Genomic DNA, 72,089 nt, shown 5'->3' with positions numbered 1-72,089 from the left:
ACACACACCTAAACATACACACTCACTCCAACTCCCATATCATCTCTCTCACACTCTCCCTGGCTCCCTCCTCTCACCCTTTTTACCTTCCAAGTGCATTCTTTCAGGAGCAATGGTTCTGCAGTCAGCAATACATGAAATGATGGTGTGTATGTCCTGGAAAAATGGCTGATAACTCTGAAATTATTACATTTACACCAGGACCTGTAATATCACTCTCTACTGATTAGTGCTGATTAGTGTCATGGGCAATATGTATAAAAACATTAACCCTTTGTCAGAGTGATTTGCAATATTCCATAAAGTAAAGAGATTATGAGAAATGATGTATTACCCGTAATTATATATTTTTTTTAGTATGCAGGCTCGTCATGTTGCATGAGGCAACAATGTTTTCCCTTTTTCAAAAAATGAAAATAAGATTAATAAACATATTGAAAGAGAACTGGCAATTTAGTTACAACTAAAATAATATATTACAAATAAGTAGGTTTTGTGTGGTAGGATGTCTTCCTTAGTTAAATAATATGGATACAAGATGAAAAGAAAAGGTGACTAAGTCCCTGATATTTGGTCCTACCACAACACAATGTAGCCTTAGGTTGTCTGCTTGCCAACTGATGTCTCATGCATGATAAGGTCTGATGAAGTCTGAGATCTCTAGCAAGGATCTCTAGCTGGGTTTACAGTAGACTTGGGCACCAGGGGGCTCTTGGAGTTCGTCTTCGTGCTCGTCTTCGGCAAAAAAAATAACTTCGTATTCCGCGAATATTCACCTGGTCCTGCCTTCTCTTCGGGCGAATATTCGCGGACATTCTTCGTGTTCGGGTTTTCTTCTTTTTCCCTGGTTAAGGGGTTAAAACGGGGTTAAAGCCGCTCTGGCGCCAGGAGTTTAAATGTCCGTATGAGCAACTCTATTGGTCGTCAGCAGGGGGCGACCCCCCCTGCTGGCGACCAATAGGGTCGCTCGTACAGACTGTTAAACTCCTGGTGCCGTAATTCTCCGGCAGATCCCGCTGGTCTCCCTGTTCTATCATTTATTAACTGATAGAACAGGGAGGACCAGTGGGATCTGCCGGGTAAGTTGCAGCATTGGGATTTTAAAAGTCTGTACGAGCGACTCTGTTGGTCGCTCGTACAGACTTTTAGGCTCCTGGCGCTGTAACTTACCCAGCACATCCCACTGGTCTCCCTGTTCTATCAGTTAAATGTCCGTACGAGCGACCAATAAAGTCGCTCGTACGGACATTTAACTAATTGAACAGGGAGGGAGATCAGTGGCATCGGCAGGGTAAATTGCAGCATTGGGGTTTTAAAACCCCAATGCTGCAACTTGCCCTGCAGATGCCACTGGTCTTTAACTAATTGAACAGGGAGGGAGACCAGTGGGATCTGCAGGGTAAGTTGCAGCATTGGGGTTTTAAAACCCCAATGCTGCAACTTACCCGGCACATCCCACTGGTCTCCCTCCCTGTTCAATTAATTAAATGTCCGTACGAGTGAACAATAAAGTCGCTCGTATGGACATTTAACTAATTGAACAGGGAGGGAGATCAGTGGCATCGGCAGGGTAAGTTGCAGCATTGCTGCAACTTACCCGGCAGATCCCACTGGTCTCCCTCCCTGTTCAATTAGTTAGGGGTTAATTTTGTTTTTTAAAGGGTTAAGGGGCCGTGCAAGTGAGCCTATTGGTCGCTTGCACGGCCCTTTAACCTATGGATTTCCGCTCCCGTTAACCCCTTCGATGCTGTGTTAGATAACGCAGCATCGAAGGGGTTAACGGGAGTGGAAATCCATAGGTTCGCTGTCAGGGGTTACAAAGACCGTGCGAGTGAGCCTATTGGTCACCTGCAGGGTCTTCCTCTGGCATCAACCAATTGGTTGATGCCAGAGGAGGTCCCTGTAGGTGACCAATAGGCTCATTCGCACTGCCCTGTAACCCGTGACGGCGAACTTCCGGGAACTGCTGCGATGCCGCGAAGACAAGGTAAGTTAGAAGAGGGGGGGAAGAATGGTAGACGAAGACGAAGACAATCACGAAGACCTTCGTGGTGTGTGTCTTCGTCTTCGCCTACGTTTTACCGCCGCCGTCTTCTCTTCGGAGTGTCTTCGGAACGAACACGAAAACGCACTCTTCGTGTTCGTTTCCATGTTCGCCCGAAGACGAATGCACAAGTCTAAGTTTACAGGGATAACACTATTGTCATAGATATACCTCCTACACTTGCCAGTTTGTCCTCAGAAAGGTTTGGGCTTTCATCCCAGTGTGACCTGTGCTTGTATTAAATGCTAGAAATGAAGTTTTCTGTAATGAAAAACCTCATCTAACACATTGTATCCCAATAACACAAAGTAGAGTCATTTCAGCGGCATGTTCCTTTTGTTGCCCTGGGTGAAGCATCTGTGATTTTGCGAATTCTCTAGCTGCATTATTCATTCTCATTTTGGCTAATTTCAGCATCACTTATTAAGAAGACATGTGGCCAAGCAAATGCACCTTACTGATGTCTTCATATCTTTTTGTGAATAATATCCTGTTGTACACTTTATAAGATGATATATAATTGAACATCTACAATCATCATGTTTACCTTCTGCTTGCACTTGAAGCACTTTTCAATAAATGCAGTTCAAGAGATATTTTTAACACTGCTTTTGAATACATGAACTGTGAATAAATGAAGCTTTGCCAGGTAGCTAACCAACAACATCAGTTTTAATTATGGTTATGAAGGTATTGCATGTGTTCTCCTACAGCTGGTGTTTTTGGTGTGAGATGATCTTTCATGTGAACTCATCATCTAGAGTTACCATAGTTCAGACAGAAACAGCACAACCTGTTTTAATGTTTAATTTACATTCTACATGAAGCCAATTCCTATCAATTGTATAGCTATTTAGTTTTCAATACATGCAGTGAATGTGTTATATCTACTGCATTGTGAGGTTGGGAATAATTAGTGCAGGAAATGGAGAAGACATTAGATAACGGTAATCACAAGAGGCTTCTGCAATGTATCACCAATACTGATGCATTTATGATGCACGATATAATAGTAACTCCTTGCAGAGCTGTCTAGGAAATGGGCAAACCTGGGAACTTCTGGCCTCCGGCTACCCGGAGCCTTCCCTTGCGGGACGCGGCCCGGACTGCACATTGATGTTGGTGGGCGGTCCCACTGACGTCAGGGGCGTTCCTGCTGACGGCAGTGGGAAACACCCCCATTGAAAGGAAAATGGGGGGGGAACGGGGCGTGTCAAGGCCCTGCTCCCACGACCTGGAGGATTCGGGTCTTGACCCAGAGAACCGGAGAAGCAGAGCTCACCCGGCAATCTCCGGATCAAACCCAGAGAGTTCCCAGGTATGGAAATAGGTACTATTAAATCCTAAACTATTCAACATCGGTAGATCTCTCAAGCTATCAGCTTGTTATATACACAAAGAATAATCCTTTCCCATCTAACATGCAGCTTCAAGCAGCCAATCAGTGGTGTGAGAAACTACTTATAAAGTGCTTTGTCATTGTTAAGAGGGCTGCCCTGGCCGCTGGATGGTCCCTTTAGTTAATTTAGCCATGCTAACCGCTATGAGGATGACTGTTGCCATTTATGGCTATGGACTAGGTAAGTATTCGCTACCATCACATTATCTAAAGAATCCTGGAACACTTTTATGTTTTAAATCACTTTAACACTTCGGCAATAATAAAATGAGCCAATTTGGTGGTGCAAAGCTCAGACGATATCCTGAAGCACATTAAACATACGGAAGTCTTCTGGATGCCATGAATATAAAGATACCTAGTTCCCCATAAAGTTCCCCATAAAGATTCAGGGAGCTCATGATTCATCTGAAGTGGCTTGCATTAAAATTCATTGCCTTTTTTTTAATGAGCTTCATTGCTGCAGCTGGTTTAACAACTGTCACTGGATAATTCTACCACGGACTGAGTTCCGCCAAAGGTTTATTAAAAAGTAATGATCAGCTCGAAAAATTGAGTTTTTCCGAAACAATTCTTTAGTAATAGATTGTGTACTTAAGATTTTTGAACAATCACACAAACAACACACTTATATGCTGTCTCGTATATTTCACAGGAATCCCTGGGCTTGATTCAGTGAGCTGTCTAAATGTTAATTGGCTTTAATAGGTGAAAACTGCATGGTTAGCAATTCAATGACCTGTCTAAATTTAAGGGGACACTTTAGCCATCATATACACTTTAATGTATATGATACACGAGAGGTCCTTTTACATGGTGTCCCCCATGCTTTTGCACCTTTTCTCACCCGACTATTTTTCCGTGCAGGAAATGTGTCAGCCAAACACACCCCTGGCATCAGATATTCATACCGCCAGTAGGCTCTAGTGCTGGCTCAACGAATGGTCCAAGTGAGGGTCTAATGATTTCAACAAGTTCCTTATTAATGCCTTGAATTCTTGGCAATATGATCTCAGCATTCAAATTGAACAAATTCAGTGGAAATAAACAGAGCTTCCCATTGTTTAACCCCTTCAATCCCAGGGGTTTTTGGTACCTCAAAGCCCAGAGCAATTTTGCCATTTTTGGGGTATGTCGGTTTAGCGATGATTCTCTTTTCGTGTGAATAGTGTACCCATATAACCTATATATTGTTTTTTCAAGGAGAGATAGAGCTTTCGTTTGATACCATAGTTGGATGATTAGCTGAAGATTTAGAATGAGAAATTTAGTAAAAACTAGCGAAGATTAGAAAAATAAACAAATTTTTTTTTACATTTTCCCTCTGAATCCTCACAAAATTAGGCAAAGTAATGGAAAATCCCCTCCAAGTTTATTAATTCAGGTGTCCTAATTTCAGAAATACCTAATTTATATAGATTTTCCAGACTTTCCCAGCACCAGGGAGCATACTATAAGGTGTACAATTTTGTATAATTTTTATGCCTATGGCTTAACGGGTTTGGGGGTTGTGAACGGGGGCAGAAGGGTTATACTGGCTAGATGTTATGCTAGGGCAATGGGAAGTAAGGTTTTTTAATAATTTTTTTATTATCTTTTTTTTTAGATATTTTTTAAAAAAATTTTTTAAATTTTAATATTTTTTACATTTTTTTTATTTTTTATATGTTATTTTTACACAGAAATGGTTAGAGGTCCTCCTAGGGACCTCCTGAACATGCCAGTGATGTCACAATGACATCACAGCTCACATTATAATTTTTTTTGTATTATTTATATTATTATTTTAATGATTTATTTAATATTATTTTTTAAATGAATTAACTTTTTTTTTCCAGCTTTTCCATTTCAGGACGGGAGGGGGAGTGAGAGAGATGGTTTCTCACTCCCCTCCCCGCGATCCCCCTGCACCGATCACACTGTGATCTCTATGCAGGTCCTCACAGACCTGCATAGAGATCGCAGCGTCTCTGTGCCTCATCGGAGGGCAGGATATCCCCGCAGGGGATATCCTGTCCTCCGATGACCTTCCGGGTTACGTCAGCAGTGACGCAACCCGGAAGGGAATGCCTGATCACGCGTTTGCAAGGATCGGGCGCGTGATCGGGTTTGCGCGATCAGGCACTTTCAACCGTAACAGCTTATCGGCTTTCATGCCGGTAGCTGTTACGGGAGATCGGGCAGCAGAAAGCCGGCGATGTCCCTGACGCTGCACGAAGGGCTGGACGTACCGGGACGTCCATAGGGGTTTCTTTGTGGGCGTTTTTTGGACGTCCCGGTACGTCTATATGGGAATGAAGGGGTTAAACATGATAGAATTACAAGATTATGTTACTTTGGTACTTAATCCCTGTTAAGATAGCCAAATACAAACAGAGTGTTTCTCCCATATGTTGGAGATGCAACATGGACCAAGGTACATTTAGACATATTTGGTGGAGTTGTAGTAAGATTGAGCAATCCTGCCATGAACTATTTATAATAATTTCAGAACTCATAAATAAAGTCATCTCACCTACCCCAGATAAGGCACTCCTACACTTGGACTTAGCCAATATATCCTTTAATCAAAGAGCCTTGGTCATACAGTGTTTATTGGCCATAAAGATAGTCATAGCAAGGAAGTGTCAACAAAAGACGTCAATAAATATAGAGAACGTAATTAATCAAATAAAATATAAATGTTTAATGGAACGCGGTTTCTTTCAGGCACAACAGAGAATACATAAATTCTATACAATTTGGAAGCCCTGGCTGGTCAAATACCCAATTACTTGTTAATATACATAGTAGGCCAACCTTACAACTATAAGTGGAATGCGTGTTTGTGATGAACGTGTTTTTTTCTTTTTTCTTCTTTTCTCTTGATGTGTTGGACCTGGAGATAATTATTGGATATCCCGGTCTGCCTTTAATTCTCAAATTGATGTGCTGATTATATTTATTATATTCTCATGCTGTTATTTATGGTACATTACATAGTTACATAGTTACATAGGCTGAAAAAAGACATGCGTCCATCAAGTTCAGCCTTTCCTATATCTGTTAATTTGTTGCTGTTTGATCCAAAAGAAGGCAAAAAACCCCGGCTTCGCTCTTTCCAATTTTGCACTAACTAGGGAAAAAAAATTCCTTCTTGACCCCACAATGGCAGTCAGATTTCTCCTTGGATCAATAAGCCGTTTCCCCATAATTAAAGAATATATCCCCGAATATTATGTTTTTCCAGGTATCCATCCAGTTGCAGTTTAAACGTCTGTACAGACTCTGATAAAACTACCTCTGCAGGCAGAGAATTCCACATCCTTATTGTCCTTACTGTAAAAAACCCTTTCCTCTGCTTTAGTCTAAATCTCCTTTCTTCCAGTCTAAATGCATGACCACGTGTCCTATGCATAGTCCTGTTTATGAACAGATTTCCACACAATGGTTTGTATTGGCCCCGAATATATTTATATAACGTTATCATATCCCCTCTGAGGCGACGTTTTTCTAAACTAAACAGATTTAAATAAGTTAACCTTTCTTCATAACTATAGTGCTCCATTCCTTTTATTAATTTTGTAGCCCGCCTCTGCACCCTTTCTAGTGCTATGATATCCTTCTTTAGAAAAGGTGCCTAAAATTGCACAGCATACTCAAGGTGCGGCCTTACCATTGATTTATACAGAGGCAAAATTATATCTTCATCCCGCGACTTGATGCCCCTTTTTATACACGACAATACCTTACTAGCCTTAGCAACCGCAGACTGACACTGCACATTGTTGCCTAGTTTGTTGTCTATAACAATTCCCAAATCCTTCTCATTTGTCATTACCCCTAATTCACTACCGTTTAGGGTGTAGGTTGCTTGTGCATTCGCTACCCCGAAGTGCATAACTTTACATTTATCTACATTGAATTTCATCTGCCATTTGAGTGCCCAGTCCCCCAGTCTATCTAGATCCCTCTGCAGCACAGTAATATCCTGCTCGCCCTGTATAACTTTACCTAGTTTTGTGTCATCTGCAAACACAGAAACATGACTTTCAATGCCTCCTGCCAGGTCATTTATAAATATGTTGAATAAAATTGGTCCCAGAACAGAACCCTGAGGGACACCGCTTACCACTTTTGACCAGCTTGAAAATTTACCATTTATAACAACTCTCTGTTCTCTACCTCTAAGCCAATGTTCTACCCAAGAACAAGAATTTGCATCTAGGCCAATTTCTTTCAGTTTGAATACTAACCTATTGTGTGGAACCGTGTCAAACGCCTTGGCAAAATCCAAGTAGATTATATCCACTGCAACACCCTGATCGACACTTCTACTTACTTCTTCGTAGAATGCAATTAAATTAGTTTGACAGGACCTATGTTTCATAAAACCATGCTGATTTATGCTAATAATACTATTCTTCCCAAGGAATTCTTGAATATTATCCCTAAACAGCCCTACAAATACTTTCCCAGCAACGGAAGTTAGGCTCACAGGTCTATAATTTCCGGGCACAGAGTTGGAACCCTTTTTGAAAATAGGAACCACATCTGCCTTCCTCCAATCCTCTGGTACAATTCCTGAAAGAAAAGAATCCCGAAAGATTAGAAACAGAGGTTCACTTATTTCCTGACACAGCTCCTTAAGTACTCGTGGGTGAATACCGTCAGGCCCTGGAGCCTTGTTAACATTAATTTTCTTTAGTTGCTGCAGCACCTTGTCCTGGGCCATCCACTCACAGTTTGACTGAAAATTTTTCTCAGTGGTCCTATGTATCTCCATTGCCATAGGTTCCTCCATAACATATACTGAGGAAAAATAGTTATTTAAAGTTTCTGCTTTTTCCTGGTCCTCCTTAACCAACACTCCCCTCTCTGTTATTAATGAACCTACGTTTTCATTCTCCGTTTTTTTTTAGAATTTATGTACTTAAAGAATTTTTTGGGGTTAGTTTTGCTCTCTTTGGCAATCACCCTCTCATTTTCTAGTTTAGCCAATCTAATCACTTTTTTGCATGCTTTATTGGCTTCCTTATATCTTATATAGGATGCCTCTGATTCGTCTGATTTAAATGCTGTAAAAGCCATTTTCTTATTTTTAATTTCCTGCTGAACGACCCCACTAAGCCACATCGGTTTCAATTTGTTTCTTTTATATTTGTTTCCTAGTGGTACATACTGAGAAGTGTACCCTGCTAATATTTGTTTGAAAATACTCCTCAGTATTTTTATCCCTGAAGAGTTTTTGCCAGTCAATAAGTTGTAAAGCTGCCCTTATCTTATTGAAATTGGCCTTCTTAAAATTATACGTTTTAGTATTCCCCATGGGCAATTTCTTTTTTGAGTTTATTTCAAAAGAGACCATATTGTGATCATTATTACCCAAGTGCTCCCCCACTTGAATGTTAGACACACGATCAACATTGTTTGTTATCACCAAATCCAAACAAGAATCCTTTCTAGTTGGTGCTAGTACCAGTTGTGACATGAAGGTGTCATTTAACAGGTTCAAAAACCTGGATCCCCTTGCAGAACTACTAGTCTCTCTATCCCAATTTATGTCCGGGTAATTAAAATCGCCAATAATTAACGCGTTACCCAGATGTGCAGCTTTCTCAATTTGTTCTAACAGCTGCTCTTACTCATCATTATTAACATTAGGTGGTTTATAACATATCCCAACCAGTAGTTCTTTTCCTTTTTTTTTGCCCCAAGTTGATATCTACCCATAAAGTTTCCACAAATCCCTTGATACATCTATGTATCTATGTATCTACATAATTGTAAGATTATTGATATTTGAAAAAGATCATTCCTTTATCTTTTTTTGTCAATATCCTGTAATTTTGTATTACTATTTAATAAATAAAAAATTAAAAAAACAAGACCATGTTCTTGCCAATCAGTGAAGTGAATCTTTGGACCATGGAGAAAGTAGGAAGCTGTGCGTCTGCAGCTGCTCTCTAAGCTGTGTATAAATTATTATTATTTTATGTTTTATATAGTACCATCACACTGTAGCGCTGTACAATGAGTAAACAGGACATAACAAGTGGTGCATAACAATCTGAATTACAGAAAAAATGGTATGGAGGGCCCTGCTCAAACAAGTGTACAATCTCTCTCCCCTATGGCTTGGCTCCCCTCTGACAGACACAATGTAACAGCTGGCACTGATACATTTAACTAGAATGCAGATTGGATACAAAGTAGTGAAAAAGTAACTTACAGCTAAGCACTATCCCCTGCTTTTCCAGTCAGTGCCCAAGTGTAGTTAAAGGGACACTCCAGCCATCATATGCGCTGTAATGTACGGTATATATAAAAGCTGTGTGGTCCCTTTTAACTTTTATGTGTAGTTTGCAAAACCATCAGGAGATTCTGCAGAATCCCCCCAAATGCATTAGACCCCCCCACAGCCAAATGCCATGTAGGAGATGTATTCAGCCATCCCATTTCCACGTTTGTGGTATACTTACCCCTCGTCAGCTCCAGACAGCTTGGCAACACTTCTGGTGGGTTTGCTCAGACCCTGCGGGCATTAGTAGAAGGTCCTCTCTATTGATTTTAATGGAAGCACTTTCCTGCCTCTGGTTCAAGAAGCCAATCAGTGGCAAGATTTATGGCCCGGAGGAGGAGGAGGGCAGCTGCTGCAGCTTCTAGGGCAGGTAAGTGCATTATTTTTATCCTCCTTTTTGGAGAATGCATTTTTAATTGCTCTGTGAATCCCTGAATATGCATTCTTGAAAAAGTACAAAGTATATGTAATTACCTGAGATAGAATCAGCAGCTGCCCGCCTCTGCGGTTCAATGATTCTGATTGGCTGTTTGAAGCAGTCAGTCAGTGGCAGGAAAGCGCTTCCATTGAAATCAATGAGACTGATTTCCTTGCACGTGCATGAGGGTCTAAAGAGACCCCTTCCGCAGCATTCGCCAAACCAGCGCTGGAGCACGTGTGTGTGTTTAACCTCTTCAGTGCTGAAATGCCACTTGTGTGTGGGTATATATATATATATACACACATATATATATATATACATATATATTTATATATGGGAAAGTGGCATATATAAATATAGAGAGAGAGAGAGAGAGAGAGAGAGTTAACCTCCTATGTGCTGGAGTGCAGCATTTCTGTGTGTATTTAACCTATTCAATGTTGGGGAACTCTCAGTATGTGTGTATGGCATAGTGTATGGCATAATGTACACAATGTGCCATATTGTTAGGTGTGTGCATGGCACTGTCCCTGCAATGGGAGTAATGGGTGCTGTTACTAATATCCTATGGAGCTTGTACTTTATTTGAAGTTAAAAAACCTGTGTCTCAGCAGGCCTCTACCCCATATGGTAAAGTTATTATAGGAGTTCTTCCATGGCAATCCCATATAGTCAAGTGCTGTGGTTTTTTATTGTTTTTGTAATGTTTTAAAATAAATTCATAAAGCTAATTTTGAAATAAATTGTATGTATTTCCTTAAATAGGTGAGCAGGCGGAAAATGGCAGCCTGGTGACATTACTATGATGTTATTCTAAGTTCAATCGATATATTTGGATAAACACGATGTATAAATTCGGTAATGTGGTGGAGTCTGAACGGCATTCAACTCATCACGTAGAAGACGGCGGAGCAGCGCATTCCTCCATGCTGCCGCTAGGTGGCCCCCTCAGTTCTCGCACGCAGGGCCTCCTCCTCTCGCTGGTTTCCTCTCCCTGTGAAATCTCGCGTGTACGGCCTGCACTTCCTCTTTCTCTCCCAGCTCGGCAAGATGGCAGTCGGCAAGAACAAGAGGCTGACCAAAGGTGGCAAAAAGGGTGCCAAGAAGAAGATGTAAGTTCAAATAAGCAGCAGGGAGAGTGATGTGTTGCTTGGTTATGCGGCCTCGCCGGCCGCTGGGGTCTGGGGTGTCGGATGGCTTTGATATGTGACGGATGGTAACCCGAAGGAGCCCGGCTCCATGACCTGCGGGCCCGAAAGCAGCGGCCTGGCAGTAGCTGGAGCACACGGGGAGTTCCTTTGTGGGGTAACTTGCAGCTTTTATTTTTTGTGCTGCTCGGCGCTGTGTTCGCGCTGGGAAGGGGCATGTCGGTGACAGGCAGTTACAGTAAGCTGCTGCATGCCGGCGGTGTACATGTTCCACGTTTAAGTTGTAATGCAGTGTGACACCGATCATGGATCTTTAATGCCTTCTCGCAGCGCTTGTGTCCTACCAGGCTGTCAAAAGTAGCATGGTCCGTGGTGCATCCAGTGACTTCTGTGTGTGCGTTATGGAATATATGTGTCTGTGCATAAATGTGTTATTGGGTGTGTGTATATATATATATATATATAATGTGTGTGTGTATATATGTATGTGTATATATATATATATATATATATATATATATATATATATATATATATATATATATATATATACACTCACTCACTTTCTCTGCTTCCCACATGTTTTATGAGGGTCTTGAAATGGCATTACTTTGGAGGTGGTGGTGGTAGAAACTTTGCCACTTAAGAAATCAAAATGGGGACCTTCACTTGTGCAATGATCTTCCAAACAAATAGAAAATGGTTGAAAGTTTGAGTTGGACACGGTGGGCATAAATATGGGACAGTTATGGGGATGTGCTGTCGGCTTGGGACTAATATAAAGGCTTGTGCTTTCAGTGTTGATCCCTTCTCCAAAAAGGACTGGTATGATGTTAAAGCACCAGCAATGTTCAACATCCGCAACCTTGGCAAGACTTTGGTCACCAGGACACAGGGAACCAGTAAGTTCACACACGCTAATCTATAAGCTTGAGTTCATGAGTTTCCTGAAATATGTTCAGTTCTTCTTTCCCATGTAATGGGAAGTAATGTGCGATATGATTGTATAGGATTGATCCTGTACCTTTTCTTGAAGGCTTCTGCTGCTCCTGCAGTGCTCTTCTACTACAGATTTTAGCACATAATGTGTTTTAAAGTTTATAGTTGATTTGTTTTATCTGGCCCTGGTTGCACCAAAAGCCAACTGTTTTGCTTGACCAGAATTCATGAGCCTGTGCTTTTTTATTATATATAATTTTATTATATATTATATATTATGTATTAAAAGCTTTTAAGGCCCAGGCTTATTTCCCTTTATCTGTTAGTTTAAACAAGGCATTTATAACTGGTGTGATTTATTGTATACACACTTACATACTTGATTTTTCCTCTTAAACAGAAATTGCCTCAGATGGGCTGAAGGGTCGTGTCTTTGAGGTGAGCCTTGCTGACCTGCAAAACGATGAAGTTGCCTTCCGTAAATTCAAGCTGATCACAGAAGATGTCCAGGTCAAGAACTGTCTCACCAACTTTCATGGAATGGATCTCACCCGTGACAAAATGTGCTCCATGGTCAAGAAATGGCAGGTATGCACATGTTGATCTATGTGGACTAGCACAAAATGTTCTCTGTTGGTATCAAGGAGCTTAATAGTAATGTAAGGTTGCTGTGTGATATATATTGTGTGGTTTTATAAAAGCTTTTTAGCTGCTCGGTTGAACACAAGTGGTCACTTGTATCACATTGGTGTCCTTGGCAGGCTTGTCGTGTTACTTGTCTCCTGCAGATTTGGTTCCTGCTCATATTAGTAGTAAAACTTTTCTTCACATATGCTTCATCTTTAAACCATTTAACCCCAAAAAGTCATATTGCACCCCTGTTACATTACATGGGTGATCACTCACAACCGTGACTTAAGTTTTTCCAAGTAAGTTTGTAGGAGAGAATTGACCTGGAATTTCCCTAGAAAAGAATAACATGCACTAATACAGAGTGGTGAGGATTAGTCCATGAGATATATACAGAAAGGTGCATACAAGTGTAACTTGGCAAATACAAATTTATTTCATTGGGTGGGAAAGGGCTGTATGGGTTTATTCACCAGTGTTGGCAGGATTTTTTTTTTTATTCTCCCTGCCAACAGCAAGGCTTGGTAAATCCCAGGTGTCGGTTAGCTATGGCTCCTAGATTCTTAGACCTGGCTCGTAACCTTTTGGTGTGATTTTATAATTAACCTCTATGGTTGGTTTTACACATTTATAATGCTCCAATTGCCGTGAGCTTGCTGCTACAAGACATGCTTTCGTAGCCTATGTAATGGATAGTTCAGGAAAGCTTTTCTAGAAAGTCTCATGATATGTTGTCTATAGGGCTGTTTGAATGCTTCTTGTAAGAAAAATTGCCAGTTTTTTTTTCTTCAAATTTATTGATTTTTAAATATATAAAACACATACCAATAACATACAAAGTATGAAAAATATTTACAACAATTCCAATCCATTATGAATCCGAAAATCAAATTTTCCATTATAACTTCACTATCGTATATCGGGAATTACCAGTTTTTTTTGAAAACGAAAACTTATTGTGCTTAATGAATTCAGTGAGCTGAAACTACTGTCCTGTAAGCTCTTTTGCAAACTGATTCTGTTAAAATACAATTTCTGTTTAAAGTAAATGCATATTCTGGTTTGTTTAAAATGTTCTATACTCCTGCTTGCTTCCAAGATCAGCATGTTATTGAAGCTGATGGCAAAGAATGACAAGTTTTGGTCCCAAATGAGTAACTGCAATTATGTTTTGAGATGGTTCTGACTTTCCCAATTGTATATTTAAGCTGGGTCAGGGGCTGCAGTGCTGTATGATATGCTGCCTGTCAAAATCAAGGCCATAGTTCTGATACCCTTGCTTAAGTACTGGTTGCTACCATTATCTAACTCGTGTGCTATCAAACTAGTTTTATAATCCTTAAAACCTAGATTACAAAAAAACATACATTCTGTTTCGTGAACAAATGAAGTTGAAGAAAATGATGTCCAAAATGGTTAATTTTTTTTTATAACTCTTTGCAGACCATGATTGAGGCTCACGTTGATGTGAAGACCACAGATGGCTACCTACTTCGCCTATTCTGTGTTGGATTCACCAAAAAGCGTAACAACCAGATTAGAAAGACTTCTTATGCCCAGCACCAGCAAGTGCGTCAGATCCGCAAGAAGATGATGGAAATCATGACTCGTGAAGTGCAGACAAATGACTTGAAAGAAGTTGTTAACAAGCTGTAAGTATGTTAATAGTGATGACAACTGTTTCGGTCCCAAATGACTCGACCGTGATTATGGATCGAAATTGTGCTGACTTTCCTGTATATACAAATTTTTCACATTTCTTATACTTGGCTTTTGCTTCTTGTGTTATTCCTAGTAATGCCATGTCATACCTCAAGCTCTGTCCCTGCTGGTACTTAGGTTATTTGTCAGTCCTCACTGTGTGTGAAAGATGAATGCTGTTGGCACTGATATTGATGTCATCACCATCACTAGAAGTGGTTTTGTTTTTCCTGTAATGCATCAGATGGGCAGTGTAGCTGCTGCGTAAAAACTACAAAGGAGGGAACTGGCTTTGTCCATTGCTTGCAGCTTAATGTGATCATTCAATGCACACCTACATGCTTTAAAGCAAAAGAGCATGGTCACCAACTTAGAATAAAATGCACAGTGGAGTCAATTTACATGGGATCATGTACATTTAACCTGCATGCAGAATTTAATTTCAGTTGGAAAGTAGGCCGCCTTTTCGCTTCAGTAGCATGCTTCTGGGCTTCCACGCACAATGCATAAACTTAGTGGGGATTTTACAGAATGGAAGTTTTCCACAAAGACTAGCACTGTATATTGCTTATGTCTTTATATCAACTTAGTGGAGTTCACTGGGGGTTCTGTGGTTTATAAATATATATCTCATATATTGACCACCCCTCCCAAGTCTGTTTATTCAGGACGGCAAGCGCTTGCTGAATAAGTGTTTAGGTAATCATAGCAGTTGAGCGTGAAACATGACCTAAAAGGTTGGAGAGGATTGTAGTAAAATGACGACATGAACTGGTAATAAAAATGCTTCTCAGTGTGATTCCCGGGAACTCTGGAGTAGAGGGAAATGTTGTGGCAATAGCAGACCTCTTTCAAACGATTGGTTTCTATAAATTCCTGATACGTTTTGTTTTATAGTACTTGCAAAAACTGACAATGTTTTTAAATTGCAGAATTCCAGACAGTATCGGCAAAGACATTGAAAAGGCCTGCCAGTCCATCTATCCTCTACACGATGTGTATGTACGCAAAGTGAAGATGCTGAAAAAGCCAAAGTTTGAGTGTAAGTTACTATTTTTGTTTAGTACCATTATGTACCCTAGATATGTATTTCTAGCATACCAGCCAAATGTAATTATCAACATTTCTCTATAAACTCTAATCAACCCTTTCCTTAGGGATAAGATTTTGGAACAAATGTACTCTAGTTTTAGAGCGTACACTAGAGCTTGAGTGGGAACAAATGATAAACAATTTGTTCAAGCCCCAAATGATCCATGATTATTATAGTGAGATTGTTCTGGTGCTCCTGCTTCCTATCATTTTCTTATGTTGGTATTTCTTAGGGCTTTAGTGACAATGCAGAAAGTTCTGTGGTATATATTGGTTAGAGGACACTAACTAAGCATACTGTTTTCTTCCAGTGGGCAAACTTATGGAACTACATGGTGAAGGCGGTGGTGCTGGGAAGCCTGCAGGAGATGAGACAGGCGCCAAAGTAGAGCGGGCTGATGGATACGAACCCCCAGTTCAGGAATCTGTCTGAGATGCATAATCCGAATTACAGCCTGTAAAGAAAATAAACACTTGTTCTATATAATCAAGTCTAGTTACCTTTTTTCTTAACTTTGGTTAACTAATTTGTACTCATTACTTGCAGAAGTTGTTTGCATTTCACCTTGGGATAATCAAGTTGACCTCAATTTGTCATGCCTCAGTTTGAGAATGCGTGTCTCCTGTGAATCTTTAGGTTTAAAGATATTAATCTGACTACCTTTTTTGCTTCCCTCCAAACATAAAATATAATTGAGTGACTCCTTAAGACCAGAAGCCCTACTACTTACAGCCACTAGTGCTGCTGTGCTCTGGATCAGACCACTGGGTCGGTATGGCTATTTACTTTCCTGTCCTTAGGGGCTGTAAAGATGTTATCTTTTTAAAATATCTCTATAGTATGACCAATGATGCATGAATGAACAATTGACATGCCAGGCATGTCATGGAAATTTAACATGTCTGTCTTTAACTAATTTAGAAAGTTATCAAAGATTATTATTATTATTATTTTCTTTTATTTATATAGCGCCAACAGTTTACGCAGCGCTTAATACAATACATAAATTCAAGGGATATGACAAGACAAGAATTGACAGACTTAGACAAACCGATACATTTGGTGGAGAGAGCCCTGCTCGCAAGCTTACAATCTAGAGGGAAAATGGGGTGATAAACATAAGGCATAGAGAAAGGGTGAGGGGTATTGTGGGGGTATCAATGACAAGGATGTTCTAGCAGCTAAGATGGTATGCTTCTCTGAAGAAGTGGGTTTTTAGATGTTTCTTGAATGTCGGGAGGGAGGGTGAATTCTGAATGTTCCTTGGGAGCAGATTCCAGAGATATGGGGCAGCTCGAGTGAAATCTTGTAGACGGGAAAAGGAAGAGGTGATGAGTGAGGAGGAGAGCCTTAGCCCATGGGAGGAACGTAGCGATCGAGTAGGAGAGTATTTGCTAATGAGGTCAGAAATGTACGGAGGAGCAGTATTGTGGATGGCCTTATATGTCAGTACCAGGATCTTAAATTTAATTCTAAAGGTAATTGGGAGCCAGTGGAGGGATTCACAGAGGGGGGGAAGCAGAAGAGGAGCGACGTGCAAGGAAGATGAGCCTAGCAGCGGCATTAAGGATAGACTGTAGTGGAGAGAGTCGAGACAGTGGAATGCCAACCAGAAGAGTGTTGCAGTAGTCAAGACGGGAAATGATAAGTGAATGAACCAGAGTTTTTGTGGATTCTTGGGTGAGGAATGGGCGGATACGAGAGATGTTTTTTTAGGTGCAGGCGGCAGGATCTGGCGAGGGACTGAATGTGAGGGATGAAGGAGAGGCTTGAGTCAAGGATGACCCTAAGGAATCTGGCCTGGTTAGTAGGAGAGATAGTTGTGTTGTTAATGGTGATAGAGAATTCAGGTAGTGGAGTGGAGATGGAGGGAGGGAAGATAATGAGTTCCGTTTTAGAAAGATTAAGTTTCAGGTAGTGTTGTGACATCCATGAAGAAATAGCAGACAAGCAGCTGGTGATCCGGGACATGAGAGATGGAGAGAGATCAGGAGAAGACAGGTAGATTTGGGTATCATCTGCATATAGATGATACTGGAGGCCAAATGAGTTGATTAGTTTGCCAAGAGAGGAAGTATAAAGAGAGAACAGCAGAGGGCCAAGGACTGAACCTTGGGGGACACCAACCGAAAGAGGAAGAGGCGATGATGTGTTGCCTGAGAAGTTGACAGAGAAGGAACGGTTAGACAGATATGAGGAGATCCAGGAGAGAGCTGTATCTCGAATGCCCATAGAAGCAAGTGAGTCAAGAAGAAGGTGGTGATCAACAGTATCGAAAGCAGCAGAGAGATCCAGTAGAATTAGAATAGAGTAGTGACCTTTAGCTTTGGCAGAGAGCAAGTCATTGGAGACTTTTGTTAGAGCAGTTTCAGTAGAGTGAAGGGGTTTGAAACCAGACTGTAGAGGGTCAAGGAGGGAATTAGAGGAGAGGAAGTTAGTGAGGCGATTGTACACAATCCGTTCAAGCAGCTTAGAGGTAAAAGGAAGCAGAGAGATAGGGCGGTAGTTAGTCAAACAGACGGGGTCTGAGGAAGGATTCTTTAGAATTGGTGTGATTAGCGCATGCTTGAAGGCAGATGGTACAGATCCAGATGATAAAGATTAAATAGGTGGGTAAGTGATGGACCAAGGGATGGACATAGAGACTTTGTGAGGTGTGAAGGGATGGGGTCAAGGGGACAGGTTGTTGGGTGAGAGGAAGAAAGAAGAGTGGCTATCTCTTCTTCGGTTGTAGGGGAAAAGGCAGTTAGTATAGTAGGAGTAGAGAGGGTGGTGGTGAGTGGTGTAGGAGGGAGTTGTAAGGAAGAGAGGTCTTTTCTAATAGTCTCGATCTTCCCTTTGAAGTAGGTAGCAAGATCTTGGGCAGTGAGAGAGGTTTGTGGTGTGGGTGTGGAGGGACAGAGAAGGGAGTTGAAAGTAGAAAAAAGGCGTCGTGGGTTGGAAGAAAGAGAGGATATGAGAGTGGAGAAGTAGAGCTGTTAGGCAAGAGAGAGGGCAGAGTTGTAGGTGTGAAGCATGAATTTATAATGAGTAAAGTCTTCGCTGGATTTTGATTTTCTGAAGTAGCGCTCAGCTGTGCGGCAGCACTTCTGAAGATACCGTGTGGTTTTGGTATGCCATGGTTGGCGTTTAAATTGTCGGGGGTAACTTGTGGTAATTGGAGCTATGGTGTCGAGGGATGAAGCAAGTGTGTTGTTGTAGAAAGAGGCTGCTGTGTCTGGGCAGGAAAGGGTTAACATGGAAGGTAAGAGAGGTTCAAGTGAGGCTGACAGTTGGGTAATGGTATTTTCTGGTAATGGCCTACAAATATGAGGTGAGCGCTGTAAGTTTGTCTTGTTAGGGGTTAGCACTGGAGAAAAAGATAGGAGGTGGTGGTCAGACAGAGGGAAGAGGTAGATGGAGAAGTCTGAAAGGGAGCATGATCTGGAGAAAACCAGATCGAGTGAGTGTCCCTCGGTGTGCGTAGGGGAATTAGTCCATTGAGAGAGACCAGAGGAAGATGTCAGGGAGAGGAGTTTGGAGCTTGCAGAGTTGTTAGATATATCTAAAGGGATGTTAAAGTCACCCAGAATAAGACAGGGGATATTAGGAGAGAGGAAGAAAGGGAGCCAGGCAGAAAGGTGGTCAAAGAACTGCGAGGTAGGGCCTGGAGGGCGATATATGACAGCAATTTGAAGAGAGAGTGGAGAGAAAAGACGGGTTGTGTGAGCTTCAAAGGAACCGAATGAGAGGGAGGGAGGGCTTGGTATATTCTGGAAGGTGCAGTGAGGTGAGAGAAGGATGCCTACACCACCACCCTTTCTGCCATCAGGCCTAGGAGTGTGGCTGAAGTGTAGTCCTCCGAAGGAGAGTGCAGCAGAAGCAGTAGTGTCATGGGAGGGGATCCAGGTTTCAGTAAGAGCTAGGAGGTTAAAAGCATGAGATAGAAAAAGGTCATGTATATAAGCAAGTTTGTTGCATACCGAGCGGGCATTCCATAGGGCACAGTTAAAGACGGGAGGGAGTTTATGGTTGGAGATGATAGGAATAAGATTGGTTAGGTTGCGCATGTTGATTGAGTTTGCTGGTTGAGAATGATAGGAATAGGACAGGAGTGGTAGAGCAAATGCAGGTAGGTTTCACATATACAGGTTGAGTGTAGAGGTACTGGGATAGCTTTGACAGCAGAGAGATTGGGAGGGAAAGGATCTGGAATGCTTTAATGGGGAGTAGTGGGTAATAAAGGGATCCACAGTGTGGTGCCCCCTACTGGCGTGATCCAGTAGATCCGGTACTTAACTGTCTATATATTAGAACAGCACTGGGGCGGGTGGGAGAGGGGCAGGGAGGGCGGGCAAAAAACCAGTTGATTGTGGGGAACATGAAGGTGGGTATTGCAGGTTGTGAGAGCTGTAATAGAGAGTGTTAAATAGTGTTAAAGTGGACGGGGGCAGTAAGAGGGCAGATATAGGAGATAAGGGGTCAGTGGAGCAGAAAGATAGAAAGTAAAATATAACACACTTAAGTAGTGACAGGCATGACATAAATTTTACCAAATAAAAACAAATAAAACAATCAGTGGAAAAATGCTGCAACTCCCAGTAAAGGCATTCCTAGGCCATAAAGCATTGATATAAAAAAGGGTAATAGACAATTCAGGCACAGAAACAGGAAAATGATAATATCAATACAGAAAACAATAACAGATAATAAAGGAGATCTCTTGGTCCAATCTGTATACCTTGTAGCAAAGTATGCAGGTTTGCTTGGGCTTCAGTTGATTGTGGGGAACATGAAGGTGGGTATTGCAGGTATTGCAAAGATCACTTTCTTCTCCCAAACAGTATTGATTTAATGCCTTGACGTTGAGGCATTTAGCAACACTGAAAAGTGCAGCCGAAGCCCTGTCTAATCCTCCCTGGAGTGTCAAATATTAATGTCTAGTATTAAATATGGTGGCGTCCACCTGCTTTAAAAAGTTATAAAAGATCAATCTTATCTGAAACGGTGTTACTGAAATGCCCCAATATCTAGGCATTCGATGACACTGTAAACCCTCACCAAAATGCACTGCGACTGCTCCAGAGTGACCACAAGCGCCATAGTGTTGCCTCTCACAAGATGGTGCCCATTAAAAAAAATTTCAAGCTAGAGATGGGGGAATTTCTGCCAATAACTATACCCCTGATATTCAGTGTATGGTTGGCATATAATGCTTTAATTCTGGGCCATTTTATACAACGTAGCTCCCACGTTTTGGAAGAGTAGGGAACAATACCTTAACCTACTGGATACACTGACTACATTGGAACTCCAACATAAAGGTCTTAGAAACTTTCATCATAACGATCCCTAAACCAGGGAAAACACCAAACACCAATTTCATGACTTGGCTCATCAAGTTATATTCTAAAATTTTGATAAGGTGAATCTGATTTTACTGTCCATAATCGACCTGGATCAAGTAGTTTTAGGTAGCAAAGCTCTGTTGCGTTTGCTATCTCTGGATGCTGAAAAGGCATTGTTTAAATTAGACCTATGAGGGGAAACTCAAGCAATATAAACTTCCAGCTATTTTTATTCTGTACAAGCTATACTGTCCCTTTGCTCCTCTCCTAGAGCTAGAATTTGTTATGCTGGGTTTCAATCTGTTCCCTTTCAAATGACCAACAGTACGAGACAGGGATGCCCACGGTCCCCTCTTATTTTTGTGCTCACACTGGAATCTCTAGCCATTGCTATTAGAAGCTCTCCTGACTTACAAGGCTTTCGCACTAGATCTATGGAGCATAAGACTGAATTATCTGCTGACATTGTTTTAGCCATTTCAAACCCAGGTGCTGCTCTTCACCCTCTCCAAAAGTTGTTGGTGTATTGACAGTACTCTTACCACAAAAACAATACAACCAAAACTAACGCTTTACCCATAGGGCTTACCCCTCAAGAGCCAACATTTCCTTTGGAGAAATGAGTCAATGATTTGGGCGTTTATCTGGCAAAATCTATACAAAGTTTAGAGCAATACAACTATAGGAAATTGTGGGCCAGTCTGGTAAAGGATATACAAAAATAGAGCAAATTAGAAGTATCATAGTGGAGGCATATTATCTCCTTAAAAATGATGTGCCTCCTGAAACACCAGTTCAGAGGCCATATCTACTAATGAAGGGGTGTCCAACCTGTGGTAGAGGTTATACTGGGTAGAGGTTATGCTAGGGCAATGGGATGTAAGGCTTTTACATTTTTTAACATTTTTTATATATTTATTTTTTTACATTGTTTTTTGTATTTATATATATATATATATATATATATATATATATATATATATATATATATTTATATATATATATATATTTTTTTTTAAAGGTTAGAGGTCCTCTTAGGGACCTCCTGAACATGTCATTGTGACATCACTGGCATCACTTAGCTCACTTTAGGGGATTGAAGGGGTTAATGGTGGAATGGGTGCACCGAATTTATTGCATTACCACAATGCAACTCGGCTGACGCAAGCCCTACAAAACACATTTGCACATCCTGCCCCTAGATGGGTAGAACTGGAGAACAATCTTCTTTTTCCCATATAGCTATTGCCAATTTTTTTGGCGTCATAGTAAGGAGAAGCCTAAACTTTCCAGTTCCAACAAAATTTAAAAAAAGAGGATTTTTTATGAGCAAGTCTTAAAATTAATGTTATATCTTCACAAAAATTCTCACATGGAAAGAGTTAAAATAGTAGCATGTTAAATGACCATGTGGTGTCAAGTTTTTAAAAAAAATTATGATTTGATTGGGTAAATCCAATTGGCCGGGTTCAAAGACGTCCCACAAATAGGACATGTGCACAGACTGACCAGATGGGGTATCACTGTACTCAGGAGATGTTTCTGAACACATATTGGAATGTTGTTTATCTGTGGCATATACCAGGAGATGTAAATTCATACCTGAAGTACAATGTGTATGGGAACCAGCCCCCCCCCACACAAATACCACCACAATGGCTGTTGGTAAAACTAGTGCACTGAAAGCGTTAAAATGCCAGCATTTGTAATACCCTTGTGTCTAGTTTTGAAAATATATTATTTGATGGGATGAATTGAATTGGCCAGCTCCAAATATGTCCCAAACAACACATGACCATATGTTAAAACAAAGTTTGACAAAGGCTAGTAGTAGAAATAATGCATGGAAAGAGTTAAATACTAGAATTTCAAATACCCCGTGGTGTCTAGATTTAAAACACATAAGGTTTGATGGGGATGAATTGAAGTGGCTGGCTTCAAAGATGTCCCAAATAAGACATGGCCATGCTCGAGGATAAAAATAGCAATATGCTACTTGTACTTATTGTAGCAGACCCCGTCTGAATGATGGCTAAAACTTTACTGATGATTTTTAAAAGCTTTATTGTAAACTTTCCTTTAACTCCAAAAATTCACCGTAAGAGCTAAACAAAATACAAATAATATGCATTAATGACTTATCCCTAAATTATCTATCTTTTGCATATTACTAATACAAAGTAAAAATATACAGACCTTATGCCTTTTCAGGGGTTTGCTAAACAACCTTGTATATGAGGATGGACTCTGATAACTCTTGTTGATATGCTGGCTCTCTTGTATTACTGTTATGACCAGTATGACTGTTATGACCAGTATATCCCAAGACCATTTCCTTCTGAGTAACAGTCCTACCCCAAACACATTCCCCCTGCAACATGGACAGTGTAAACCCTATCCACATTTAAAACTTGCAAAAACTATGAGAACATGAATACAACAAATTATAACATAAATGACAGAGTTAAGTCTGTTACACTCCCACCAAATTATACATGTTTTCCAAACATGAGTAATTTCCACTTAATAACACATTAATAACTATAATAAATTATAGTGAAGTCCTTTAGAACATTCAGTCATTCAGCTTCCAATAATAAGATCAACTTCTGTGCTGGTCTCTCTACTGCTGAGATCTTGTTTATCCGTTCTCCTTTCTTGTTTAGTGTTTTATCACCAAGTGCTATTGTGGCCGTCCTTACTAGTCCATCTGGGCTGATTATGGTGTCTATAATCCGTCCAAGTCTCCATTCATTTCTTGGCAAATTATCATCTGCATCCATGACCACATCACCAATTTGAAAATTCCTCTTGGAAGCATGCCAACACTGCCTAGTAGCGATGTTGAGAAGATACTCCTTTTTCCATCTGCTCCAAAACTGTTCAGTAAGATACTGTACTCGTCTCCATCTCTTTTTCCCATATAAATCTTCTCTTGTGAATTCTCCTGGTGGTGGAATGGCTGTGGTGGATTTCATGGTAATCAGATGGTTAGGTGTAAGTGGTTCTAAGCTCTTGGGGTCATTTAGGTTGTCCACTGTAAGGGGGCGACTATTGACTATAGCAATAGCTTCATAAAACAAAGTGCGTAGTAAAGCATCATTGAGTCTGCCCGATGAGAGGGAAACTGTAGCATTAAGAACACTCCGTACAGTTTTGATTTGACGCTCCCATACACCACCTGCATGACTGGAATGAGGGACATTCATAACAAAATCACACTGTTTATCTGCAAGAAAAGCAAAACCTTTTCCTTGATGCTTTACACTTTCGTGATAGTGTGCAATTATCAACCTTGTTATATGATGATCTTTAGGAAGAATCAGTGGGTGCTTGAATGAGTGAATGCACGACGAGTGGTTTAATCTCCCTCCCACCTTGATTATACCATCTGTATCTAAGAAAGAGTCCAGGTGATGAAGTTTATTATGACCTGGAAGTTGTTTTCCTTGACTCAGAGCATCTATTTCTTTCTGATATATTTGTTTTTGGACACCCTTAAAAATCAAGCGTTTTGCATCATCTTGTTCACTTACGGATGCAGGTGAATGGGTTTTATCTTTCTTAATCCGTCTCTGAAGGCGTGCAATGGCCTTGACAGTCTTAGATCAAGATGAAAATTTGGACAAATGGTCTACAAGATCTTTACTTTCTATGGTCTTTGTTTGTAATGTCTGAATTTTTCTTACTTCTGGGTCTCCTACTGTAAGTTCCAATACAACATTTGAGGTTGGTATTTCCTTTTTCCATAAGAATGAGGGGCCAGAGAACCAGTTAGATGAGAGTAACTCATTTGTTATTCTTCCTCTAGAAGCATTGTCTGCTGGGTTTTCATCATTTGCTGTTTCTACATCACCTCTTTCAATTATGTCCTTCATGTAAGCAATATAGTCCGTCTTGTATTTTTCATTTTTACAGAACTTCTTGTGCAACTGATTAAGTCTGACTTTAACAAGTTCTCTGTTGTGAGGTAAGTATGGATGTTGTTCAAACGGAACGGGCATTTCATGTCCTTCAGCATTTTTCTTTATGTTGCCCTTCAGTTTGTCTAGGAACGCAATAACATCTTGCGAGATTGTCTGGTCATCTGCTGTGACGTCCTTAAAGTCGGACTCTAGTATACGGATTGCATCCACAGGTGTCAAAGCTGGTATCTCCTTTGTGGTTAATCTGTGACAAAGACTGACTGCTGATGATACGTTGATGCGTGGTGTGGAGCAGCCCACAATACTCCATCCTAAGTCTGTCAGAATAGCATAAGGTTCATCTTCTTTACCTAGTATGACTTGTCTGGGAGCTAGCACTCTAGGGCAGTTGTAGCCGATCAGTAAACCTACTTTACAACTGAGAAGAGGTGGCATTTCATTTGTAATTACCTTCAAGTGAGCCCAGTTATTTGCTGTTTCTTGCGTTGGTATGCGATCATTATTAATAGGAATACACTCCTTTGTGTATACCGGCGGAAGATTGATATATACTGAGGAATTGTACCCTCTTACACGAAGATTAGACACTCTTTTACTTTCGATGACCATATTGTCTCCTATCATGGTGGTGAGGTTAAGTTTTATTGGGTGAGTATCTACTTGAAGTACGTTACTTATTTCTTCGTCAATAAAAGTACTGTCACTCTGAGTGTCTAACAAAGCATAGACAAGCTTTTCATCGGATGGATTTTTAACAGACGACACCCATACAGGTACTATCATAGATGTCATGACTGAATGACTTGTGCTTGTGATGTTAAGTGACATGGCATTAGTAGTTTCACCATTCTGTACATGCGCATTGCTTACCATGGACAGTGATTGTTTCCTATCTTCGTTAGCCTCATAGCTGTAATCGTGAAGACATGTGGGATGACGTAACTTGCATACGTCACATGTGTGGCGACGACGACATTCTTTGGCGCAGTGACCTGGTTTTATACAACCATAACAAAGTTTATTATCTTTGACATATGCTCTTCTGTCTTTCAGAGACTTTTGCATGAATTCTGGGCACTTACAAAGTGGATGATTGTCATCTTGACACAACATGCATGGTGTTTTTAACTGTCCCTTTGCTTTTGTCTGTTTATCATTGTTTAAAGCTGTTTGAGTTTTAAAGACAGTTGCTTTGTTTCTTTTGGTTTCCTTTTGAGACTCACGTAAATGCAGAGCTTGAAAGGAAGTAATAGGATTACACATAATCTCTGCTTCCGTTGACATGAATTTTACAAAGTCTTTAAAGGTTGGAAATTCTTTGCTATCCATAAGGGATATTGTGACCTGGCGGTTCCACCTGGAGACTGCCCAATCAGGAAGTTTCTGTACCAGCTTTTGGTTCTCTTCACAGTCATTTAATATTTCCAGGCCTTTAACATGAGGTATGGCTTGCAGACAGGCATTTAAGAAGTCTGAAAATGCTCTCAGACCTTCTGCATCTTTGGACTGTATTCTAGGCCACTTTGATAGCTTCTCCCGGAATGCTCTTTGAATGATAAAGGGCTGCCCGTATCTTTGGTTAAGCTTGTTCCAAGCATCTTTGTAGGATTCCTCATCATTTCGATAAAAGGTGCCTTCAAGACATCTGTGTGCTGAGCCACTCACGTACCTTTTCAAATAATAAAGTTTGTCAGCTGCAGAGATGCCCTTTCTATCTATAAGTGACATAAATGAGGCTTTCCAGTTCACAAACTGAATTGGGTCTCCGTTGAAGTCTGTAGGTTCAGGTGTGGGTAACCTGTTGATGGCAATGCTGTCATGAACTGCTTGAGCAAGGAGAGCCACTTCACTGAGATTTGTTGACTGAACAACATTGTATTGTGGATGTGTTGTAGAAGAGATTTCGTTTCTCTCACTTTCATGTTCATTTTGTATCAAGTTCAATTGACCTTTCGCTTCTTGTTTTATTACTTCATCATAGGATTTTACTCTGGCACGTGCAACTTCTAAGTCCTTTTCTAACTGCAGCCGTTCTAATTCAAACTTTTGAATTTCTAGCTCTTTTTTGAGTTGCTCTTCTAGAGTTTTTATTTTCTCCCTTTGCTGTCTTTCTGAATGCATCATCTTGTATGCAGCCTCTTTTGCAGCAAGCTCTGCCACAGCATCTGCTCGTTTGCTTGTTGCACCAGAAGATTTAGAATAGCTGCTGACACTTGCTTGTGAAGCATTAGAATCGTATATAGAGCGAACATAGCTATGAGCTGAAAGTTCACGTAGACGGCTCCTTTCCCTTTCTGCATCAAACTCATCATCTGCCATGGTTAATCTTTCTAACACAATTTTGACAATGTCATTGGTCACAGCTTCACATGCATCAACTTTACGTCTTAAATCAGACACAGGTGTTATATGTTCCCTTATTTCACTAAAGATTTTCATAATACAGTTCATTTTATTTTCCAGAGAATTAGCAATTTCAGTGAGCTGCTTATCAGATATGTTTGATTTTAACTCATGTCTCGCCTTACGAACATCTATTTTCCATTGTTCATACAAAGTATTTAGCCTTTTTTCTTTCTTACAACATTCATCTTTCTGGTAAGCAAGCATTTTTTCTGTAATAATATGTGGACGTTCTGACCGTCTAGGTAGTTCTTCCCTTTCTTGTACATAACACTGTAGTTCAGATATATTTTTATCTTTAAGTTTCACTGCTCCCTTCATATTATTTTCCCTTTTACCTTCTATTTCTGTATGAGACAGGCTTTCATATTCTTGATATTCAGTGTCCATCTCCATAGTGAACTCTTTTACATCATGCTGATTCCAATATGCTGCAGTCCCTTAAATATTGCCACCTTAAGCAACCATGTGCAGCAGGTATTTGAACCAACGAAGGTGAAGCTCTTACTGTAGCAGACCCCGTCTGAATGATGGCCAAAACTTTACTGATGATTTTTAAAAGCTTTATTGTAAACTTTCCTTTAACTCCAAAAATTCACCGTAAGAGCTAAACAAAATACAAATAATATGCATTAATGACTTATCCCTAAATTATCTATCTTTTGCATATTACTAATACAAAGTAAAAATATACAGACCTTATGCCTTTTCAGGGGTTTGCTAAACAACCTTGTATATGAGGATGGACTCTGATAACTCTTGTTGATATGCTGGCTCTCTTGTATTACTGTTATGACCAGTATGACTGTTATGACCAGTATATCCCAAGACCATTTCCTTCTGAGTAACAGTCCTACCCCAAACACATTCCCCCTGCAACATGGACAGTGTAAACCCTATCCACATTTAAAACTTGCAAAAACTATGAGAACATGAATACAACAAATTATAACATAAATGACAGAGTTAAGTCTGTTACACTTATCACCCTATAATGTGAAAAGAAAAATGGTGGGTATTTCTAATCAAGTCAAATATTAGAATCTATTTAGTAGGTTTTTTCTTTATTTTTTGCAGATGAGCAAAAGATTTTTCAAATAAAAATGAGAAAAAGTCCTTTAATTTATCAACCCCCCCCCACAGATTTTATATATTTTTTTAAAGTTAAATTAGGTATGCTAAAAATAATATATAAAGAAGGCCCTGCTTGTTCTGAAAAAATATATAATGCAAAAAACAGTCTTGTCATTAAGGGGTTAACACATAGGGGACCTTTCCTACCACTGATTTACAGTTTAAGCAGCAAAGAAGATTTTTGCAACGTGACTATAACTTCTGTGTCAGGTGTTTAATAATTTTATTTTTTTCATTTTGGAAAAATGTATTAAAATTACTTAGTGTCATAGTGTGTTGGTCAACAATGAAATATAAATTATTCCAACACAATTTAGTCCAGTTCTCGGAATATAAAATTGATCTTGCTTAAGTTGTTATATAAACATAAAACGCATTCCTCCTTAAAAGCCGAAAATATGGTCCACTAATGGGCAGCCAGGGCAAAAAGCAGATATATCCACACAAGTATATACAGGGGCGGGCTGGGCCGGGGGGCAATTGCTCTCAGGCCGCACTGAATCCGGGCCGGCAGACGGATATTCAACGCAGCCGCTTAGTTCGCGGCTGGATTGAATGCGGCCGTCGTGTCGGTAGCGTACCTGGCGGGGGCGGCCCGCCCCGGCTGCCGCTCATCTGAGGGGTGCCAGCGCGGCAACTGTGGCTGTGCGTCAGGACTTGTGCGCCGGGATTTTAGAAAAACACTGAAGCCGCGCCCACCGTCTTCCGCACCGGAAGGACAGGACGAAGAGGAAGAGGAAGAACGAAGAGGAGGAGTGACAGTGACAGAAGAAAGGTAGGACAAAATTCAGGGAGAGTGGATAGTGTGTGAGAGTGATGGGTGTTATGCTGAATGTTTGTGAATGAGGGTTTCAGATAGCATGGCATAGTGAGGCTGTAATCACATTCCTTTCATGCCCAGATTTCAGCATATACTGGCTGCCTAGGCATGATAGGAGTGTGATTGCTGTTATCAATTTTGGTGTGTTAACAACACTTTTATTGGACAGAATAATATACATATATATATATATATTGATATTGCAAACAGCAATCACACTCCTATCATGCTAAGTCAGCCAGCACATGCTAGAACCTGGGCATGATAGGATTGTGATTACTGTTAATTTATATATATATATATAAATAAATTAATTAATATTTGTGTTGATTTTTTTTTAGCCTAATTTTGGTGAGTTACTTTTAATAAAGTATTTTAAAGTTTTTGGGGGTTTTTTGGGGGGTTTTGGCTAAGTGAATGCTGAATTTTCAGTTTAGGTCCAGACTTTTCATTTCGGTGCATCCCTACTATTTACTAAGCCAGTCACTGACGTGGTAGGCCTACACCACATCAATGTTTGGCTTAGTATATAGTGATAGGGGTTGCAGTATTGTCAGTGTCTGGCTCAATTTATAGTGATAGGCACACATTGACGTCAATGTGTGCCTCAGTATATAATAGTTAGGCTGTACCCCTGTCAATGTTTGCCTAACCATAGAAACTATGCAGTTTTAAAGTGTGTGTGGGGGGGTGCCACATACAGTATATGCCACAGGTGCCAAATACTCTCGGTACGCCCCTGCATCTTGCGGCAGTCAGACCCAGTGGCTGTGCGTCAGCTCTTTGTCCCACGCCTTAAAAGGGGTGGGATGAAGAGCTGAGGCACAGCCATTGGGCGGTGCGGTGCGTGCACGCCGGCCGCTTTTATTTCATTAGGCGCCGGTGGAGTGACTGCCGCACGACAGCCGCTTTCAATGTCGCTCGCAGCCGCTTTGATGCGCAATGGGCCAGTTGACTAGACTTGCCCCCCAGGCCTTGGGCTGCCAGCTCTCCCCTGACTGTGATAAAGAGGCAGCGGTTCCACAAAAAAAAAAAAAAAAAATTTGCCTATGCTAAATTATAGTCAACTACCTAAACAGATAGCAGATGTATAGATCAAAATGCTTGTCGTGCTTATGGACAGCGCTGCCTCAAAATTTCATGCAGAAAGATGTCTAGGAAATGACATTTGAGGATTTTTACATTACATTATTTTTGTTGCAAGTCCACTTAACAGTGATTTGGGCAATACGTCCAACAACACTGAACGCTGAATTTAAGCTTAAACATTAAAAAATGAATACCGTAATAAAAGAAAAAAAATGTGAATTAATTTACCTGTGAGACAAAACAGCTATGTTTCATTGTGACTCATGTAAATAAGTGTTCTAAAATCAAATTAAAAAATGTTTAAACATTGTTTACTTGTACGTTTACCAGGGCCCTCTCATGTATGTCAAATAGTTAATTTCAATGGTGGGCTGATATAATTTCATCAAAAATTCAGCCCATTAGCCCCAAAATAATTACTCACAAATAAAGCCTTTTCTCTCTATCCACAGATATGTTCGCAACACTACATTTTATTTGAATTTCTATTTTATTGTGTAATGTATCAGTAATTACCCAATTAACCTTTTCAACAAACAGTAAACATACATGTGAGATTTTCCATATACTGCTACCAAACTGGATTACTTTGATGACCTCAAAATCTTCAGCGATCAGTCGGTTTCATTAAAGTGCATTGCTCTTTTTTTTTTTTTCGTTAAACAAAATATGGTAATTACAACAGATTTAAGAGGCAGCAGCAGCAGAGAAAGACATAAGGAACAAAGAAATAAAAGTATTTCATTTTATGAACCGGAAAGAAAACAAATTTAGGAATGTCTATCGCCTCCTTATGACATCACATTTCACCAGTAAAAACCAATGTTCTCATCAAATGCTGGAGCAACTTTTGATCTTGGGTTGCGCAGAGACATACAACATATGGTATACACATGGTGCAATGTATACACATTTGTTAACACATTAATTCTGTAAACCTACCCACTGTTGTAAATCTAATTACATCATTTTTGTGTAAAAAGTGCCCCCCCCTCAAACAGCAAGTTGCATTAGTCACATTTACAGATAACAGCATTAATTTGTCTACATTTATATTCAAACATCCAAAAACGTACTCGTAGTTGATGAACGTATCTGATATTAAGGTTGGAACCTCTTAACTTTGTGGGGAAATTTGATTTATTTAATCCGAGTGAACCCCAGTCTTGCTTGATGAACAAAGCCACCAAGGCAGCAACGTTAACATAACAAATATGGAATGCTTGTTAATTTACATGTATTTCCGAGTTTAAATCTCCAGCGCCTTCTGGAAAAAGAACAGTAGATGGACTCTCCACATACCTACACAACATAATAAACACATTGTGTACATGGTGCAGGTAGGATGGGGAGTAGCTCAGGAGATGTGACCTTCTTGGGACTCTTGCCACGAGTCCACCTAACCACGCAGCCAATGAAAGGAACACATGTAAAGAGAAAGGCCTCTTTTTGCAACAGTACAAATAATTGAGAAGGTAATTTCAAAATATACAGACACTAAACACGATTGTTGCTGTTGGCATTAAAAGGATAACATGATATTGTATGTAAAAAAATGCTATCTGGACTGAAATAAGTTTTAGAAAAATACAAAAAAGTGAAAGCAAAAATCATTTACACAGTTCTTTAAGTCATTTAAGGTCAGGCCTTTTTCTGCATAAAGCTCACTCATGCAGTCTTGTTTTGGTGACATTCTCAATACTTTAGGGAAACCGAGGATTTGTAGGTCAAAGTCATGATTTCTTGGTAATTTCAGTAAAGTAGATTTTTTCTTGAAGCCCTTCACAATGCTACATGGCCTTTGCTGTGTGTTAAAGCAACAATGCAGCTGGACTGAAAAATACTCGTACGGGACAAGACGGTAAACAGCGTGTACATAAACCTTAACGGATGTTTTAGTTCCTAAAACAAAATAGTAATAATAAAAAAAAAAAAAAAAGATAGTGCAAAAATATCACACATTATTTCTAAAGTATAAAAAGTTCAATTGGCACCGGAGGTGATAGTCTGTTTCAGGTGTGGCTACAATAAACTTCAGCTAACATCGCTGTACAAAGTCCTTGGGGAATATTCCCAATCTTCCATTGAGTTCGCCACTCATCCAGTCGTTATCAACAGATTCCAAAGATGAAATAATATCACCTGCCTGAAAGAAACGAAACAAAATAACTTGAGTCGGGTGCAAGATTCGAGTTAAGAACTTGATTGCAGCGACCTTTTGAGTCAGAATTGGAAATCACTTCAATGCAAGTTGTTTGCTTTCTTCTGGGTCAATAGTTGATCTGTACCTGATCAGGTTATCAGGTTTAACGTTATGGACTATTAGTATGTAGTCTAATGTATTCATTAAAACTATACTAAAAAAAAAGCTGTTTTGGGTCAGTTAAAACAAGCACAATGTTAAAACCGAGAGGGGTGCGATTACTTAAGATACAACACAGTCTACCACTATAGACAACATAAAAATAGCCGACAGTGGTTAACAGAAAATCACTGCATCTGTGGCCATGCTGAGATTAATGAATGATCATATCTGCTTCCTAGGGCTCTTGTTGTGTTGGAATGCAGGGTTTCAGAGCTTCACCTGCGTTCACCATGGTAAATAACAAAACACATTTTTGGGCTATCAGTTTTCACTTCAGCAGCGATCTCAAAATAATCTATTCGTAGTAAAGGTCACAACATGACGACTGCAGCACGACAGTTTGGACATGGCAGCATACCTTAAATGAAAGTTCATCCGCGTTCTCCCCACAGAAGTCATAAAGTGCCCGAGCCTTTCCCGTTTTCCCTCCCTGAGTTTGCCGAGGTTTCATTCCTGTATAACAAAAAGACATTTGTCGTTATTATATAGCAAGGAACGCTCAATGTTTTACTTCTGTTTTAGCCAGTTAACCAACCAGTCTGTAAACAATATGTTTGTTTAGTTACATCCCCATGTGTTATGGAAGGGGTTAAACACTGCCATTGCCAACTTAAGCCCTTCTTTTAAAAGACAATAACACAATTAGGCTAGATTTCCACTTGTTTTTTTTTTGCTAAAAACGCCTATAAAAACGCCAATAGCGCCACCTGGCGTTTTTTTTAGTGAAAAACGGCTGCAGCCAGATGTTAGCTGTTCTTCAATAGGAAATCGCAAAATGCCATTTCCACTTGGCGTTTTTCTGTTTGGCGTTTTTTCAGTCCTCTTTGGCGTTTTTCTGCTTTTTTGGGCTCTGTGGCAGTTTTTCAAAATTGCAGCATGTTGACACTCTGGTGTTTTTTGCAAGAAATCTTGGCGTTTTTTCTCCAATAGAAGTCTATGGGAGAGAAAAAACGCCATGAAAAAGCCATGTGGGTTTATTGCCTTGGCGTTTTTTATGGCGTTTTTTCCACAGTTACAATGCAGAGGATGGACCCAGTATCTGTGTGTCCTACGAGAAATAGGCTGAAAACAAACAGTTTCACAGAAAACAAAGTCCTGGACTGGTTCATATTGAATTTTACACCATTTGGAACAAACATGCCATTACAAACAAACAAACCAACTGGATCCTGCGTGCCAAAAGCAACAGCAAACAATTTGCACCATCATTTGGGGCCAATCTTCCCAGAGGAGCAGACAATCGAAATAAAGCATGCCTTACAAACCACAGAAAAGAGACAAAAGGGTCTACCAAGTAAATGACATCAGGAGAGGGCAGATACTTGCCATTTATCCTAATCCCTTTTAGCTGGGTGAAACTTCTAACGTGTAAAGGCTGGAAAAACGGCCTAAGGTCAAAAAAAGCAATTTCCACAGAAAGGCTAAAACGCCAGAAAAAACTCCAGAAAGGTAAATGCAGTGGCAGTTTTCTTGGCGTTTTTCATCAAGAAAAAAACGCCGGACAAAAACCCAAGTGGAAACCTAGCCCTAGGCAGATTTAGCTTTTTTCACCTTTTTTTTCTCTTTAACAACCATACCAATGCATGAAAACCAAACAGACACCGTGTTACCATATAAAGAGATTAGGAAAATGCTTAGGGTGCCCAGTGGTCTAAGGGGAGACTCATATGCATGGCACAGATCCTTACAAAATTGTATGATAAATGTAGTTTGTCTTTTAAGAAAATACAAGCACAAGCTTGAAGAGGTAGCTTCCATACTGAAGCTTTCCTTCTTTGTGGCGCACACTGCCAGAGTGATAAGTGGCGTTACTGATGCAGTCTCGTCAGATTGCACAAGACAGAACGTCACCAGCAACTACATCAGCATAGTGGCCTGCAAACAAGAGTGCATCTGGTTCTCCGTAGAAGAAGCATATAGATGGTGGAAAACCATGACTTCATGGGCAGGGATTTGAGCTCCAGTGGGAATAACAGTTATGAGGTCCCCTTCCCTGTTGGTCCAGTGTGCAGAAACAAGGAAAGCTCTCTCTCCTTGCCTGCCATCAGGCTACACTCCCTTCATTTATTACAAGCAGGAGATGGAGGTCTCCTTCCTGCTGCACAATGGATGTCTCGGTAAATGACCCTAGGGCATTCTGTGTCCTGCTTAAGGGAAGTGTAGGGAACTAAACCAGTACACCTGGATACTGAGATAGAATGTTAGTGATTATTAATTGATTTATACAAAGGCATCATAATTCATAGAGCTATCCAATGGGTAAACGAGACATACCAAACAGTCCATTATATAAGACTTTGGATTTATGCCTCAGAGTAAAAATAATAAAGGCTCCTTAGATGAATTAAGTCTGCAACATGTTAATTTGATGTTTCTACAACTGTGCTTCATGTCAGCAATATTGCTGTCTTTGTATCAATTTATATATCCCACTTAAGTATACAGAATAGTTTTATCAGAAGCTTTTTGGTGGGTGGTGAAGTGCTTGAAGAGCACACGTGATGGTCTTCTAATGACGGAAGATTATCCCTGTAGTAATTACATTTTATAATCGTGAGCCAGATAGCAGTTTAATGTAAAGTTACTAACGAGGTAACCTCTCCCAATGTAATATCATCCTTCCGTTTAATTAGCTGTAACACAATGTGTTGCCGTCTAATTAGCAGCCCGGGTCGGATGAAACAACTGTATGAGTGTGATGTCATTATTAAAACATAACAAGATTGTAATGTATGAATGCGTTAATGGTGTGTAAGGGAAGACATTTGCATCAAATTAATGTAATATTACTGCTGGGACAGAGAAATACAACACATTGTTCATAATCATTGGCTATACAACTGTAGCTTATTGCAATGTTTTATGACTCTAGAGCATGAGAGCCACAACATGAACCACTATTCCAATTATCATCTGTTACCCTGCGGGAAACGAAGGATTGCAAAGGATTATAGGAGCTGTAGTTCAACAGACACTGAAGAAGTGACTGACCTAGGAACAGAAAATAAAGATCTGATACAGAAGACTAGGGACCTTGCCCTCCCAAACCCCCTCTGGCATACAATCACATCCTACACTCCAACACCAACACAGGCAAAAGCTCAGGGCAGGAGAAGAGCACAATACTATGCTGATCGTATAGCTAATGGCACAGGTCCGGCAAGTGACCTGAAAGGAAGTGCGAGTCATGGCACTGTGTGTGCCCCCTCCCCCCATCACTCCAGAGTCCCTTCACTGTGCCACACTTCTCCTTTCCTCCTTCATGTAATTCAGGTATAGATCAAATCAACACATGCAACATGAAGCATTGCAGGTGTAGATCAACGAAAAAATACACAAATCCAGCCTTTTAGGATCAACTGAAATATCACAGGTAAACTCAGTATTGAAGGTATAGATCAAATAAACAATGCACGGGGAAGCATAAATTGCAGACATACATCACAGGTCGCAAGCCTTGGCACCCAGAACGCACACACAGCACTTGTCCCAGCATCCAGATTGCATTCACAGTACCTGCCCAGTACCCAGATTGGATGCACAGAAACTGCCTTCTTTGCCGCCAGTCTGCCCGTGCCATCTTTGTCCCCCACTTACAAATCCATTCTATCATACACATTCATTCACTCATTTACAGATACCCATTCATACATACCCAGTTCTCAGTAAACATAAAAAAATATAAATATATATCCCAAAAGACAGAGATAGCCTTATGACTATAACCCCCTTAGGGTCAAGGACTTTTTTTTTTTTTTATATCACACTAGGAACACACACACCTGATGAGATCTGTACAAAAGCGGCTGGCAGCATTCCTTCCCTTCCATTGAGTCGTCCTTTGTACCATTCCGCGTCCAGGCGTTCTAATAAAAGGATTTTATCTCCCTTTTTAAAGGGCAAATCATCTTCTGCCTCTGCAGCAAAATCATAAAGGGCTTCACCCCATTCCTCAGACGTGCTATTCTGCTGCCGACAATAATACAAAGTTGTGATGTGAAAATGCACAGATTTGTTTAACAAAAGAAAAATAAAGTAGAACAGACTTTACCTGTGCAACTGGTCCTGACAACTTGTTCTTTTGTGAATTTCCCACATCTAGGAAAAAAATTGCAAACAAGCTAGAATGATTCTCATTTCGTGTCCCACCTGATTGGTCCAGTTAAAAAGGTAAAGCTTATGGCCTAGAAGTTTATGCTAGAAGTTCTGTAAAGTTCACACACCAAAGGAAAGGTTTGTTCCTCACCTCTAAGTATTATTTATTTGAAATTCAATGTCCACATTATGTGACCCCACTGCCCTCCGCCACTGAGCTGGTCCAAGTCAAATTTGAAGAATTTGAACAGGCCTGGGAGGCCATTCCCCACAAGGCCAGCCCGTTCCTACACTTGGTCACATACTATTAAATGCAAATTTATTGAATGCAGTGATGTGGATATCATATCATTGCATTCAATACACTCACCTGAGGTAAATTTATTTGGACCGCTAGCAGGTAAATCTTCAATAATTTCAACAAAATTGATGGGAAAAATCCCTGTTTTTCCTTTAAGTTCTCCTTTGGCCCACTCATCATTAATGTACTCTTTTAAAGCGATCAGCTCTCCTTCACTGAAGCTCAGCTCATCCTTCTGATCGCCTATAAACTCAAAACGTGCCATACACCGTGGACCCCTGGGTGGAAGACACAGGATTAATAGATCAATATGTTAAAAACATGACAAAATATGCTTTTCATTCCTGTGTAGTCTGAAACACCTCAATACACTTTTTGCTAATTTACACAACACATTAGTGGCAGCTTTATTTTTCTTTAGATGTCAAAAGTGATACCATTTTTTTGGAAAAGACGCATGGTCAAATAACCTTGTTTAGAGCCGTCTTCTCGCCACATATCTACACTACAAAATGTGCATTTATTTAGGTAAATTCCTCTCATTTAAGACTCTTAATGTACTCACTTTGAGATGGATGTTGAAGAGGGTATTTTTGAATGCATCTTATCTGGAATATCAACCTATTTAGAGGAAATAGTAAGCAGATTTGCATTTATTATATATTTATGGTACTGTATTGTATCATTTAGTTTAATAAAGTGAAATTTGTTCATATATCTTAGCAAAATTATATTTTATAAAATACACTGCTATACAAGTCATGCGTTTGTTGTAATTTTTCTTTCTTTAACATAGTCTATTTCAGCACCAGACACTGTAGTAACTGATATTACGTACATGATCATTTCTTGCAGAAAAAACACTGGTTGTTAGTAAACCAGCTTGATATAAATCACAGTTTACTATATGAAACTTCAATCACGGCCACTCATGTTTTATCTCTGATCAGTCTGGAACAATCATGCATCAATCTTCAAGACAAAATCTCGTACAGGAGGTTTTTTACTTTAATTTGCCTTTTCAACACCAGAGAGCTATTAAGTCGTATTTAGCACACTTTTGCTGCAGAATTTAGGTAAAGCAGCAGGAACATTTATGCTATAAATCTAGAACTTTTACCATGAACTGGTCTTTATTATACTGGAACCAAAAGAACCTGCAATGCCACAGTTCTTACCACAACACTTGGAAGAAACTACCAAGGAAGAAAAATAAAAAACCCCCAAATCTTTTCATCCGGTTATAGATCCAGTTATAGATACATACATGATTTCCAAGTTGGCCTCGATATGCAGCGATGCACAAAGGAGGCAGCGACAACACTGAACCAAGCCGCTGCGGCTTGTCCTAATATATTTATAGTATGTACGTACCAGAACACGCACATGATTGGCTGGGAATATGCCAGTACTCCCCTTGCACTTTCCTCTGTACCATTCATGATCTAGTCTCTCCAACACATAGACAATGTCTCCTGAAGTCAAACTCAAATCATCCGGATGGTCTGAAAGTAAAGTGCATTCTTGTTATGGTTCTGAAAGAAGAGTGCCAGGGAACAGATCACGGTCCAGGATGGTCACAGGTTGATCCTCAGCTAGCCTTAAGAGGACTACTCCATCACTGACAGTCTCAAGGAAGAAGACTAACCTCCACACCACCTCTCATCTGATCCCCTCAACCCCAAGTGTTACTCCTGCCATAAATACCATTGTGCCCCTGGAACTGTTTCCCTTATTTTAGTGCTTTGTTTTCTGTTACTTCTTTAGAATATGTTCCTGACTAATGTGCAAATGACATTTACACATAAACTAGAGTACCGTCAAGTGTATTAGCGTTCATGATGTTGATGGTACAAATGATACGCCTGTATATGCTCGGTGAAGCAGTCGATATTTGTATTCTTGCCCTGTGTCGCAGCATGCCTTGTATATGAAATGTACGTCAACTCAGTCGAGACAGGTTGGATAAAGAGCATACAGCAAGAAAACAATGCCTGTTGTTGAACACTAGAAGGAGCAAATGTTCAAAAATAAACAGGCATGGAATTTCCCAATTGATTTTATGTCTGTGCTGGGAGTGGTAGTGGTGGGTGCGACTTCACTTATGATTCATGGATTTGTGGCCTTTCTGAAACTGTATGATTGAAACGCACTGAATGTTATGCAGGGAGCACAATCATCTATGTGCTTATTGCTTTCTTTACAATGAAATGACATTTTCAGCAGTTCAGGCTGAACCAGGATTCCAATGCTGTAGTGAGGTTATTGTTACACAGCACAGAGCACATTAACCAGCCTTTTTGTCACGTGCAGTCTGACTTTTCAATCAACAAATCTCTGCCTTAAGGTTTCAGTTTGGTGACAAAGGAGCAAATAATAGGACTACGTGGGGTTCTGCATTTAACGACAATGTTCTGGTAAAACTGCACAGCATATATTGTACATTTGGATGCCTACAGTAGATGCCAGATCGGGGATAAGTAAAAGATCGCAAATAGTTTGCAACATGTCACCCACCTCCTATAAAATCATGTAGTACCAATGCATGTGGAGATTGGCTGTCTTCTTGGCATATTTCCTAAAATAAAAGGGTATTTGGTTAAAAATATGCCATCTCCAACAACTTTTAACCTTTACTGCGACCAAATCAATATAAAAAGTGAGTTATGACATTACAGACGAATGTAGAATGTAGAATGTAGGTCCCGCAATCCTTTTGCACAGGGTAGTAATGGATAGTAAAATGGTCTTATTGAAGTGTTACTCTTGATGGCAGATTAAGAAACCCATAGCATTTTTTGTAGAAGATTAAGGTAATTTCTTGCACCCTTTTTGCACATGTTCACTACACAGCTCTAAGTAAAGATCATAGAAGCATATTCTAAACTGATGAGCCAATAGCCCATGTAGCCTGCCCACAAACCAGGGCCGGACTGGCCCACCGGGATACCGGGAAATTTCCCGGTGGGTCGGAAGGTCCGTGGGCTGGGCGGCCATGAAGACAGCGGCTGAGCTGCCCCCCAGGCTGCCCGAAATCTTATCAAAGCGGCCGCTGGGTGCTGATGCGGCCGGCCGGCATCAGCACCCAGCAGCCGTGTGCGATGGCCGTCTAGTGATGGGAGCAGTGTGAGGGGTGAAAGCTCCGCCCCCTCACACTGACCTTTCACCCCTCACGCTGCTCCCATCACTATTGTACTGTATAATGTTTTTTGTATTTGTTAAAAACAAAAAAAAAAATCGGCATGTGTGTGTATGTAAGTGTGTCCCACTATATGCCACTCTGCCTCCAGAAATGCCTTATACCCCCCTATATGCCACTCTGTCCCATGATATGCCTTTTAACCCCCTATATGCCAGAGTTGCATATAGGGGTATAAGGCATTTCTGGATGCAGAGTGACATATAGGGGGTCAAAAGGCATATCTGGAGGCAGAGTGGCATAAAGGGGGTTAAAAGGTATATCATGGGGCAGAGGAGCATATAGGAGGGTATAAAGCATATCGGGGAGGCAGAGTGGCATATAGGGGGCATAAGGCTTTTCTGGAGGCAGAGTGCCCCATGATATGCCTTTTAACCCCCTTCATGCCACTCTGCCTCCAGAAATGCCTTATACCCCCTATATGCCACTCTGTCCCATGATATGCCTTTTAACCCCCTATATGGCAGAGTGGCATATAGGGGGTTAGAAGGCATATCATGGGACCTGAGTGGCATATATTATTTTTTATTTAATATGGCAAGCTGGATCGGCTTGCCATATAAAGTAAACAAAAATGTCCCATGATATGGCAGAGTGGCATATAGGGGTTAGAAGGCATATCATGGGACAGAGTGGCATATAGGAGGGTTGAGGCATATCAGGGAGGCAGAGTGGCATATAGGGGGGTATAAGGCTTTTCTGGAGGCAGAGTGCCCCATGATATGCCTTTTCACCCCCTTTATGCCACTCTGCCTCCAGAAATGCCTTATACCCCCCCTATATGCCACTCTGTCCCATGATATGCCTTTTAACCCCCTATATGCCAGAGTGGCATATAGGGGTATAAGGCATTTCTGGATGCAGAGTGACATATAGGGGGTCAACGGCATATCTGGAGGCAGAGTGGCATAAAGGGAGTTAAAAGGGATGTCATGGGGCAGAGGGGCATATAGGAGGGTATAAAGCATATTGGGGAGGCAGAGTGGCATATAGGGGGCATAAGGCTTTTCTGTAGGCAGAGTGCCCCATGATATGCCCTTTAACCCCCTTTATGCCACTCTGCCTCCAGAAATGCCTTATACCCCCTATATGCCACTCTGTCACATGATATGCCTTTTAACCCCCTATATGGCAGAGTGGCATATAGGGGGTTAGAAGGCATATCATGGGACAGAGTGGCATATAGGGGTATAAGGCATTTCTGGATGCAGAGTGACATATAGGGGGTTAAAAGGCATATCACGGGGCAGAGGGGCATATAGGAGGGTTGAGGCATATCAGGGAGGCAGAGTGGCATATGGGGGGTATAAGGCATTTCTGGAGGCAGAGTGACATAGGGAGTAAAAGGCATTTCTGGAGGCAGAGAGGCATATAGGGGATTAAAAGGCATATTATGGGGCAGAGTGGCATATAGGAGGGTATAAAGCATATCAGAGAGGCAGAGTGGCATATAGGGGGGCATAAGGCTTTTCTGGAGGCAGAGTGCCCCATGATATGCCTTTTAACCCCCTTCATGCCACTCTGCCTCCAGGAATGCCTTATACCCACTATATGCCACTCTGTCCCATGATATGCCTTTTAACCCCCTATATGGCAGAGTGGCATATAGGGGGTATAAGGCATTTTTGGAGGCAGAGTGGCATATAGGGGGTTAGAAGGCATATCAGGGGGGCAGAGTGGCAAGCCTGGGGGCAGAGGTGCATAACTCGGGGGTAGGTTGTCAAATGAAAGGAAATAAAAACCAAACATGTCTCAATCATAGCTTTTATTAAATATGGAAAAAAATAGTCTACATAAATTACTAAAGAAATAAAAGTTTCTTACCAGAATATCGTGAAGAATAATGTGATCAGTGTTTTGTTCCACTGAATAAAATGGAACTTTTTCCATCTAAAAATTTTCGCAGTAGTAAATGTTTTGATCCCATTCTGTGTAATGTATTTCATTTATTAGGGCCTTTTAACACTTTTGCTTTCTGGCATTTTAATACAAATAATGAGATAAAAAGAATGGCACATAGTGTGACTCGGGTGTGTATAAGGGGTGCGTGTGGGTATAAGAGCTTCACCGTGAGATAAACTATATGGGGCTGGTCTCCAAATTTTTCCATGGCTGCTTTTCAGTCCCAGTCCGGCCCTGCCACAAACCTCCAGTCTTGCCTACATTTTCTACCCAAAACAGCAATCTACCTATTCCAATTCATGCATAATATTAGTCCTCACCCCTATACATATATAGGTGGTAGAAGAAAAGCATTTAAGAAAAATAATGTGAAGTGCATGCGTCTTACTTTCTGTTTGTGTTCCAAACTCTCGAGTGGAGTAATTATCTTCATGTTTGAAATCTGAACTTCTCCAGTTGCTGAACCCTTCTGGCACTGGATGTAATTGTTATCAGTCTGTTCCAGGAGTACCAGAACCTCTCCACGCTGTTCAGTAAAGGGAAATAAAAAAAACGTATCAGGTCAAACTTACAAGATGCGTGCAGTGGAAAGAGGAACGTGTTTCTGGACCTTATTAATTAAAATCACCATTTTTTTAATTTTTTACCTTCAATGATAGCTCTCCTGGGTTGTTGGATACAATATCTTTTTCAGCAATACCATGAGGCAGGGGCAACTAAGAAAGATAATAAAAAAGTGCATTTTAAGTCATAGCAATAAATCAAAGAAATAAAAATAATTTCATTAGATAACATACCCCTCACGACCCATGGTGGTATTCTACCAACACACAAGGGATGGGGTGGGAAGGGTCTGCCACAGTAAAACTGTTTTAAAGTATGTTTAAAATCAAGACACATTTTACATTTAATTATAAATGTGTGCTGAAAATGCGAGAAGCTTTTTAATGTAGAAAATACAATAACAGGCAATAAACCTGCTATTTACAAAATACTAATTCCTATATTTCCATTCTCACATAATTATTGTCACTTAGATTCATCATTTAGATCACCTTTGGCAGTCCATAAAATAATTGGTCACATTGGCAGGTAGCAAAAGCCTCACCACGTATTTACTGTACAGAGGATGTCCGGGCTTTGGTCGTGGAGGTAGATCTGGTTGTTGCCTTTTAATTACTTGACTTTTTGATCTACTGATTCCCGAAGTGTTATGCTTCGCGCTCAGACCCACGTCAGAGGATGAACGAGGAAATGCTTCTCTTGGTTTAGTCACTTTAGGTGGTGGAGGTCTTCCAGGAGGCCCTTTCTGTGGTGGTGGTGGGTTTGCTTCCATCACTTTAACACCAACTGGCCTGGAACAAAATTAAACGATAACATGGTTTAAATATTATTTGAGCCAGGATTAACTATACCCGCCAAAGAACAAATAACAATAAAAAAACTAAATAAAAAATAAGGATTCAAAGAAAAGTTTCTTAACCAAAAAAAAATGTAAATTCTAAAACATTTTAAGTAGAATAGTAGAAAGTTTCTGAAGAATACTTTCTATTACATAAACATAAAATATTTAAAACAAACCTCCCCCCTCCTCTTATAAAGCTTTAATGCAACTTAGTAATTATTATTTTTATGGACCACTTGAATGATCTACAATGGTCTGTCCACCATGCTACCAGCAAAATGCTTATTAAAAGAGTTGCTTACTTTTCCATTTTTAAATATTAGACATTCAGTGCCAGCTTGTGACCACAAAGCTTTTTTAAACATGATGCACAAAAAATATATATATATATATTATATAATGGCATTGTGTTTAGTACTTGAAATTATGCATTGCAATTTATGCAGCAGAGAATAAAAACGAAATCCGCAATATTTATGTATGCAGGAGCAACCTCGTAGGCAGAACCAGCCTCGGGCGAGAATCTTCTGCACTTTCTGCTTGTTCCCATTCCTAGAAGGTAAGAATAACATAAGGTAAGAAAACAATGAAAGCCAGTTGTGACAATAGACGGAGCTTCTAAGCAAGTATAGGATTGTGCTTTCTATAAGATTACGTGACCACCAGAGAGGTGATCCAGAATTACTGTATACTCTCCTGCCTCTCTGGTACAAGCCATTTTTTTTGCTGTTAAAGTTTAGAAAAACAAATCTACCCATCATCAAATAACCGGTTTTAAAACACATTCTTAAAACCTACTTTTCTTCCTATGGGGCGCGGTCGTGCACTCGATTTATTGTAAAGGCTACCAACCGGCTTTTCTGCTGGAAGAGGAGGAGGAATCTGAGGAACTTCTTCAGAAGCTGTAAGCAGAAAACAACGTTAACACACATTATATTATAATATAATATAATATAATATAATATATATATATATATATATATATATACACACACACACACACACACACATACACACACACACACACACCGTATTTCCACATGTATAAGACGCACCTTTTTTTAAAAAAAATTTGGGGTCTAAAAACTAGGTGCGTCTTATACTTTGGTTGTAGATTGCAGTTACCACTTCCCAGTCCCTCCCCCTGCAGTCACACTGATAATCGGCCCCGCCCCTTTCTGATTAACAGTCCCTCCCTGCACACCAACGATTGCCCCCCCTTTCCTTATAGCGTCCACATGGCTAAGCAATTCATCTAATAGTAAGTAAAAAAATAATATTTAGGCTGCTGTAAGTTAGGGGAGGTGGGGGTTAATTTAGAGGCAGTTATGGTTAATGGGGTGTTTAGGGTTAATTTAGGGGCAGTTATGGTTAATATAGTATATATATTTATCCGGAGACAAGCTGTTTGGGGGCAAAAGTGGCACTTGTTGTTTGGTGAAGTTGGGGGCCACAGGGGAATTTTTTACATTTTTTACATGTGGTTTCTAGTTACATCCCTACCCAGTTCTGCTGCTAAAACAAGCATATGTCCTCCAGTACAGTTTGAAATCAGTGTAATGTTGAGTCTTGAACTAAAACATACAGTATGTAAGTGCTTCGTAAGCTTTGCACATTAAGTTCTCAGCATCCATAAATGATTTTGACTTTTATTTTTTGATGGGTTTATGGTTTATGGAATTTGGAGACGACATATCTTGCGAGGTGGATTCTAGAAGGACTGAGATGGAACATCTTGTCCCAAGCATTACCCTCTTCAGAATCTCAAAACCCCCAAAACTCCTCATAAAACACAATAGTAGTCACAATGATGATGATAAATGTAACACTGACGTAGCCCAGGAATTCAAAACAAGTAGCCACATACTCACATTTGCCTAGTTTGCCAGGGATTCTAATGACTGTAGGCTTCCTCACCACAGTTGCTGGCACAGGCTGCTGCTCCTTTTCCACAGTCTCATCTTTACCGAACAGCTCGAAGAGATCTGGAAACGGGAAAAAGACCTGTATTAAGAGACTACACAGCTTTCTTTAATTAGGGCAGAACTTGGTTAACCTAAGATCCTACATCATGGGTTGGTGGAATATGAGAAAACAAAGACCAACAGCCAAAAAAGAGATTCAGGAACTAGGGCGTGTATAGTTCTTTTGCAGAATTCTGACAAAAGCAACAAAAATGTGTAACAGGCTCTGATGATCACTATGTATGGCTTGGATGCAATTAAAACATATACTAAGGTGACAGTGACATTAGCTTTCTACTGATTCTTGCATCAAACAAGCAATCGTTTCTGAAACATACAAAATACACAAGTTGCTACTTATTAAGTGAGCATTTGGCTTTTCATACTGGATTCTACATTTTTAATATACAGAGAGCACTAGCGTATGTTTATTTTCTCTTCATACATGCACTACATTTCAAGAAGAATACATCCCTCCGGACAATCATTAAAGTGATAGTATTATTAAGTATACTTTTGTGTTTATTATCTGTTATTTATATAATGCCAACAATTTACGCAGCGATTAATACAAAACATATATTCAAGGGGTATGACAAGATGAGAATTGACAGACTAAAACAAACCGATACATTAGGTGGGGAGAGCCCTGCTCGCAAGCTTACTTATATACCGTATTTGCTCGATTATAAGACGACCCCCCAAAATCTGATTAACAACTTAGGAAAAAAAGAAAAAGCCTGAATATAAGACGACCCCAAAGGAAAAAAGTTTTACCAGTAAATGTTAATTCATGTAAACTATTTTTTTAATAAAAGCTATGATTGAGAAAAAGATTTTTTTTTGTTTTTATTTCTTGTATTTTCCAACCTGTCCCCCAGTTACGCAAATCCGCCCCCAGGCTTGCCACACCAATATGGCACTGTGGCCCATGATATGCCTTTTAACCCTCTATATCCCACTGTGCCCCATGGTATGCCTTTTGACCCCCTATGTGCCACTCTGCCTCCAGAAATGCCTTATACCCCTATATCCCATTCTGGCATTTAGGGGGTTAAAATGCATATTATGGGGCAGAGTGGCATATAGGGAGGTATAAGGCATTTCAGGAGGCAGAGTGGCATTAAGGGAGTTAAAAGGCATTGTATAGAGCACTCTGCCTCCAGAAATGCCTTATACCCCTATATGCCACTCTGGCAATAAGGGGGTTAAAAGGCATATTATGGGGCAGAGTGGCATATAGGGAGGTATAAGGCATTTCAGGAGGCAGAGTGCTCTATTAAATGCCCCCTTAAAGCCACTCCAGAAATGCCCTATGCCCCCGTTTAACACACACACACACACACCCTATACCCCCATTTAACACACACACACACACTCCCCCCCCTTCTCTCACCCCCCTTCCCTCTCTTACCGGTGCTTCCAGCCGGGGCAGCGGGTTGACGTCGCCTTCCGCTGCAGCCGGAAGGAGGTGGAGTTGGCAGCGGGGGTTTGTATGCGTCCGTCGCGTATACTTTACCCGGCTGTCAGAGATCAGAGTTCTGATCTCTGACAGTCGGGGAAGGTCTATGCGACGGACGCAGACAACCCCCGCTGCTAGCCACACCTCCTTCCGGCTGCAGCGGACGTTGTCTACGCGGATCGCGTAGATGTCAACCCGCTGCCCCGGCAACACAGCAGGAAGCACCGGTAAGTGTGTGTATGATGGGGGGGGGGGGGTGAGACAGGAGGATCCAGGTCCCCTGCAGCGGTGCGGGGGATCTGGATCTTAGTCTCCTAATCAGACCTCTATTTGAGGTCTGATTAGAAGACGACCCCGATTAGAAGACGAGGGGTATTTTTCAGAGCATTTGCTCTGAAAAAAACCTTGTCTTATAATCGAGCAAATACGGTATTATCATCACTGGTGGCATCCCAGGATGTTTGCTTCTTTTATTAGATAGCCAGTGCAATATGCTATTGTTTTGACATTGATAAAATTCGTACAAACAGCAATGTGCCTAAGAACCTCCAAACCGTGTTCATTGATTTGTTTATATATACTGTATGTATATATTATACATACATATACACACATATAGAATTTATTTATATACTAAGCACATTTGAAATGTGTCAATCTGTCTTCTCATATTTTCCTATCATGTGTTTTTTTTTATTGATTTGACTAAAGTACTGGGCAGGGTTGGACTGGGGATGACTAGGAGGCCCTGGCGCTTTAAGGCTAGCAGCCCGCACATATATTTTTCTGCTCTCAGTTTACCAAGTTTGGAAGGTTTCTTAAATTCTTTTTGAAAAATCCAGTAAAAACATATGTATGCAGAACACAGAAGGGTACACAGTGTAGGAAGGACAGCCTAGAGCATAGAATGGTCCCTGTGAGAAATTAAACAATAGTACACCAAGTGAGCTAGAGGCAAGGTAGGATCCAGAGCCTGACATCGGGAGGAGAACTCCCCTCATAACACGCACCAACACAACTAGACACTCGAAACCTGGTTGCCTTCTGATTTTTCATTTGTGAACAGATGTGGGATGGTCTAAATGATAAAGTGGAAAGTCCACTAAGTCTTTCATAGATTAATTGGTCTTGACTACACAGCGAAAAAAAAACAAAAAAAAACCAAAAAAAACCCAAAAAAAAACAGGGACCATGTGAGCCATCAAGAAATGGAATACCTTAAATCAAAAGGTTCTATACTATGTTTTCTCATTCTGTTTGATTATCAGACGAGTATATCCCGTAATGGGCTCTAACACAATCAAGTCTCTCAATGGGGCAGTTAATGGTTTGGGAAACTAGCAAGATCCTGCATCTAGATAACAAATTATCTCAGAACATCAGTTCTTGGTTATTTAATGTGTGGGTTTCTGGTTTTTTGTGGGGGAAATTGTATAGAACAAAAAGACATTTCATTTAGAAATTTAGAAGTGCTCTCAGCAAGACAAGACTACTGCTCCATCCAGAGACTGGGTTAAATGTTATCCACTGTAAAGAGTGCAACTTGTGCCAACATAAAAACAAATTTTCCAAGGGGAATACGTGTCTCCAATAAACCTACATAATCCTGAGCGAGAGCTCAAAATCAAGCACGTGGTACTTTTTGTTTTAGAAACTCAACCCTCCTGAAAAGAAGAAATCCTGGTTCAGAGTAATGAACATCTAATTCATTCTACCATCATGGGTACTTAGGCTCTTGTGTAATATACTCTAACCCCTTCTAGATTGTAAGCTTATTTAAGCAGGGCCCTCCTCACCTGATGTTATATAAAATTTGTTATGTCCTGTTTATCCCTTGTACAGCGCTTGTGGAATATGAGTTTTTATTTATAAAACAATAAAAAGGTGCATTATATAAAAGCGTAATGTACACAGATATACCTGGCTTTAGTATGTACAAACACAATATATTTATTTTCTTACCAGCATTCAGTATTGCGTTGCTTGTGAATTCTGGACTGGGTACCATAGCAGGAGGCAATACATCATCATCAAAACTAATGAGGTCCATATCACCACTAGGTTTATTCTGCACAGGTGGGGCCGGAATTTTGGCTACAGTTGTTTCTGCTACTGTGAATGCTTTGGCTTGTGTAGCTACGGACAGTTTTGGAGGAACGCCTGGTGGTCTGGGCCCTGATGACAACAAGGCCGCATTATCGGCCTGGGGAGGCTTTCTAGGAATCAGTGGCCTTGGAGCAGGCACAGGTACCTTCCTTTCAGCATCTTTATTGTTATTTGTAGTGGACGATGCCCCAGGTGTAACATTGAGAAACTCATTGCTGTTGTCTTTCACAAGACTAGGCTTGGGTTTCTTTGGTAAGTCTGGTTTGGTTGTCCCACTTTGATCTTGTAGCCGAGGAGCAACAAGTCCTTCTCTTGGTGTAACCTTTGGTTTGTTGTCTTTTCCAGGGTCCCACTCCCCAGATATGCGGTTGGGCAGAGGCTTTGGAGCCGGTATTGGCTTAGCAGGGACAGAACTCTTAGTGTTGACGGAACGTGGGGCAATTTCTGGTCTTCTGGACTGCTCTGAGCTTTCAGCTTGAGACTCAAAGGCTTTAATCCTGGATACAATACTGTTTTGGCTTCGTTCATGGCTCATATTGTTGTTTTCAAGCAAATCTCCCACAAAGTTATCATCAAAACCAGAGCAAGGTTTAGCGGTAGGCAGCTGTCCCTCTGCTGCAGACAGAAAAAACTCCTCACTGCTAGATGTAAATACGTTAAGATTGTTGTTTAATACAGGTTTGAGGCAGGATTTTGTCCGCGGCCTTGGCACTGGTTGTCTAACGACATTGACATTTGCTTCTTGCTGTCGGATACTTTTGTGGGTAGTGTTACACACTGTTATCTGGGAGGCAGAATCTTTAACATTGTTATTTACAAACGACTGTTGAGATAGTTCCAATCGCCTTTGCACTAGGGGGAAAAAAAAAGCAACAAAGTTTGCTTGTTTTCAAGGAAATGAACCGAGTCGATATTTCTAATGTAGTATGGTTTTAAGTATGGATACTTCATCTGTATTGAAAACGATATACAGCACAAAAAAGGGACCCTACAGCAAGAAATGTTTACACTACAGCATCTATATTTTATACTTAATATTCTCATAAACGGTTATATACGTATACTTGAATAAAGCACTGACTGTTTTGTTTACATTATACTCCTTGTATTCCTTGCAGTTTCCACTGATTTAAATCCCTTAAATCAGGAAAAACGGGCAGACTAGATGGGCAGAATCTGGGCAGGTTCTTATCTGCCGTCAAATTCTCGGTTTCTATGTTCACCAAATAACATTAATTGTAAGTATCTTCTTTCTACAAAAAAAATAGAAGCATTATGCTTCAGAAAGAAGTTGACAATATGTAAGACAGGGTTGGCTTAAGCCAGGTGGATGGTTTTATTATAACCACCTTATTGTTACCAGATTATGGTTGCAAGTTCTACCAAAAACAAAGTTAACACAGCAAAAAGTACTTTACCTGAAGGCGGGTCCACTTGGCAAAAGGCAGTTTGTACAATTACATTATTGTTTGGCACATTTTGATCTTCTTCCACCTGGAAGTCAGTCTGCGTTGCACATGTGGTTGTACGCCTGGGCTCCACATTAGACTGTGTAGTTGCAACCTGTACTTGACCGATTTCCTTGATCACTTGCTCATAGGATGGTGGTAGCTGCAGAAATAAATGAAGGACACAAAGGAAGTTATACAGCATTTTTTTATTTTTTTTTTTAATTTATTTTTTTTAAAGGCAGTGAGGTGTAGAGATTTCACATTTTTTTTTGTTATCACTGGTGTTACTAAAGGAAGAATTGCCAGGACAGATCTCTTACTTCACTATTCATTATTATTATTATTATGATTATCATCAACACTGGCAAAACCCTTCAGCAGGAACAGGTCTTCCTGCAGCAGAAGCTCACCAGGGTTGGACCTCAATCCATATACTGAAGTCAAGGAATCACAACTCTGACAACTCCCTCTGTACCCAAAAGTGAATTTTACTTAATTCAGGAGCAGAAATCAGAACCACTCATGTTGCTATGAACTGCAATAGCTTAAACGATTGTGAGCTGTAAGTGGTACGGCTTGTCGCAAGTGAAGACTCAAGCCCATGTTCTGCATACTTCACTGTCCACTCACCTCCACAGGGTGAGGGTCACTTGGTCTCCACTGAGGGGGAGGTGGAGGAGGAAACCCTAAGCCTCCAGCAGGGCCCCCATGAAACCAGGATCCAGGACCAATGGGTTCTGCAGCAACAATTGTGATTTCAGGACGCCTGAGAGGATAAACAACTGTCACCGCACTGCTAAACCATTACTTGCCTTATCATGGATGAAAAATATTCTCCCGTCATTAATGGTTGTACAAAAATGATTTAAGCGGCCCAAACAAGTTGGGTAGAAAATGCACTGTACAACAAAAAAACATACAGAGTGAAAAGAGAAACGCAAAGATAAATGACGCATAGACGTTCTGGATCGACTTCCCCTGGATTGGGATTGGGGGGGACCAACACATATAAAATAAATTAATTCATTTGCAATTAAAACTTTAAGAATTTCCATGCAGACTTAATGAGAATGATGAAAACCACCAGGAAAAATAGTTGTTTTTTCTTTTCTTTTTCCCTGGTGGCAAGTGATAGATGCAGGCACCACTTCTGGAGATTGGAGTAATAGATTTTCATATGCAGCACTTTATTTTTAAAGATTTATAAAAAAACATAATGTTACTTGCCCCAGAACCAATCATTATAACACACATTCACTTTCAGCCAATGCTGGATTGCAAATCAGTTGTCCATGATTTAGAATTTTACACAACAGACAAAATCATTTAAAATTATTGTAGAAAATGCAAAAAAAAAATTTTGTAACTGTGGAGCATGGGTCGCCATACAGGCAGCTTTCGAAAAAGCTGGTAACAGACTTCTTGATTAGGCAAATTATGCAAGTAAATGACTGGTAGGAGGAAAAAAGGAGGGCTGAGATTATAATAGCTGATCATTCAGTATAGGATCAACAGAGAACCTCATGGCCATAGTCCTGGATTTGGACTGTTGCTCTACAAGCAGAGCCAAGGCCAGTTGATGCAACTGCTGTATACCTCGAGTTACTTCGTTGGCCCCGTGTGGGCGACATAAAGGCCCCCAGATAGTAAAGCTGTCACTGTTTGATCCCTGGGACACTGGAAGATTAAACAGAATATACCCCTAAACAGAAGTGTCAAGAACCTGGGATGAGAAAAATCATCTGCATCAGCCAAAGTCAGCTTGCCCTTGCAGATCAGGTGATGGACCAAACGAGATTGTAAGAACAGGCAAGAGGGACTACGGAACATATAAAAAAAGCAACATTCATATTTTGTTTACAAGTCTCTTTTGGCACCCCTTTACCATGATCCTGTGCAGGAAATGTGTTCGGCCAAACACATCACCTTGCATTTGATATACCCAGGGCCAGTCAGCTCCAGTGCTGGCTTGGAGAATGCTGCAGACGAGGGTCCATTAAAGAAAAAGTATTTATTCATCAGAGATCAAAGTTCATTGCAAAAGACAAACAGACCTGGGTGACAGAAAATAGATCTTCCACACTAATATTCTTTTAAAGACCTATGTTACACCCCAAGCTCCTATGGGCTTATTCTGAAGACAATTGAGAGCTTGCGCAATAATTTGTTAGTTTGCATAAACACAGCTGTTTAAAGGAGAACAATATATGACTTAACACATGCCATGCATTTATCCAAAACAGTAAGCAATCTGATATTTTAAATAAATTATTTTATTACATCACGCCATCCACTGCCCTGTATAACAGTTTCACACCATCACACACACACTTCGCAATGGCGCACCAAAGATGTCTATCTAGATGGATGGATGGGGTGGGAATGAGGTGGTCAAAATAGTGCATGTGATCTTTATAGACAGAAATTACTCTGGAATATATAGGATCATTTTTACTGACTCAACTAATTATATTTTTCTTTCCAGTACAATTTAAATTAGTCATATGTTTCCACAATTTGAAGCCAGACATGACTACGCTGAATTATAAACACTGAGCTTTGTTTCCACTGCTTCAGACTTTCAGAATAAAAAACTTTCAGGGAAAAAAAAAATTTCAGCTAGAATATATTAGTACATCAACACTTTTTTGTGAACTCTTAATTTAAAGTGGACACCATGATCAATTAATGCTTTGGCGGGTCTGGTTAACAAGGCCGCACAAAGCATTATGGTTAGGGTTTCAGAGCATAACGTTAATTCAGACTGTGTAGAGTTATAAAAATAATGGCTAAGTGTCTACCATAATTATATACAACGATATGATGATGCAGGTACCTTCTTTCTCTCTGTTGATCGCTCTGAGTTGATGTCCTGGATGCTGAATGGGGGAAGAAAAAAAAAAGGCTTTCATAGACCTAACATATCACATACAGTACATAAATTCACCAGCATTGAAAACGTATTCTACGATTTCGCAAATCTGCTATCATACACATTCAAAATTAGATTCTTCCATAATGTATAGGGTACATCATTAAAACCACAAGATGATCATAAACAAATCATAATGCAAACTAGACAGATAGACAGAATTATAAGTAAATATTTCCAGACTTACTTCTTTTAATCACCGCTCTGATGGATGATAATGGTCCTTGTCTGGGAACAAAAAAGGGAGGAGTATGGATTTATCCTTGAAACATAATGTTGCGAAAAAAACCCAAAAAAAAACATCTGAGGACTTCACTGTCCATCAGTGAAAACAAAACAAGGAAAAGAGAAAGAAAAGGGCTGTTCCAGCATTTCAAGCCAAATTCTTGTGTGTGCGAGTGCATTGTAAAATTATCTGGTGATTCCACCCTTTTACAGCCCTCTTTATAATAGGATCCAGAGCATTAACCAAACAACACATTTCTTCCCCAAATTCAGGAAGCACGGGCTGTTCAAACTTCTACACATTTATATATATATCCCTCTATCTCATATTATATATATATATATATATATATATATATATATATATATATATATATATAAAATTTATATTCAACTACTACAATATCCTTCTTCAAGTCTAGAGCAGATTGATTTATCTGTTCATCTACATCAAAACATCTCTCCGGATGACTGTCCCTTGGAGATGCATTCACCATTGGAAGCACACACTTCACATTCCTCTGTGAAATACATTGTATTACACTTCATTAAAAAGGCCACATTTCAGACCATTTCCAGAGTATGTTAATGCTCAAAAAACAATGCTAAAGACATCCATTTCTTACCAACGTGTTTATAATCTGCTACAAATCACATACACTCTTAGTTCTCGTTAAAAACTTAGTTATGCAATCTAAACTAAATAAAATATTGAATATGTCGATAAGCACATTCATTCTTCTACAAGGTCTACTGTAAGTTCAATTTGCACTCTATACTAAGAACTATAACTCTGAAAACAATGAAATGCATTCCGATGTTTATTTGCTCTTGGAACAATTGATGGTACATGCAGGTCAACTTCTCTCTGAAGCTAGTAAAGGAGCTTGCACATATATCTGCAGGCCCATAGAAAAAAAATGTAGTGATTCTAGTTCCTAAACCAGTCTAGAGAGATTGTTTCACTCACCTCAACATCGAGAAGACTGCTCAGCCTACTGATTACTGTAATCTGACAAAAGGCATTGTCCGTCTCCAAGGAACATGGTGGGAATCACCCTGGAGACTCCTCGGTAAGCACTTCAATGGGAAATGCTCCCCAAGTGTTTGAACTTCTCAAAGACTAATAACAAGAAACTAAGCAGCAACTTTAAGAAGCCTCAAGACAGCATTTGTTGGTGCATTTGCTACTGTAGGATGGGTAGAGGCCAGAATCCAGCGTCAGCACCCGTCAGACAGTTAATATGTGGATGTATTAATGTTCATGGTTCCCACTAGGCTGGATGTGATTGCAGTGAGGCTTAAAGTCAGTGATTGAAGAGCAAAACCGGTCTGAAACGCAAATCATTTACTGTCCTTCCAAATTAGAACCTTTTCAGTATCTTGAAACATTTGCCATTTATGTAAGTCTATATTATAGATATGTGATTTTAGGATTGCTGTTAGCTATGATTGAGTTTCCATGTGTATGTACAGTCCCTTTAAACACTCAAAATAAAATAAAACGGTTACGCTGTGTATCAGATGCAGAAATCCCATGTTTTTAATACCTGTATGCTTAAAACCACATTCTACGCTTCAGCTGCGCTTTGTCAAGTAGCCGAGAAATCCCTAGTAAGCATACGAAAAAGTATGAACGTGCATTCTTGATTATGTATTCTTCATTTTGTGTCATCAAAGTGACGTACGTTCTATTTTTGAGGAGATATGCCTAAAGTACCTATATTTCAATACAAAAACTGACCCAAACAATGATTCTCAGATCGGGTAAACTCACACTACCATGCTTTTAACCCTCAAAGGTGTGCGTAGTGCACACCTTTGAGGGTTAAAAGCATGGTAACAGATTGCCAATCCCAAAAATAATAGCCAGACCTAAGTGCATTCATTGTAGCCATTAAAAAGAAAGGGACAAAAAAAATAAAAATAAAAAGTCAGACTTTAAATTAAGGTCACTGGGGAAAAGAAAAAAGCTGTCTCACATTCTGCTCAGCTGTAATATGAAACAATATGAAAGTATGTGGAAATTACCAGGGCCTAAACAAAAGGCAGCCAGACACAGCTGGATAGAAACGCTCCACGGAAAATATATAAAAAAAGAAACGAACCCTCAAGAGCCCATTTAAAAACAAACAACTCATTAAACAAAGCAGGAATGTAATATCTGCAGCAATATTTCATTCCTTAGTGGATCTGTCACTTTTCCAAAACACATTTTAACACAGTAAATATATAATCAGGTTAAACCTGTACTTAATATTCAACCTGTAAACATGATACACGTGTATATGTAATATATATCAAACATTTTCATGGTATCTCAGGATCCAGTATTCTACGTAAATGATTAATACCAAAACAGCGAGTGTAGAACAGTTTTCATCGGTTAAACTAGATCAAAAAGAACTGTCAGAAAATGAACACAAGTATAAAAACAGGGTCTTAAATGACAAAAAAAAGGTAAGTTTCCACTGCTCGCGTGTGAATGTGATAAACACTCTTTCCCATTGGACCCAGCAGAAACACCACTTGCTTCCATCTGCACATCTGAAAGCTTTTTCCTGTTTACTTGGATCTAATCCTAGAAACAGCAAAAACTATGAACATCAAATTTCATAAAATATGCAGAGTGTTGGTTAGAAAAATAACCACTAGAACCTTTACCTATAATGAAATATGCAAGTTTACACATAACATTCACAGTCCTTGTCAGTCGGAACACTGAGAAATATTGCTGAAATATATACCTTAATGTCATTAGTAGAGGCCAGAACATTTGTCATGATTTCACCGAAAAGTCCCTGTCACTAACGACAAGTTACTGGGCATGCACACGCATTGGTTGTAAAAGCTGGTCACTAGGTGCATCTCTGAGAGTATATGTATGGACAACCACAGGATCCAAGGTCAGCCAAAGGACAGAGCCATGGACTATGATTCTGAAAACAAGTGTATAGTGGGCCTCAGAATTAGTAATAACCCCTCAAAAGGGACATTAAGTAAGTTGGTTGGATGAGTTTGGTGTGGAAGAACTTGACTGGCTGACACAGAGCCCTGACCTTAACCCCATTGAACACCTTTTGGATGAACTGGAACGGAGATCGCGCACCAGGCCTTCTCGTCCAACATCAGTGCCTGACCTCGCAAATGTTTTACTGCATAAATGGGCAAAATATCCAACAGAAATGCTCCAAAATCATATGGAAACCCTTCCCAGAAGAGTGGAAGCTGTTATAGCTGTAAAGGGGGACCAACTACATCTTGTCTATGTATTTATTCTCAAAAAAGCATTGAATATCTTGGTGAAAGGTAGCAGCTTAAGACACGTTTAACAATAACAAAGTAAAATTAAACCAAAATAATATGCTCAAAATGTGTACATTTTTATAGTCTACTTTGCAAATATTTGATTAAAAAAGATTTTAACACATTTCAAAGTAGAAACCTTATAACAGTATCATGAATTCTACAATCAACTATGGAAAATAAGAATATTACAGTCCTTTTTACAAACACCCACCTTGTCACACAAATTATTTTTTATTCATACCTTTTAAATATCCAAATATGAGACAAAGCATGTTTTTTTTTTTTTTTTAAAGTTAATTTAAATTCAAGTGGATTTCTGCGAGCAGCTAATATTTTCCAAACATAATGACCCAGTGAGCATAAGATCCCATTTATGTAAGATGTTTAAAAAGCTCTTACCCTGGAAATCGGTGCTCTGGCTTATTTCTTTCTGGGCGCTCTGAAATGAGAAGATACTTACAGAATTAGAAAATCCTTTATTTTATTTCATTCTATTTTTTTTTTTTTTATTCATCAAGACAGAAAAGGGAGTACATAAAATGAGTCATACAATTCATCAAAACAAACAAAATGACTATTTAATTTGAAACAATGCTTCGCAGAACAAGAATCCAAAGAAGATGAAGAACCCAAAAAACGGAGAGGACACAAAGCTCAAACTTTTTTTCCCAGTCGTTACAAATAAAACCTCCAGTGATTGTCTCCGTAATTTATGTTATATCTGCACTGGCTAACAGCAATCAATACTCAATCACATGACAGGACACACGGCACCTATGGCCATTAGCCAGCAGAGGATAATGAGTAATTAGGTGGCATCGTGCATGGTATACAGGGGAAACCTGGCAATGGAGTCAGCGTGTCATTTGCCATCTTCTTTGCATAGAGCTTTTAGATGACTTGTAAAAGCTTCTTTTTGTGAAACTACAATATTCATAATTATGTTAAGTAACGCTTACACCGTTACTGTATTATTTTCATGCTTGTTTATGCATACCAGTGTCCTGTTCAATAAACGGCCGTCTATTTCTCAGCCTGCACTGTGTCTCGGCAAGCGACTGGGTGAACGAGAGCTATAATTACTTGGTTGCCTGGTGCATTCTTGGTAAGGAAGACCTATGCGGCGGAGCTACTCATCTCGAGTATGGGTCTCCATCACACAGTGTAGAAGTTGTTAATGTTGTAAATGTCTTGTGTAGCTGGAAACAGTTGATTTTTAATGGAATATCTTCATAGGTGTACTGACGCCCTTTATCAGTAACCATCAATCCTTCTGATTGATCATTAGAGCCCTTCTATAATTATGTTACACAGCTAGAAATGACCTTGATTGATACTACTCATTTCTTTACATGATTATTCAAAGTGAAACGTGCGAACATGAACATTTTGAAACATACAATCTCCTGACATATTATAGCTGTAGTTGATATTACCATGTAACTATAAATTGTTATTGAACAATATGGATATTTTATAGGATGCAGTCAGTGGACAACAAAGGTGGTTAATATTTAGTCATTCAATAACAAGCTCCACACATATAATGCGAGTCCTCGAATAAAAACAAGAATTAAGGAAAGTGACCAGTAATAATTAGTGTAATTATCAATGCTTTGCCTGAGCTATTGAAGTCAATCTAGCACAGGACACAAGATACTATTACCAGTTTGAACAATTTGTATCACATGGCATGCCGTAAGGATGAAAGTTTCACTCGGACAATCCCTACACGTTACAGCACTGGAGGGATTAAAGCTAAACAAAAGATGTCATCCAGAACAATGGCTTCTGAGCCGATCGGCAGAACACCGAAGAGCTGCATCAGTATAAACTCAGTGCCTGGCTGTTGGTCTATCCACTGCCAGCCAAACCACATATACAAACTGTGTCTGAAAACCAGACAAAGCTACACACAATGAGTTTCACAGACAGAATATGAATTACACGCTGGATCTGATCGTTTAAGACTTTTGCAGTATGAAGATATTATCAACGCTAACTAAAAGCAATAAACAAAGAAGAGTTTTTCTTAAAAAGGTTTGCGCCTAACCACTATTCCTACAAGGGATGCGGTATTTATCAGTCAATAAAACAATAGTATCTACAATTATTAAGGCATACTTACTGACAAAGGATCTTGAAGTATTTAACCCAACTTCAAAATAGAATGGTCTTGGTTGTGCACGTTATTAGAATCTAACAGATTCTGACTAAAAGTTACAAAATAAAATAAACCATTTAATAAAAAAAAATAAAACAAAAATCCCCTTTTAAGTGATCATAACTAACCTATGTTACCTTGTATCGGTGATATCCTGATTGAATCTTTATGGCAGAGCTCACCCACAAATTGTGTCTCTACACTGTGAATCCCAACTTATTTGCAGTATTGGCTGCTTTCATACTGACAGATGCAAAATCTAAACTAAGGAACAAAAAAAACTGCTGACAAAGCATTCTGTACAGCTGTATCCTCAGCTACAGGTCAGTCATGGAGTGCTTCTGCCTCTTTAAAAATAATGGGCAAAGAAACCACAAGAAGGGGAAAAACATTTATTCCATGAATCATTTTTGGCTATTTTCCCCGACAGGATGGGTTTGGGTGGAGGGGGAGGGATGGAGCAGAGAAGGTCAGTACAGCATCTGGAAATCTACTGCAAAGCTGAACAAATACGTCTTCATCTATAGGTACATTAACAATGTGACCTAGAATTACCGAGCTTATCTAAAACAGATTTATTTTTATATACATGCGCTCAAAACATACAATCTTTAACAACCAGAGGCACAAAGACAAAAGAAAACATACAACATATAGTTAAAGTCTATCCAGACGTTAATGGTCCTTTTTTTACAGTCGCCCAATAAAATTGAACATGCCTTTTGAGCCGAACTATAAGACGCCTAGACTATCTCTAATCTGAATGCAGAACACCATTACCAATGAAAAATCTGCATTTGCCAAAACATTCCTGCTTTATAGCTCCCTCTTGCAATTCCAGAAAGTATTTAAGGCCAAGTTGGTTTGATAACAGTATCCAATTGAAAGAGCATGTCATATCTGGCAAATATTCAAGTTTGCGCAGTGGCTGTTTTTGTAACCAACCCGTGAATTCTATCAGCCAAAATGAGGTGTGTAAAAAAAACCCAAAAAACAAAGCAACACATCAAATACTCACACAAACCTGGTATATTTATCCTTTTAAGAGCAGGAGAGTTACACACTGCACAACTGACATTAAGAGTCAAAGTAGATAGAAAAGTACTTTTCAGTCGAAACAGTATATGATGTCATACACCCTGTAACTATCACACAGACTTGTTACCTAATCCTTGTTAGTATAAAACAACTCTTCTCTTACGATCCACTACAGTTACAGACCTGGCTGAGCCGGTGCTTCCTTTACTCCAGCTGGGACAGTGTGAAACACAGCCTGAAGTTACATGCGGTGGGGGTGAGAGATCAAATCACAGAGATGGAAACAGCAGCATCCAAAAACCCAGGGAGAGGCGGAGAAGCAGAGGGATGGGTTCTGCGTGCGCACTCTTCTGATTGGGAACAACTAAATTGGTCAAAGATCAGTGAAGGAATGCAGTCATTCAGGAAGTGGCCTTGGTCTCTCTGAGCTTTCACTATCCGCAAAAAAGGAAACCAGGATGTTTCTAGACCTCTTCCTAATGCTAACTTCATAAAGTCTATTTTCGTCTCCATTCTCGATTTTCTTCTGTGTTTTTAACAAGCGGGTTAAATATCTGTAAATCGCAGCATGGCAATGTTATCCAGATGTCTCAGCACAAGACGTCACACACATTCACACGCTTTCACGTGTACGTGTCAGTAGGAAAGTTCGCTGTACTAGATCAAGCTACAAGGAAAATACATCGTGACATCCCAAGCTTTATAATGTATATAGAGGGACATTTCACACGATGTGGTGAACTATAGGTGGCGGTTTATAACATAGAATTTGACGGCAGATAAGAACCATTCGGCACATTTTTTCTGATGTAAGAGTCAGACATTAATTGGCCCCAGGTCTTGTCTTAGATTTTATATAGGTTTATGCCTGTCTCACTCATGTTTACATTCCCTTACTGTTGCATTTATCTACCACACTCTCGGCAAAGTAAAACGTTCTTCCATTACGTCTAAACCTCTGTCTCTTGCTCTAACATTTATCCTCCTTTGAAATAAACTCCCCTCCTGTACTTTGTTAAATCCTGTTATCCATTTAAATAAGATGTTCCCAAGAAGAAGAATGTATTTAACAATCAAATGCACATACACGTTTCTACGGTTTCTATAGACTTTACTGTGACTTTTAGAGCTGTAGAACACTGTGATACATAAACACACACATAACATTCTGAGCTTATAGAAAAGAGGGAGGAAAGGGGGACAGAGATATACGAGTCCAAAGGGGGGGGGGCATACAATACATACATTATTTCACATATATACAGCCTTATATTTAGTGTGCTTCAAGCAATTTAAACTTCTGGATGAAGAAATTCAAGGGAAACATTGTTTTCAGCCAAAGTTACTGAGGGAGTGCTCAAAAGAATCTTTTGCAGAAATAAAAATCCAAAATACGAATAGCTTCCAGCATCTAGGCATGGCGACTGTCAGCTCTACGTACCGGGCTAGGCATCGTCTGTGGCTTTCTGTGTGCCAGGAGTAGAGCTGGGGAAAAATGTAGTCCTGCTAAGCAGAGCTTTCTGAGGCAAGGGAACTCTCACAGGGAAAACATTGTTTCTGTGTCGTTTTGCCAATATATATGGGTGCTTCCCACGGTAGGCCGCCCAGAACTCTCCCTCTTCTGGAGGAGGCTTTATGTGGGGGCAGGGCTAGCCAAAAACCTTAACTTAAGGGAGAGGAGAGAAAGAAGGAGGCAAAGCGGGCACGGCAAAACAGGCGACCATAAAGCTAGTCATCCAATATTATTTAATTTTGCAAAATTGGACTTACCGTAGTACAAATGACTAAATGTATATATCTGAAACTGTATCTGTGGTCCCCTGCCTTGCCAACACAAACTGTTCATACAAAAGTATAGGGTTATGTATAAAAACCGGGGCCCATTTTTAAATTCACATACTCTTATTTGCTTCTGCACCTGTATAGTGTACATATAGGGAGCCTGAAAGGATTTTATACACAAACACAAAAGACGCACCAATGTGTCTCATCATTACCTTAGACAATTTTGTTTTTGTTAAAACACAAACTATGAAGGTATTGGACATCCCAAATGCAATGAAGTGATGTCACTTTTTTAAAGGCCAGCAGATATATATTGTTCCTTCCTATTTGAGCAGAGCCAGCATAAAGCTGCTTTTATTTTAGGTGGCGACACTAAGTTGCAAGACAGTGATTTTACATCAGACACTTTTATGCATGACACGCAACTTGCTCATAGAAGACATCTTGTTCTGAAACATTTGGGGATAATTCAGTAATGGCTTATACCTAATGAGGAATACCAGCTGGAATTTCTGGGGGGCGAGTAGAGAGAAATGCAACCAGTCAATGGCCACGACCATTATTAATTTTTATAAAATATACATACGAAAAGTGCGCTTACACCACCCCAGAGAAAATAAAAATGATCTCAGGCAGATGTGACCTAGGAGGGATCCGCTACCCTCACGCATACTGTCATCTCCGTAGAAAAGATCAGTATATTTCACTTGAGAGAGTGAGTTTAAAATTTTAAATTTTTTATATTGTTCTTATGTTTTAGCATCTTACACTATATATATTTTTTTTTTATTTTCTTTTGTTTGGTGTTGTATAAGCGCACTTTTTTATGTATATTTTATGTTACCCCTTTGCTATTTGAAGACACTAGAGGATTGATGCAGCTTTCTTAGTCATTCACATGGCACAGCGTTCATCCCTTTTCTAGCATTTATGGATTTGTATAGAAACAAACAAAGAACTTGACGGCAGATAATAACCATTATTTTTATTAAAATAGGCTTGTTGCATGTTTGGTTTTTTGAGTAAGCCCATACACATCTAGGACACTTGGCCATTGTCATATGTTCTAGTCAATGTCTAGCACATCCATATATACAATATACAACCACAATGGGTGGTTATAGATGTGAGACTTGGAAACTACGGCTATGTTGGAGGTGCAGCTGTCCATTAGTATGCAGCAACGGCGCTGGACAGCAAGTGGTATTGAATTAGGAAGTATCCTTTAATGATCTATGCAATTCCAAGTGTTTTGCTCCTTTTTAAAAGCTACTGAATAAACACAAAAAGTAAACTGACTATAGTATGATGCATAACCTTCATATAAAATATTTAGCACATACAAATTACAGCGGCCATTCTAGTAGCTTTAAAAGATGATACAATGTAATAGAAGCAAAATAAATTAGGTTTTTCCGCAATTAAATTACAAAAGAGTTAAAATTGGCAGATAGATGAAGCTTCAGCTATTAAAACATTGACTGTACCAGCTTCCATGGTGCTTCACATTGCAAGATAACTCTCATACACCTGGCACTTCATTTATGCGTTGTATAAACTAAAAAGTTATCTTCCTACAGACAAATTAAACGTTTGCTTAATCAATGTAATTACATCCGTGAAATATAGCCTTTATAACAGTTACATATCTTTGGACAATAAACCAAACTGAGTTCACAAAGAACCCACAATACATTCTAATGCCGAGACAAAGAAAAATGGATGTCCAAAGGCATTGTGTAAGGATTGCAGTTTTACAGTTTTCTCTAATTAACCATACAATTAGATTTATAACTAACCTTCCGTAATCTTACATTGACGATTGCTGTTCTCGTACCAGCAACGAATAAATCTATGGAGCAGACTATCCAACTTGCACAGAACTGGGCAGAGAATCCTGTTCACACCCTTCTGACGGAAAGGTTAATGTTTAATTCAGCTCTGGGTGGAATGTAACATGTTCCTGGGATTATTGAATAGTATCCATATTATTACCACTTAGTAGATTGGTATACAACAATCCATATAGAGCTGCTAGTAAGTGTTGGCTATGTGGAAACTACATTTATGTGCAGGAGGATGGTCACGGTGGTGCTATAGTATAAGTTCCAGTTTTAAATTACATGACTTCATGGTGTATTATGTCATGAACAATCACAATGATTTGTTCCATTCCCTAAAGAAACGTACATAGTCCAATATCCTATTTTTCCCCCTTTGTTACTATTCTTTAATGGTGTAGACAAGACAGACAACACCCTCTTCCGATGTATAGGTTTAGCTGTAATACAATCAAAGCCTGAGAATTGAAGTCTGTTCATGTGACACTGTAACCTGTCTGTGCTGAACGAGCAGCTGGTTTTTATGATACCTTATGTTAACCGCAAAACCTGTTCTCTCCAAGAAATAGAAAGACGTAGGTTGTTGGTTTTTCTGCTTTCAACAGCTAGAGGGCAGTATGTTGCCTTGGCGATTCTCAGTGTACACAGATTAGGGGCAAATTGGTGTTATGCAAGAAAAGATGGAGCTGCTGCAGGAGCAATGATAGGTGTCACTAGGAACCAGGACTAGGAAGCTGAAATGAGACAAGTATGCTAGCCATAACCAAGAAGTATTACTATACGATAACACAGACAAGGACTAGCAGTCTGGCCAAAAACTCACTGCTAATAAAGCGTCAGATCAGATTCTACAACGTATATCTACTTCTGAGTCTATTAAAGAACAACGAAAGAGCACGTACTTTCTGAATACTCTCTGCCCATTCGTGACGTTGGCTCACAGACAGCCCCATACCACCTGTCCTTAGAAAATACATCACAGCTTAATGTTTTGAAGGAAATGTTGTTTCTAAGAGAATAACAATATACCTTTCCTGTCGAGAAACACCCCAGAGGTATGCAGAAAAATTAGGTTTTTATGTTACACTGTAAACAATATCATTTTATTGTCAAGGTTGGTTGAACAGTGCACAGCGCAAAGAGACACCTTAAATAAGGAATAACCAGACAAGTAATTCACCGGGAAGGTTATTTATTCAGATAAAGCCAGCCGAGGGCAAGGATTGGAGAATGTCACAAAAGTCCAGTAGTATAGCTGTGGTCAAGGATTGGAGAGTATCAAAAAATTTCAGTCACACAGCTGGGAAATCCACAAGATACAGGTACAAGGTATTAAATAGGTTAGGCAAAAAAAGGGAACTTTAGTGACAGGGATGAAGGCACATAAGGTAACAGCTTGAAAACAAGCAAGCACTGAATGATCAGCGCTGGGTGAATGAATAGCCCTGTCAGATCTTGGCTCCTCCCACCAAACCTTCTTGTACCTCCTCTCCATATAAGGCACAATAGGAATGGAGCTGTCCGTCTCCACACCTCCCTGCCGGGGACGCGGCCTACACGGCGACCGCGAGGCGCCCCCCGGACGGAGGATCGGGCGGACGGCAGCAGTGGAAGTGGGAGGGGATCCCCCGGTGTGGCGGCGAAGGCCTGACATTTATCTTGTTTATTATGGTGTTCTATGATCTTCTTTAGCTGCACATATTTTATATACAAGTCACTTATGACACATCATAGGCGATTAATGATACATAAGTACAATACCTGCACAGCAGGGTGATGGCTGTTTAAACATGTTGTCTCTGTAAGTCAAATTGTTATGTTACATGCTACTTGTTATGTCCTGTCCACACATCGTACAGCGCTACGGAATTTAATGGTGCTATATAAAGCAATAAATAATAATAATTATAATAATAAAGACTTTTTCACCAATAGGAGATGATGGTGAAAAAGGTTTCGACAAACAACAAAGAAGAGGTTTTTTTTTTGCCAGGAAAGGGGTGATTGATGGCCCTATATACTACCAAGTTTTATATATTATATATATATATATATATATATATATATATATATATTTTAAAAGCACTATGGGTACATCAATGGATACTGTAGGAAAAAATAAATATGGCACTACCAGTAGGAGAAGGAATGTATCCAAGCGACATGGATTTGTTTAAACATTTTTTTTGCCTAAGGATTTCCTTTAAATCCCACAAAAGCAGTTTTAAACTGTAGGCTTGTCCATGTTCTAAACATAGAAATGTAAATCTTTGTATACAGAATAATAGTATAGCGTTATAGGAAAATTGAAGGATACACTTTTGTGGGAGTCAAGGTTTCCTGAAGACTATGGAGATATCTAAAAATAGCTTTGTTTAACCAAGTGCTAAACCAAACTTTTATACAGAAGAGATTCCAAATTTCCAAACTGAAAAGACACTAATTATACAGGCATATGTTAAATTCTATACTTTTCACATGGAAAAAATGGTTGCCAACTTCAATAAGACTGCCTAAGAAAAGCATTTCCATCTACCAAAAGGCAGAAGAGCAAACAATATACTCATGGGTGCTTGAGGACATTCATCATAAAACTGTAGCACATTACTTCTGAGTACTTGGCTAGAAAACAATTATCCTCTTAGGACGGTATTACTGCTAGTATACTTTCATTTTGAAGCAGAAGGATGTGACATGGAGCAAGCTGATGACCTCAGTAGGTTTTTAGTAGCCTCCAGACCAACAGTGATGTCAGGTGGGACTATTACAAGTTGTCCTCTCAAATGATTGTATGTTTGCGTGCATTCTGATACTTGTACGTGCTAGAGTTTTAATTTGAACCATAAGTGTTATATCTGCCAGTGGCCCCTCTGAGTGCTTGCCTATTTGCAGTTTTGTCTGCTGCATCGAGACCCCGCACTCCCAGGGGAATAATTAGATTATCGTTACTTTACATAGCTACAACTTTAAAGTGAGTATCAATCTATATATACACACACACACACATCTGTGTGTGTGTGTGTGTGTGTGTGTGTGTGGTTTTTATTTTTTTTTTGCAGGAGGTTGTCATCCTCAAGTACTGCGATACCAAAACCTAAATTTAATTACAGCAAGCATTTACATGCCTTTTGTTCAATGTCGCCATCAGTTTAAGAAATCTGACTACAGCAAAAGTTGAACTAGCACGAAAAACAGGTGTGTGGTTTAAACAAAAGTGACTCATACCTGGTATCAAGTGGGGTGTGCACTTTTTACAACAGCACTTTCTGACGTGCAAACTATTCTTCATATTTGAGGTTGTGTTGACATACCCATCTTTAAAGGGCAGGGATGGAGAACTATTTGTAGAATTTAGAAGCCAGTTTTTATTTTTGTTTTTTTTATGAAGTACCTGTATAGAGATCAATGCAAAAGGCATAACATTTCTGTAAAAAGCTTTGTATTGGTAAGTAATATTTAGTGTCAATGCTTAACACACCTTCCTGGATATCTTTCTGCATCTGCCCAAGCAAAACAAACAGGGGTGTCATAACACACTCGTTTAAAAAAATATATTAAGCTGCTTGAACCTCTATCAAATTATACTTTCACACAAACGTTGGGGGTTTATTCAGTAAACAGGCAGTAAGACTGCAGGATACTTATGGGTTTCTCTCAAATCACTAAAGAGTCAATAATAACAGTTTTCCCCAAAAGTTTAGGGCTGAGCTGGCCCTGTATAATGCCTAGTTCATAGTAAATCTCATGGATTTAACTATACAGGGCCAGTCAAACCCTTTCCGCAGCAGAAGCTCACTGGGACTGGACCTACGTAATGATTAGTAAAAGGAAGGTGCTGAAACACAGCTCTCCTGGAAACTCTGCCTTTAGTGAATAAACACCATTTAAGCGAATTAAAAAACACAAAATGTTTGGCATTTTTATGCGTGAAGGAGCACAGCCCCATGGATGCGTCAGACAGTTCCATTGTTAGAGCCATGAAGACTTAGCTGTACTTGGCTCAAATCAGCTGAAACCATTTGGCAAAATCACTATTCACAAGCAACCATAACCAGAGTCATTTCCCCTCAGAATGAAGACTATTCATGATAGATAAGCCAAATGTGTATCCTCCTTTCTCCTCTCGTAGCTTTCCTGCACCATACCAAACAGCTTGCTTACTACCATCTCAAGCCAAGCACTAACCCACCTACCACCCCTCGGTTCATTTTAGTTATACATCCTCTTTTCCATAGTGAAACCACTTAGCCCTAAATCACTGCTATCAAAGAGCCACCACTCCTTGCGTTTCAATTACCCATACTATTCCTTTAGAATGCAAGCTCACGAGTGGGGCCCTCAAAAGCCCACCATTCCTGCCAGGAACTTTGTATAAAAGTACCATAAGACTAGATGGCAGGGTTCTCAACTCCTGATGTGTCTGTATGTATTCATGTATATTAGCTATGCGTGCCAAATGCCCCTCTTAACTTGTACAGCACTACGTAATTTGTTGGCGTCTAATAAATAAAAGGTAATAATAAGAGTTTCCCCTCTGCCGAGTAGGGTGACAGCTGTCAAGTGACCTATGCCGAGATCATCACCAATGTGTCATTTGTACTGTAATAATGGAGAAGAGTTGCAATTCCAACACACCTACATCATTGGAAGGATCCACCCTAGTGACCTTCTCCTTTCACAAACTAAGTTCTAATAAGCTCTAATAATACATTTTTGTATGTGGTAAGATCAGAAATTCTCACCGATTAAACTATGCAGTATGCAGGGCCAGCAAAGACCTTTTTTTAAAAAAGAAAACAAAACTATTTAATAGTTTGCCATCACAGGGACAAAAAAAAATAATAATAATAATAAAAAAAAACTTTTCTTACAGAGCCATTTGAATGCCCACCATTTTATTGAGAATACTATCTATCTATCTATCTATCTATCTATCTATCTATCTGGAACTACCTTAATCATTCAGATAAAAAGGAATGTATCCAAGCAACATGGATTTGTTTACATAACATTTTGCCTAAGGATTTCCTTAAAAGGAAAATGTAAACAAAAGAAAGTTTTTAAATTGTATGGTATTCTAAACTAACATAAAAATATACATTGTTGTATAGAGGATAGTATGTATCAATGCCATAGTTTTTGTTTAATAACAGTATAATACGAGACATTATACAGCCAGGAAAGAAACTCAAGAATTATTTCTGAAGAGCAATTCTAGTGAAAAGCATTAATAGTTGTGTTATTACCATGGCAACAAGTGAAACGCCCCTCCTCAAAGTTTGCACCATGGTTGCTCTTTATAAATAACAAATCTGCTTTAGGTATTAATTTGAGTCAGATTACACAACATGCCATCCCATGTCACCATTTTGCCCCCTTGATTGAGGCACCCCAGGCAGTTGCCCGGGACTCCTGGTGTCATTGAAATCTACCATCCAGTAGGACGTTTCTTCAGTATTACATGGCAAGTGGCATAAAAAACGTGGGTCGTTATTGTTGGGGATTTTTGCTTCTGATATCTCTAATTCAATAAGAAACTGAGCAGAATATAAGAAAAACATTTTGTACCATGTCACAAAAAACAAATGACTTGGTTTTGTGATTTGCCTTGAAAGCTCACATAGCATTCTCCAAAAGTTGAGCTAGTCATATTATAAATAAAGTGAAATCACATGTAATTTTCTATTTCATAGTCTTTACCAAGATACATATCCGGTTGAGTACAAAATGTGATTTATCAAAAATATCACCATTGAAATCAAAGATGTTTCAGCTAATTCAGCCATTACACTGGTTGCCGGGGCAACAAACCTAAAGAAAGAGCCCCTCACCCGTTCCATCCCAAGCTCCACTCACTACTCATGTCCCTATCCAAAGCCCATGCTTACAATGAGGCCACTAGGCCCCAATCAGGGACCAATAGTACCAAAGTCCAGAAAGGGGCTAACTGGGCCCTTTAGCCCACAAGAGCCCAAAGAGGGGACCCATGACAGATCAATGAGGGGGCTGCTGCTTTTCCAGGCCCCATACATAGGTATACACAGTAATTGGTTGTGCTCTCTGAGAGTGACCATGTTGGTTGCTATGGTGATAAGACAACATTTCAAACTTTGTACTTTCCTCAATATACCTTTCTGTGATGTGTAATAAGTAATTCTAGTGCATATACTTTAATAGTGTGTTATTATTAACACTAAGCTTGTTTACTTTTGTAAATTTCATTATTTTCATTTTTCCTGTTTGGCATGGAGACCAGACAAGGTCAAAAAAGAGCATGTTATTTTACAGATACATTTAAGAACATTATCTGGGAAAAGGTGGATGTCTTTCAAGCTACAACAACGATCTTTCCAAAAGTAAATATCACTATTATCGTTTACGCTCTAATTGTCCAGGTTTTGGACCATTTTAGCCAAGCTAACCTATACTGGACACATTATTTAAACACATAATGAAGCAGAATGAAATAGATTCCAAAGGGAAATGATGTTTCCATCTAATGAAGAATCCAATTGTTGGATGACTGTGTAGGAACACAGAGGCAGACTGTGCTGCTGCTGCTGCTGAAAAGGGTTTTGTTTGGACTCTCAATCCAGAATACAAACAAGTAAAGATGAAGACTGCATCCCGTCCTATAATAAAATCCCACAATAATCACATACTGATAGAATCCTAGCACACAGGGACGTTCCATACGGTTACGGTTACACGTGTTTGTGTGTAATCGGTAGATTATCATGCAGTGAAGCTGGTAGTGATGGGTGAATGTACCCACGTGCTTGTGGTTGGCACATACCCCCCCCGGCCCCTTTTACCTGCAGCCTGGTTAAGGTTGGATCTCCGGTGTCTCCTATTCCCAGCGCTATCCCTGAGATCTCTCAGCTCCTCCTCCTCTTCGTCCAGCCAGGCTTCAGCCATCAGCAACCTGCACAGGGGCACAGCATCGAAGGCTGACAAAATCGCATCCCCCGGTCCACGACAATGAACGCGGAAGGCTCCTCAATCCCAGATCCGGCGCAGCAGGTGGAACCACAATAACCGCCTCCCTTCCGCTACAGACAGATCACTGCAGAAGGCACACGGTGTCCGGTATATCCTTCCAGCCAGCTCTGGAGCACAAAGATCTCCTGGCCCTGCCACCAGGGCAACCGGATCAGCAGCCCACCAGTGCCCCCCAGCCTCGATCACGGTGTCTCTCCTTGTACACACTCTGTGCCTTGGGGGGTGGGGGTACCCAGTACGCTCAGCCACCCACCCTACAGGGACAGCCCCAGCAATCAGGATCGGGGTGGGGGAATGAAACTTCACGGTAGATGCCTGGCTTTCACCTTTTCTTCTTCCCTTCTTCCCACTTTCTAAATATTCCGGTGTCAACAGGAAATTGTAGTGTGCAGAGCTCCCTGTGATAGTAAAACAAAAGGCGGAGGGGAGGGAGAGCGGGAGAGGAGGTACCTGCAGGAAGGAGACGGGCGCAGGCATGTGTGAGACATCAGCTGCGGGCACTGATCCGGCACATGGGCTTTCTGCTCATACCCCGGGTGTATAGGTGGCTCCTGCGGAGGGGCAATGGGCTACTGAACCTGTTAGAGGTGCATTGTGTGTCCAGCCCTGGACGATGGCAGCTATATAACAGTGAGGGGTCAGACCTGCGCGGCTAATCCTTCTGGGATTGCAGGATTTATTCCCGTGTAAAGGTTTAAAGCCACACAGAAGTCCGGGATTTAAAGGGACAGTTACCTGCTATGCCTAGATTGCAATGGGGTGTACAGCGTTTAAAGGGACAGTACCAATGCATCGCAGTAAATACACCTCAAGCCCAGCAGTCAGCATTATTATTTATTGTTTTATGTAGCACCATCAGAGTCCGCAGCGCTGTACAAAGGGTAGACAGGACCCAGTATATAACATAACACCATCACATACAGAAACAACATCTGAGGAGGGTGCTGCGCAAAAGATTTTACAATCTGGCTCAGACTAGAGACTTGACATTTTAATCAAAGACAACAACAAAGAAATTTCTATATCTCTACAGCCCGAACCTTCTTTATATATCGTGTGCTCGGTTTAGGACGTTCAATGTAATATATATGTAAATGTAATGTAGGTGTGCAGAATAATACCAGTCCCTGCTAGATTTTACACAAAGAATAGTCACCGATTTAAGGGAGGATTTTGTTTTTTTTGCTAC

The 72,089-nt window shown here is 40.0% G+C and overlaps 2 protein-coding genes across 4 annotated transcripts; one reads left to right on the top strand and one right to left on the bottom strand.

The window, feature by feature from the left end:
- Window positions 1-11,106: 11,106 nt before the first annotated feature.
- Window positions 11,107-16,141, top strand: RPS3A (ribosomal protein S3A). The gene is made up of 6 exons (XM_053460607.1): window positions 11,107-11,256; window positions 12,091-12,194; window positions 12,632-12,819; window positions 14,305-14,513; window positions 15,495-15,604; window positions 15,966-16,141. The coding sequence occupies exons 1-6, from the start codon at window positions 11,195-11,197 to the stop codon at window positions 16,085-16,087; spliced, it is 795 nt and encodes a 264-aa protein (XP_053316582.1). The 5' UTR covers window positions 11,107-11,194; the 3' UTR covers window positions 16,088-16,141.
- A 14,684-nt stretch (window positions 16,142-30,825) lies between these two features.
- SH3D19 (SH3 domain containing 19) lies at window positions 30,826-71,497 on the bottom strand. Of its 3 annotated transcripts, XM_053460596.1 has the most exons (22): window positions 60,456-60,585; window positions 57,470-57,509; window positions 53,724-53,764; window positions 53,441-53,483; window positions 52,201-52,281; window positions 51,235-51,370; window positions 50,572-50,764; window positions 49,010-50,005; window positions 45,493-45,606; window positions 44,420-44,523; window positions 44,115-44,173; window positions 43,325-43,571; window positions 42,864-42,932; window positions 42,605-42,742; window positions 39,633-39,693; window positions 38,490-38,620; window positions 37,681-37,736; window positions 37,185-37,393; window positions 36,771-36,817; window positions 36,502-36,688; window positions 33,078-33,172; window positions 30,826-32,500 (listed from the first exon to the last, which is right to left on the bottom strand). In XM_053460596.1, the coding sequence occupies exons 5-22, from the start codon at window positions 52,233-52,235 to the stop codon at window positions 32,393-32,395; spliced, it is 2,985 nt and encodes a 994-aa protein (XP_053316571.1). In that variant the 5' UTR covers window positions 52,236-52,281; window positions 53,441-53,483; window positions 53,724-53,764; window positions 57,470-57,509; window positions 60,456-60,585; the 3' UTR covers window positions 30,826-32,392. The 3 variants fall into 3 exon arrangements, with proteins under 3 accessions (XP_053316571.1, XP_053316558.1, XP_053316564.1); XM_053460583.1 differs by lacking the exons at window positions 52,201-52,281; window positions 60,456-60,585 and adding an exon at window positions 70,714-71,497; XM_053460589.1 differs by lacking the exons at window positions 52,201-52,281; window positions 60,456-60,585 and adding an exon at window positions 70,714-71,497 and having other exon boundaries at window positions 36,502-36,685.
- Between the last annotated feature and the right edge of the window lie 592 nt (window positions 71,498-72,089).

The sequence above is a fragment of the Spea bombifrons genome, chromosome 1 (genome assembly GCF_027358695.1).
Source record: "Spea bombifrons isolate aSpeBom1 chromosome 1, aSpeBom1.2.pri, whole genome shotgun sequence".
Lineage (NCBI taxonomy): Eukaryota > Metazoa > Chordata > Amphibia > Anura > Pelobatidae > Spea > Spea bombifrons.
Note: the sequence above shows the minus strand (reverse complement) of the source record. Positions and strands in the feature narration are given on the sequence as shown.

What these genes read in the sequence shown, in the direction of transcription:
- RPS3A (XM_053460607.1), top strand. Translation starts at nt 11,195, where the DNA reads ATGGCAGTCGGCAAGAACAAGAGGCTGACCAAAGGTGGCAAAAAGGGT. An exon ending in AAGGGTGCCAAGAAGAAGAT is followed by an intron (nt 11,257 to 12,090) that starts GTAAGTTCAAAT and finishes TTGTGCTTTCAG; the next exon opens with TGTTGATCCCTTCTCCAAAA. An exon ending in GAAAAAGCCAAAGTTTGAGT is followed by an intron (nt 15,605 to 15,965) that starts GTAAGTTACTAT and finishes GTTTTCTTCCAG; the next exon opens with TGGGCAAACTTATGGAACTA.
- SH3D19 (XM_053460583.1), bottom strand. Translation starts at nt 70,816, where the DNA reads ATGGCTGAAGCCTGGCTGGACGAAGAGGAGGAGGAGCTGAGAGATCTC. An exon ending in CTCTGTACAGTAAATACGTG is followed by an intron (nt 42,933 to 43,324) that starts GTGAGGCTTTTG and finishes TATCTTTCTTAG; the next exon opens with TTGCCCCTGCCTCATGGTAT. An exon ending in CCAATCATGTGCGTGTTCTG is followed by an intron (nt 37,737 to 38,489) that starts GTACGTACATAC and finishes TCCTCTAAATAG; the next exon opens with GTTGATATTCCAGATAAGAT.